This window comes from Mustela putorius, unplaced genomic scaffold, assembly GCF_011764305.1.
Source record: "Mustela putorius furo isolate JIRA1106 unplaced genomic scaffold, ASM1176430v1.1 tig00000835_pilon_pilon_pilon, whole genome shotgun sequence".
Classification (NCBI taxonomy): Eukaryota; Metazoa; Chordata; class Mammalia; order Carnivora; family Mustelidae; genus Mustela; species Mustela putorius.
In genome coordinates, this window is record NW_025421492.1 from 4,945,388 (window position 1) to 5,014,174 (window position 68,787).

At 51.1% G+C, this 68,787-nt stretch overlaps 4 protein-coding genes and 2 long non-coding RNA genes across 12 annotated transcripts in view; 4 read left to right on the forward strand and 2 right to left on the reverse strand.

Moving 5' to 3' along the window:
- The first annotated feature begins 5,294 nt into the window (after positions 1–5,294).
- CNDP2 (carnosine dipeptidase 2) lies at positions 5,295–24,225 on the forward strand. Of its 5 annotated transcripts, XM_004745648.3 has the most exons (13): positions 5,516–5,919; positions 6,966–7,117; positions 8,114–8,204; positions 9,275–9,418; positions 12,786–12,948; positions 15,054–15,142; positions 16,954–17,154; positions 18,166–18,250; positions 19,161–19,321; positions 21,224–21,388; positions 22,252–22,393; positions 22,597–22,744; positions 23,702–24,225. In XM_004745648.3, exons 3-13 carry the CDS (start codon positions 8,145–8,147, stop codon positions 23,763–23,765), a joined length of 1,422 nt encoding a protein of 473 aa, XP_004745705.1. In that variant the 5' UTR covers positions 5,516–5,919; positions 6,966–7,117; positions 8,114–8,144; the 3' UTR covers positions 23,766–24,225. The 5 variants fall into 5 exon arrangements, with proteins under 5 accessions (XP_044941161.1, XP_004745706.1, XP_004745705.1 ...); XM_004745649.3 differs by lacking the exons at positions 5,516–5,919; positions 6,966–7,117 and adding an exon at positions 5,296–5,382; XM_045085226.1 differs by lacking the exons at positions 5,516–5,919; positions 6,966–7,117; positions 9,275–9,418 and adding an exon at positions 5,295–5,382.
- A 77-nt stretch (positions 24,226–24,302) lies between these two features.
- CNDP1 (carnosine dipeptidase 1) lies at positions 24,303–59,184 on the forward strand. Of its 2 annotated transcripts, none has more exons than XM_004745652.3 (12): positions 24,303–27,002; positions 39,117–39,242; positions 42,112–42,261; positions 43,049–43,211; positions 43,888–43,976; positions 46,121–46,321; positions 47,213–47,297; positions 52,427–52,587; positions 53,605–53,769; positions 55,055–55,196; positions 57,604–57,751; positions 57,947–59,184. In XM_004745652.3, exons 1-12 carry the CDS (start codon positions 26,979–26,981, stop codon positions 58,011–58,013), a joined length of 1,521 nt encoding a protein of 506 aa, XP_004745709.1. In that variant the 5' UTR covers positions 24,303–26,978; the 3' UTR covers positions 58,014–59,184. The 2 variants fall into 2 exon arrangements, with proteins under 2 accessions (XP_004745709.1, XP_004745710.1); XM_004745653.3 differs by lacking the exon at positions 24,303–27,002 and adding an exon at positions 35,833–35,944.
- On the reverse strand, positions 27,722–40,937 carry LOC106005166. The gene is made up of 3 exons (XR_001178350.1): positions 40,894–40,937; positions 29,461–29,650; positions 27,722–28,029 (listed from the first exon to the last, which is right to left on the reverse strand). It is a non-coding gene; the product is annotated as an uncharacterized LOC106005166 (long non-coding RNA).
- On the reverse strand, positions 29,985–37,220 carry LOC106005167. Its single transcript, XR_001178351.2, has 3 exons — positions 36,641–37,220; positions 32,546–36,450; positions 29,985–30,557 (listed from the first exon to the last, which is right to left on the reverse strand). It is a non-coding gene; the product is annotated as an uncharacterized LOC106005167 (long non-coding RNA).
- Positions 59,185–66,551: 7,367 nt separating the features above from the next.
- Positions 66,552–67,718, forward strand: LOC123393420 (translation initiation factor IF-2-like). The gene is made up of 2 exons (XM_045085292.1): positions 66,552–66,655; positions 66,836–67,718. The coding sequence occupies exons 1-2, from the start codon at positions 66,552–66,554 to the stop codon at positions 67,449–67,451; spliced, it is 720 nt and encodes a 239-aa protein (XP_044941227.1). The 3' UTR covers positions 67,452–67,718.
- ZNF407 (zinc finger protein 407) overlaps positions 66,599–68,787 on the forward strand; it is a 426,160-nt gene continuing 423,971 nt past the window's right edge. For both annotated transcript variants that reach the window (XM_045085228.1, XM_045085229.1), the window contains exon 1: positions 66,599–66,711. The gene's annotated coding sequence lies outside the window, so the exon portion shown is untranslated. The remainder of the gene's footprint in view (positions 66,712–68,787) is intronic.

Here is a 68,787-nt window from a genome sequence, read left to right on the forward strand (position 1 = left end):
ATCCGTTCATTTGTCCGTTCACTCTTCAAGTTCTTAATGAGTGCCTACTGTATGCCTGGTGCTGGACTTGTCAGTGCCAGAGATTCAGGTTCAACGTGTTTACTTACAGCTTTGCGCTGGTATGACACTGCTGTGACTTCCAGAACATTCTTTCTAAAAGCGTTAGGTTGCAAAGATCTATGTGTGGCTCTAACACATTAACAAAAATTTACCTCCAAGACACCAAATGTTAAAAAAGAATGTCTACCATTGAACTGACAGCAAGGCTCCTGTTCAGACACATGGCTGCCTAACCCCATCTTTAGTAAAAAAAACACAAGGCTAAGAATGCCTGTGGGAAAACAGAGAACATACTGTCCATATTGCCCAGACATGACAACATGAGCCAACAAGCCAGAACTACAGCATCTAACCCTTAACGCTAGGCTGGGGTTACTTAGAGCCCCAGTCCCTACAGACCTTACGCTCCCCTGGGATCAGAGAGAGCGAGAGACAGAAATTAAAGTATGACAGAAACTGAAAACTTCCCTCTCAGCTTTTGCACCTCCCAGGCTCCCTGGATCCTGTCCCCAACAACGGGGTAGAGCAGGTGACAAGCATACTGATCCTGAATGCCAGGTCGGTCAAAGGAAATGCAAACATTCTGGGCTGGAGAAACGGATTGGCTGATGCCACGGGAGTGAAAGCAGGGCCAACGAGGAGGCCAGTTCTGGGGGAGACTAACTTTACCAGCTGCTGTAGGCTAACAATATGGGGAGCCATTCGGGTGCTTTGTAGCTGCTCCCTCCCGCCTCCTAGGATTCTGCTTCTTGTCCGCTGTGTCCCTGGCAGGTGCCCTCTTAATGCAGTTACCTCGCACGCCTCTGCTTTTGTGGCCCCAGAGAATCATTACGTTCCCCAAAGCGGCATCTGTGCCCAGGGAAATTCTGTTTTTCAGGGTGATGGGTGCTCCCATGGCTGTGTATTTAGTTAAGCTTGGTTACATAGAACTAACTGAGATTCTGGTTAATACGATTTGACTCGTGCTGGGAACTGGAAATTACAGTAACTGAAAGTAAGAGCTACTGCTTTTATGAGTGGGTCTGTAATCAGCACTAACTTGCATAATGCTATATTCCTTAAATTCTCAGTCACATCAGTTTTTCTGATGTAGCCAACTACTGGTCAACTGTCCACATACCTCTTTCCTTGGGTTCTTTTATGGTGTCCCTGCTCCTAAAAGTCCCGCAAAAAGAGAAAACTATTTACTTATCTCCTTAAGCTCAGATCAGACTACTTGCTGTAACAGGGCGGGAAAAGTAGGCTTTACCCAAAAACAACTGGATTGCGGGGCCACCTGCTGGGGATTCCGAGCTGTGCACACTTAGGTTCAAGCGTCAGCTCCTGTACTGAATAGCCATGGAATGCTGTGGTCTTCAGACTGGGATACTTGGGGTCACACGAGGACTTTAAAGGGAGGTCTCAAGGTTGTAAGGGCACCAATTTCCAGCTGCTCAAAGTCCACATGTCCTCTCTCCTAGAGCGGACTGGACTGATAACTGCTGTCCTGCTTCCTGCCTTCCTGCTCCCTTTCAAACTGATGGTACAGACCGAACGTGCCCTCCCCACCCCAAGTTCATGTGTTGACACCTAATCCCCAAGGCGATTTGGAGGTGGGGACTTTGGGAGGTGACTAGGTCATGGAATGGGATTTGTGTCATTGTAAAGATGGCCCCACAGGGCTCTCTCGCCCTGCTGCCATGTGAGGACACAGCGAGAAGATGGCTGTCTACAGAGAACCAGGAAGCCAGGCTCTCACCAGACACCAGCTCGGACAGCACCGTGGTCTTGGACGTCCAGCCTCCATAGCTCTGAGAAGTAAATTCCTGTCATGTATAAGCTCGAACAGACCAAGCCAGTGCCAGGCATCATTCTAAGTGCTGTACTATTTAGCTCAAAAAGCCTCAAATAGGAGGCATCTGGCTGCTCCATAGAAAGAGTGTACCGGGCTTGATCTTGGGGTGAGCCCTTAGTTGGATGTAGAGATTACTTAGAAATAAAAACTTTTAGGGCGCCTGGGTGGCTCAGTGGGTTAAGCCGCTGCCTTCGGCTCAGGTCATGATCTCAGGGTCCTGGGATCAAGTCCCGCATCGGGCTCTCTGCTCAGCAGGGAGCCTGCTTCCTCCTCTCTCTCTGCCTGCCTCTCTGCCTGCTTGTGATCTCTCTCTGTCAAATAAATAAATAAAATCTTAAAAAAAAATAAATAAAAAATTTTAAAAAGCCTCAGATGTTCCAAACAAAGGAGCAGCTCGAAATACCACAGTATATTATTGTTAGAGAATACCCCCTTAATCAAGGATGCCTGTTAGCTGCATATTATGCATTATTTCAAGAGGAAGGAGACCAGCTTCTGACAATTAACATATTTAATTTAACATATTTCCAAGTAAAAGAGTTCCATCTCAAGAGTAAATTCTGTATTTTCTTAATATATCTTAGTTCAGATCTGTAAGTGAAATGTTTCCATCAACTTTTGCCAGATGATTATTAGGTACACAGATAATATTCACTTTTACTTGGACTGAAGTCTCTCCCTTGCTCTAATTTACCAATAGCTTCTTTGCTCTCATTACTGCTGCATAGCTATAAAATTTTGGTAAGTTTAATGGTAATGTGTTATGGATTCTACTCTAAATATCTTCTTTTTGCTGTATTTTTCACTGAACCTTGTATCATGCCAGCAATAATCTCACTTATAGATATATAAACCAATTTTTTAAAAGCCCAATAGATATGATTATAGGGTACATTTCCAATAAATTACTTTCAATATCTAAAAATTCTTTGTCAAATGTATACAGTTGACCTTTAAACAGCATGGCTGTGAACTACATGGGTCCACTCACACGTGGATTTTTTCGAATGAATACAGTACAGTTCTGTAAATATATTTTCTCATCCTTATAATTTTAACATTTTTTCTCTAGCTTACTTTATAGAACATATGTACTTTATATATGCTTTACAGAATACAGAATATAATACATATATAAAATATGTGGTAGTCAACTGTTTATGTTATCAGTAAGGCTTCTGGTCAACAGAAGACTGTAGTCATTGAGGATCTGGGGAGTCAAAACTTATGAATGGGTTTTTGACTGCCAAGGGGATTGGTACCCCTAATGCCTGTTTTGTTCAAGGGTTAACTATAATATCTTTAGGTGTTTTTTTTTTTTTTAAGATTTTATTTATTTATTTGACAGAGAAAGAGAGGTCACAAGTAGGCAGAGAGGCAGGCAGAGAGAGAGGAGGAAGCAGGCTCTCTGCTGAACAGAGAGCTGGGATGGGGGGCTCAATCCCAGACCCTGAGATCATGACCTGAGCTGAAGGCAGAGGCTTAACCCACTGAGCCACCCAGGCACCCTGTTTTAGGTGGTTTTTATCAATCACATAGAATAATGATTATAATGAGAATTTAATCCAGAAAAAAATCTTTAGCACTTAGAGATTTTAGCTATAGTAAAGTAAATACTAATTTAAATTTCCATACATAGTCTCTTGCAGAGAAGTATGACAGAATCATCAATAAAAGACTATCAAGTATTAACATGTTACAATTTGATCGTTAATTTGAAAAACCCAAGAAATAACAAGCACTGGTGAGAATGTGGAGAAAAAGAAAACTGTGTGCACTATTGGTGGGAGTGCAAATGGGTGCAACATTGGTTAAAAAAGAAGTGGTTAAAAAACTGGTGACATTGGTAAATTGGTGCAACTTAGAAAACAGTATAGAGGTTCCTCAAAATATGAAAAATAGAAATGCCATACAATCCAGGAATTGCCTTTTCGGTATTTACCCAAAGAAAATGAAAACATAATTTGAAGATATCTATGCACCCCTTTATTTACTGCAGCATTATTTACAATAATTTACATTACTTACAATTTTACAATAACTAAGATACGGGAGTAACCCGTGTCCATCGACAGATGAATGGATAAAGAAGTTGTGAGATATATACACAAGGGCTATTACCCAGCTATAAAAAAAAATAATAACATCTCTCCCCTCAGAATAAACTGCATGGATCTAGAGGGTCTTACGCTAAGGCAAAAACCTTATAATTTCAACTTTACATGGAATCCAAAAAACAACAAAAGAGAAACAGGCTCGCAAACGTAGACAACAAAATAGCAGTTGCCAGAGGGAAAGTTGTGGGAGCAGAGCAATTTAGGTGGTGGGGATTAAGCGCCACAAACTTCCAGGAATACTGTAGCAACTTTGGTGACAGATGGTAATTACACTCACTGTGGGGGGCACTTCCTATGATTGTTAAATCACGGTGGTGTCCCTGAAACTAATCCATTATAGGTCAACTCCACTTCAATTAAAATAAAAAAAACACACAACGACAAGAAAAAAGTTAAAAATGAATCATAGATTATTTAATATAGATAAATGTCCCACCTTAAAAGCTCTTCGTACAGTTGGACTTGCCGGAGGGGTGGGGGTGGAATTGGAGCGTCATAGGATACGGTACCATTGTGATCTATACGATCGTATAGGATACGGTACCATTGTGATCTATACGATCGTATAGGATACGGTACCATTGTGATCTATACGATCGTAATAGTCCCTCATTGCTCGATCTTAATCGGAAAGAGTTACAGTTTGACGCCAACCCGAGACGGATGCAGCTGGAAAACTTCCGGGAGGGTCATTTTAGTTTAAAGTATTTACAGCAACTATTAAACTTGCCATTAAGAAAAAAGGGCGGCATGTGGGAGAGGGGCAGGTGTGCGAACTCTTCGCGGCCTCCTCTGCCAACGTGTCCGCCACCCCCGGTCCAGCGGAGGGTCTTCTTCCGCCATCACCTCCCGGGACCGCAGGGTTTAAATCCTGCTCCCTCGGAAAGGGGGCTGGGGCGGCCCGGCGACCCAGGTCCGGCCGCGGCAGGGGGCACCGCCCCGGACCACCCCGAGAGGCCCGAGGATCCCCTCCTGGGACCGCAGGACCTCGCGGTCCCCGGACCGGAACCCCGCCCGGCGGAACCGGGCGAGAAGGAGGAAACGGGCCGGGAGGCGGGGAGGGGGGTTCCGGCCTGGGGTTCCGGCCTGGGAAACCTGCCCCCCGCCGGACTCCGGAGCCACGGGACAGGGCGGGGCGGGGAGTCGCCGGCTCTCCGACAAGCCCGGTGATTGGTGAAAGGGGCGGGGCGGGGCGACGTGGGGCGGGGCGAGGCCCATCTGCAGACGAGGCCTGGGATTGGCGGGCAGGGCGGGACGCCCCGCCAGCCCTCCGAGCGAGGCCGGGGATTGGTGGGCGGGGCGGCGGGAGGCGGGCCCGCGCCAGAGGCGTGACCGGGCACGTGGTGCGGAACCGGCGCGGCGGCCGCTGCGGTGAGGGGCTTCCGCGGGCAGAGTCGGGCGGCTCCGGGCGCGCTCGGTGGGGCCGGGGCGGGCGCGTCTCGCGGGACGGCCGGAGTCGCGCCTCGGCTGGTGGGAGCGGGGCCGCGGCCTGGCCGGCCGCCCGTTCCGCGTGGCCAGCAGGGACGGGAAGGGCGGGCGTCCCGGTCGGGAGAAGGCCTTCCCGGGGTCCGGGGCGCTGCGGGCTGCCGGCGCGGGGAGGGCGCGCAGACGGTCCGCTGCTGGCCCCCGACGAGCCCCGCGGGCTACCGGAGCCCCTCGGCGCCCGGCGGAGGCCCGGGGTCAGGGGTCGCTGGGGCCCGCCGGCGTTTGAGGCCGGGAGGTGGCAGCGTTGGGGCCGGGGGCGGCTCGCTCCGTCGTGTCCTCTGCGGCTTCCTCGTCTGGACGGTGGAGCTGGCCCTGCCCCGGCCGGGCCCTGCCAGCCGCCCCCTGGGTGGGGACGGCCCTCCTCGCGCCGACGCGGCGTCGCCAGCTGCCCCGCCCGTGTGCGGGGACGAGTGGCGGAGGAGGGTCTGTACGCGTGTTTGGGATCAAGCCCCCGAGTGGCGCGTGGGAGGTTCCTGCCCCGGTTTCACTGGCTTCTGTGGGCCCAAAGCCAGGATTCGTGCGTCTCTTTACTCCACGGCGCGCCCCGAGTTCCCGAGGGACAAGGCTGGGGGCGCTCAGAGCAAATCAGCCGTAGGCATCGCTAGAGGGGCCCGGGTGCTGCCGGTCTCATTTGGCCTTGCCTCTCCCTGGCCTCATTTACGGGATGTCACCCCCGCCCCCAGGACATCTCCGAGCTCCTGGCATTTATTTTGGAAGCATAATGTGTGCTCTTGTTCACTCCCACGCATCGCTTTTACCTTCATCGGTGGGATTCACGGGGGAGGGGTGGGGGGGACAGTGAAAGTGGCCCCAGGTCGTGGGCTGGGGACTGGATGGGGAGCAGTGGCAGGTTGGGACAGGAATAACCCAGACTTGAGTGGGAGGGCGACACTGGCCCTGGCTTGACCTCCTTTGACTAGGTTACTAATTCCGGGAAGGAGTTACTTTTTAGCCAGCCCTGAGGACTTGGCATGGAGAGCTGAGCAGGCCTGTCTCTGTTTAGTCTTTGGGAAAAGTGCAGCTTGGGTAGTTATATATTGGGGTGAACCAATGGAAGGCCATTGGTTAATTTTTCTTTTCTTTTTTTTTAAAGATTGTGTGTCTCAGAGAGAGAGCACAAGCAGGGGAAGTGGCAGGCAGAGGGAGAAGCAGGCTCCCCACTGAGCAAGGAGCCCCGTGTGGGACTCGATCCCAGCATCCTGGGATCCTGACCTGAGTGGAAGGCAGACGCCTCATGGACTAAGGCACCCAGGCGTCCTGCCGTTGGTTAATTTGGGTGCACTAATGAGAGTGTGCTCAGTGAGCTTGGGATTTGGGCTATATCATGACCAGGGACCTGAAGGAAAAGTGCCCAGCGTGGCGAATTGTCATAGATAGCTTCTTTGTTTGCATTATTGGTGACATGAAAATTTGACTTACTAGTGCTCATGAAATGCCTCTCCAGCATCGTGGACTGTCTTGTCTTTCAGATAAAAGCCTCAGCTGAAGCAGGCTAGGCTGACTAGGAGCTTTGTAAATATTTTATGCTCAGTGGTTGTGGTTTGGAGAGGAGGAAGAAGGCTCTGAGAACTGGGTGGTTTGCCCTGCCCTTACCGAAGTCCTGCTGCGCACGGATTAGAGGGTAACTTCCTTAATCCACTCAACAGCTGCCAGGCCTGATGTCATTATACAGTCACTCCTCTGCTGAGCAATCACTTTGGAAGCCCATACCCAGAAAAAAGTACTCTGTGTCTACAGTATGTCCAGGCCTTAGAACTACCTAGATATTGTAGGATCTTGGGACTATAGCTGCATCTCTGACATCCTTGGTATCACTGTGGTCTGGCCGAGCTCTTCCCATGGCTGCTTCGGGCCAGCCTTGCCACTTGATAGAATTTGAAATGTCAGTCAGAGGGTGGAGACAGTTTTGGAAGTCCCCAAACCAGGATCCTTTTTGTTTCCTATACATTCCCATTTTAAAGATGACTAGTGAGATGATTTCCTTTCCCCTGTATTTGCAAGGTGGAGCAGAGTGTGTTGGGTCCCACACAGGATAGCAAATGCACCCTGGGGGGAGGCTGTGCTTTCCACAGAGGTTCCTTTATCTTAATCAGGCCGTTGTGGGGTGTTACATGTTGTCTTTGACCATTGGGCTCAGATTATCAACTTTTAAAACAATTTATCTACCTCTCCTTGGGTTTTGTTTGCTGTGTTGTGGATTTGTGACAGTAGCAGAATGTGACACTTTTGCTGGCATCCTTGGAGTGATTATTTCCTCTGTGGTAATAGTAAATGGGAAGTTTTCTGTGTGCTTTCCAAAAAATTTGAGTGCTGGTAAGTCAGTGTTACCAGGAACTACCTGCTTCTAATTTACATTACATACGGTCTTCAGCTCAGACCCTTTCTTTGGTTATGTGCCATTTTGACAGAATTTTGTGCATATTTTCCTTCTGAGAAAAGAGAAGGAGATCATTGTGAAACCCTAACTGCTTCTCCACGCCTCTCTGCTCGCTTCCTGGAGTCCTCGTGATGGCCTTGAGGGCGGGGCAGCTCTTTATCAGTTTAAATAGGAGGACTCCGGACTACTGCTCAGTCAGGCCATTCACTGGCAGTACTGACGGGTGGTTTTTCCTTCCAGGAGCCTTCAAGGTGTGTGATCTGGTTGAAAGATGTCTGCCCTCACTACCCTGTTTAAATATGTCGATCAAAATCAGGATCGCTACATTAAGGTAAGGGAATGTTTATTGTAGTAAACGTTAAAATTAGGTTTAATCCAGCAGGACTCAGAGGAACTTTCAAGAAACTAGTAGGAGCTGTGCCATTTAAATTAAGTATTAAAAAATACTGTCTAGACAGAGTGAGACAAATACTGCATGATCTCCCTTATATGTGGAATCTTGGAAAGTTGAAGGTTCAGAAGCAGGAAGCAGAATAGTGGCTACTGGGGCCTGGCGGACAGGGGGAGAGGTCAGTCAAAGGGTGGGGGCTTCAGTTATGAGTGAGTTCCAGGGATTGACTGGGATAGCCTGGTGACTGTAGTTAATAGTCCTGTGTTACCCACTTAGAGTTCGCGGAGAGAGTGGCGCTTCCAGCTCTCCCCACGAAAGAAAGTGTGTGTATTAGCTAGAGTCTTCTCCTCGGCCTCGCCGTAATAATATGCCAGTTATCCTTTTAGCTCTTGACAAAAAATATATTTTTCCAGAAATAGTAGAGCTAATGAGAGATCTTTATTTAATCTGCATGTACAATTTCATGTGACACATAGAGACTAAAGAAATCTAACTTCCTTTTTGCATTTCATCTGTTTGAAATGATTTGGTAATGTTGTGAATTCACTCTGTTTCTTGACATTAGAGAACTGTGCTTTAAAGTTATTCTCGGAAGACATTTCAGATGGAATCTTGACTCTCAGTCTAACAATTATACTGCAAAGAACTTGGCCATAGTGAGCACGAATAACAAACTAACTTAGACTGTGAAAATTTGGGGTATTTTCTCTATGTTGTAGTCGTAATTTTGTTAGATTCAGACTTATTTATGGAACTTTGTACATTTCACATTCATCTCATGCTTAATGGTTAAAAACACACAATCTGACGTTTTTCTGTTATGCTGTAGTTCTTGATACAGCCACGTTTTTTAAAATGTTAAACAAAAAACAAATGTGATCGCTCTTTTCTTTGACATCTAGCCATCATGTTAAAAATGGAGTGGTTGCAGGCAGCAAATTTGTGAATACTCTTCCTTCCTTAAAGGAACACCTTTCCAGAATCCCTTTTTGCTTATTTTCCACAAACAGAAACTCGCAGAATGGGTAGCCATCCAGAGTGTATCTGCGTGGCCTGAGAAGAGAGGCGAAATCAGGAAGATGCTGGAAGTTGCTGCTGCAGAGATCAAACAGTTGGGTGGCTCAGTGGAATTGGTAGATATTGGAAAGCAGAAGGTATGGCACTAGTGCTCTGGGAATTGCAGAATCACAGTTAGCAGACCTACCTAAGGACCCAGCACATTCTTTTTTTTTTTCTTTTATTTTTTTCCTTTTTATTTATTTGAGAGAGGGGGGGGCACATGTGAGCTGGGGAAGGGGCAGAGGGAGAGGGAGTGACAATCTCAAGCAGACTCCATTTTGAATGCAGAGTCCAACATGGGGCTCGATCTCACAACCCTGAGATCATGCCCGGAGCTGAAATTAAGAGTTGGACGCTCAGTCAGCTGGGCCACCCAGGCAGGTAGGACTCAGCATGTTCTTAAACCATCTTTTGCTTCAGATAATCTGCTTGTCTTTAAAACAAATAAAACAGTCTTGATTGGGATACCAAACTGTATAATTTTCTCAGCTGGATGGGGGCAAAGCTTTTGTAATATTCAGCGTTTTTCTTCAAGTGTTGAGGTTACTCAGAAGTAAGTTAATGTCAGGGCACCTGGGTGGCTCAGTGGGTTAAGCGTTTGACTTTGACTCAGCTCAGTTCTTGATCTCCGGGTTGTGAGTTCAAGCCCCTAGTTGAGTTCCATGCTGGGTGTGGAACCTACTTTAAAAAAAAAAAGAAGAAGAAGTAATGTCATGGTCACTCTTTGAAAATTACTGAGATTGCCCCCTAGAAAGCCGTGTGCATTCAAACTAGGAAGTTGTACACTGTCTGTGTAGGTGTAAAAGGGATCAAGACCCCCAGTCACTGTGCTGTGCTCCGTGTCCCCGCTGGTAGAAACAACACTTTTATATGAGTTCATTCCTGAAAAAGAGCTACTGGGCCTGGGGGCCCAGCTGCATTTTACTGTAGAATTCTGACCGGTGACATTGGTTCATTTTCTTCCTGACATGAATGAACCATCTCACTAATGGTATATTATTTCACTTTTTTAGTTTCAGATGATTTTAAGTCCTACACCAATGGCATGTGTCATGTCATGTATTTTCCAAGTTTGTAATATTCTTTTACATTACAGGGGGTGACAGGGTTTGGCTTATCTCGATTCTCTTGACTGGTGACCGAAGTGTCCGCTGGTATTATAGTCTTAGGGTTTTATGTGTGGACATTCAGTGGCATGTGGTCTTTTCATAAAGAGAAGAACCCAGAGGCCCAGGTGGGCTGTGTCTCCACTGGGCACCCACAATCAGTTGATGGTGAAGGAGATTCAAACATGGGTGTCCTGATTCCCACTCAGTATTGTATGTATGAGATTTCATTTGGCCAGAAATGTAATAATTGACCTAAGATACACTGTATCTTCCTGACACTTTTCCCCACTTGATATTTTCTTGAGAAGCATAATTGATTTGCTCCCCTTCCCTTTTTTCCTTATACAGTAAGAAAACAACAAAACAAAAATCTAGCTGGCAAACAATTTACAAGAGTTGTTTCATTACAGTAGATTTATTCTATTTAACACTGGCACTGCAGTGCGTTTCTTCAGAAAGAGCCTTCCACAAAAGATAAATGACCACAGCCCTCCCGAATTACGTAAGACCTGTTCTTATCAAGGAATTGACCGATTTCATCACCGTTAGAAAAGTTCCGCAGAGATCCTTGTAGTGTAAGGTGGCAGCTTCTTCTGCTGTCCCTTCATGTCACAGCAGTGATCCGTTCTTTAGGAAGCCGTGGTGACGTGGGGCAGGTGTGGAGGCGGAGTTGGGTGTTATCACGGGTAGGTGCGGAAGCTGGGGCGTCCTCGGGCTTCCGGGGGAACAGTGACATTTGGAGCTCGGGTCTCAGTGATGGACCTCAGAGCCTGGGTCCCTGGTGGGCAAGGATCGAAGGTGGGCATGGACGGTGGGGAAGGCTGCTGGCAGGCTCTTTGGTATCGGGCCCACTGCCTCGGCTGCTGCGGGAACGTCAAGTCGGGCCTGTCTGCTGCCCAGCTGCTGCCCAGGCAGGAGGGTGGAAAGGGCGCGTGGCCAGGACATGTGGGGGACCTGGTCACTGGTCCTGCCTGACCCCCAGACAGAAGTGCTGAGGAAATGGGACAGTCGTGGCTTGTGAGCAACGGTGAGGTGAGGGAAGAAGTGAACCAAGTGTACAGGATGGACTCAGGCCCGTGGGGCGCCAGGGCCGTGAGTGTAGGGCTGGGAGCTGGAGCAGGGAGGTGGCCGCGGGGATGGGCAGAAGCGGGGAGACGTGGGGAAGCCTTGCCGAAGACATTTGTCCAGACAGGTCCTCCAGGAGAGCGGTTCCGTTCCGTGGTAGCCCGTAAGCACGTGACTCTCTTTCTAGCCAGACTTCCTTCTTCCCTGTTGCAAGTAGTTAGAGATGCCCGGGCAGAGATTTGCAATTTGCAGTGTGAATTTCAGCACAAATTTATCTGTGGGCCCAATTGGCATCTCAGAAAAACGGTAAAGTGTTTCAGTATTTTAGCTATATTGAGTAGAAATTTATTTAGAGAAAACCAGTCATTTAAAAATCATGATTCTGTGCTGTGGCTTACCAAGAGTTATTGAGGTGAGTGCTTCCAAGCGCAGTTCACTGGAAAGACAGATCCTGCAAGAATCCTGGCGGCCTGCACGCTACCTAGAGCACCTGTCCACTTAGTGCTCTGACTGATACCCTGATACCCCACCCCCCGCCCCCCCGCACTCCTGATCTTAGAGGCTTATGGGAGACTAGTTGAGTGTGAGGAGGGAGCTCCGGCTCTCTCTGCTGGTTTTACTGTGGCTTGCTACAAATTCTGTTCTCTTCTGTCCTAGTCTGCATCCTTTTCTGTGCACATTTGTGATCCACATGCAGAATTTCAAATGTGTAGCTCCTGCTTTAAGAAGATGGTAGTAGGGGCACCTGGGTGGCTCAGTGGGTTAAGCCACTGCCTTCAGCTCAGGTCATGATCTCAAGGTCCTGGGATCGAGTCCCGCATCAGGCTCTCTGCTCAGTGGGGAGCCTGCTTCCCTCTCTCTCTCTCTCTCTGCCTGCCTCTCCATCTGCTTGTAATCTCTGTCTGTCAAATAAATAAAATCTTAAAAAAAAAAGAAGATGGTAGTAGTTTTCATCCATTATTTAAAAAATATTGAGCAAAGTTGTACCCCAAACTTAAGTCTTCATAATATGCTTTCTTAATGTAAAAGTTAAAAAAAAAAATCAGCTTTTAAAAATTTACCAAACTGCCTACAGTTGGTGAACATTATACAGTCTAAGTGCTCTGGATTATGGGGAAGGAATGTCTTGTCCATTACTGCTGCAGCAGAACACTGTGTTCTTGAACTCTACGATATAGGCTGATTGATAAGAACACATGAAATGGTCCAGATACTTGAATAATATCTACTATAAGCACCACGTTTTTAAACAAAGGCTGTGCTCGATTGCTTCCTTCTTGACTCTTAGCTCCCTGACGGCTCTGAGATTCCGCTCCCTCCCATTTTACTCGGCAAGCTGGGCTCCGACCCGCAGAAGAAAACCGTGTGTATTTACGGACACCTGGACGTGCAGCCGGCAGCCCTGGAGGACGGCTGGGACAGCGAGCCCTTCACCTTGGTGGAACGCGACGGTAAGTGATACTTTGCTCTGGAGAAGCCTTCCTGCTCTTCTACCTGAGGGGGTGCACTGGCTGGGGACATAATGATCACTCGGGAATGGTCCTCGAGCCCTGCCTGGGCCACACACCCACGGGCACTTGAGACTGTCGGTCTAGGACCCACTCCAGGCTGCTCCCTTCTTCCTGACCCTCTGGTACGGAGCCTCTTCCTGCCTTCATTCCTGAATCTCCACGTCTCTGTACCTGACTGTCTTTGGCCAGATGAGGAAGCCCCTTCACTTGTGTGTCGCCCCCTTGGGCTAAGTCTGGACTGTCTGTAATCCAAGTCCTTATAGCTGGACGCGCTGGGTTTCTGTCTAGACCTTTCCCTGGCTCGGGGTCAGCTGTGTCCGTTACCGTGCACGGTCGCGGAAACTGGGCACTTGCAGCAACGTCACTGAGGGAATTCAGTTCCGCGCCACGGTCGGATCACAGCGTGGTCGCTGACTTCCCAGTAGACCCCGCTGAGCGTTAGCCCCGCACACGCGCGGCTGTTCCCCTGCTCTCCGGCCTGCCCTTCCTCCTGGTTCCCGTCCCCCGCCTCCACACGGTCCCCCCACCTTCCTTGCCCCTCCACAAACCTAGAGGTCACCGTCACCCCCACTGTGCTCCTGTGGGCCCGCAGTCCCCGCGGGGCTCCTCCCCAGCTACCACACGCCCCTTGCGGAGAGCCGCCTGTTGCTTGTTGAAGTTGCGAGCCCTCCTCCCCTCTTTTCCCTGCTGCATGAGGACCTCAGTGCCATGTGTCTCACCCTGACACCTCTCAGGAGACTCAGCGGGGTTCCTCTGTCCCTCCCACATGTCTCTCCTCAGCACTGCTCTGGCAGCTGTGCCAGGTGACCCCGGCTTCTGCACCGGCACTGCTCACCCACTGTCCTGGGAGGCCTCCCGCTCCCTCCTTCCCAAACCTGACAGACAGGCACCCGCGGTAGGGTCTCAGGCGTGGATGAAGCGGGGTAACAGCGCGTCTCACAGATCCGTTTCCTGGTGGTCAGCTGGCGGCCGCGTCCTTCTCCTTGTCGGGGGGGTGGGAGGGAGGAGCACAGCGCCTTGGACACCTCTGTCCCGCACAGTTTCGCAATGTCGGAGTAAGTGATTCAGTCAGTGCTTACCACAGGAGCAAGGATGCTTTTTAGGAGAATTCTGTAGCTTTCGTGAGAAGTGGCTTTAGTTTATAGAAAGAAACTCCCAAAGTGGCGATGGCTGGGAGCGTCCTGCTGCTTCAGGGTGCTCTTGCTGCAACTGTCAAATGCTAAAAACACGTTGGAAATGAGCAAGTCCAAGGCCTGGCTGTTACAGACCTGTTACAGGAACTGAGCCCTGCGCACGCCTGGCCCGAGTGCTGTCCTTCCTCCGGCCTGGTCCCCCTCTGGTGAGCTTATGCATCATAGGACAGGGTGGGGAGCAGGGTCTGGACTCAACGGCCCAGTGACCTTTGTGGTGGCCAGTGCCCACCAGCCTTTGTTAGGGGTCCCAGGAGTGGGTGTGCAGAGGGGGATCCTGAGACTAACGACATGGAGGAGAAGCAGTAGCGGACGTGTCCTTTGGTTTTCAAAGGGATAACGTGGAGAAGTAAATAATGAATCTAGTCTTCTCCTTACCAAATTAAGGTGTCACAACTGGGGATATGTGAGATTTCTAGTTCTCTCTTGATGGTGCATCATGGATCCTACATATGACTAGGTTGCCTACCTTTATCTGCTACCAGCTGGCGGAGGAGGTCGATTGGAAGGAACGAGCCGGCTGCCCCTTGGAGCAGTCCCAGCAGTCTCCGGCCTGCGTCGGCAGGGACAGGGGCGCTAGCTGATGGTGGTGTCTGCTGGCAGGAGGGGAGGGCAGCTGGGAGCAGCCACGGGCTTGCTCTTAGTGACTATGGGGAGTTCTCTGGCAGAGTCTCACCGGACTGGAGGAGCGGGACTCGGGACTCGGACAGAATGAAAATGGGGCTTCTGCTTGGAAGAGGGGGTCTCGGGCCAGCTGCCTGTGGGGGCGCTGACATGCTGTCAGCTGTGCACCAGCAACGCACTTTCTTGTCTGTTTCCTTGGATTGTAACTGGGCCTGCTGATTGCTGTTCCAGGCAGATTGTATGGGAGAGGCGCAACCGATGATAAGGGGCCAGTGGCCGGCTGGCTGAATGCCCTGGAAGCCTTCCAGAAGACAAATCAGGTACTCGAATCACAGCTAACTGCCTTGCTCCAGCAGAGCGGTACAAAGCAGGGCTGTGTGTTCCCAGAACAGCCCATAAAGATCAAAGATCCCCAGGATATGAGAAGGCAAGGTCCCCCAAAACTGTATCAGCACAGTGGGATCAGAGGTAAGATTGTAGGTTTGTTCTCCAGCTTTAGGAATTGTAATTGTTTTATAGTTGCCCGGAGGTCATAGTACTGATGACTCAGTGGGACCCCAGCCAGCACCTGAAATTCGAGTTTTCAGCCGCAGGCTCTCTGCCACTGAGATGCCTCACCCGGAGGCTAAGCCGTGGGCCGTGTGGGAGTGGGCAGCCCCTAGCTTTCTCAGGGTGGTTTTTATCCTCCTGAAAAATTCTTTTTTTTTTTTTTTTTTTTTAAAGATTTATTTATTTATTTGTTAGAGAGAGCGCACGCACGGGCAAACAGAGTGGTAGGCAGAGGCAGAGGGAGAAGCAGGCTCCCTGCCGAGCAAGGAGCCGGATGTGGGACTTGATCCCACGACACTGGGATCATGACCTGAGCCGAAGGCAGCTCCTTAACCAACTGAGCCACCCAGGCATCCCTTCTGAAAGATTCTTATTTTTTAAGATACATTTCTTTAATTGAAATCCCTGTCCCCATCTAAAGTTTGTAAAATAGAAAAGTAGGGAGGAACAGGGCGCCCAGACTTCTAGCTGTCAGAGACTTTGTATTTTGTTATTTACTCATCTTTTCAACTGTCTTTAACCTGCTCCTCACCATTGTGTAGCCCGTTCTTGCATCATGCTTTATCTTCTACTGCGATAAAATAAGAGTAACAAGACAAGCATTCTTGTCAAAGGGCGAGTGGTGGGTCTGGAGAGGGCCTGGGACTCTCTGGTCCACTGTGTCATTTTGCACAGGAGGGAGCACAGGCTCAGAACCTCCAGCTGACTGGTCTCAGAGACCGTGAAGGCTCCCCCTTCTCCAGGGCCCCCTGGGATCTGGGGGTGACCAAGAGGAGGGTGCTATGTGCAGGGCGGAGCCTCCAGAGCCCTTCACTTATGCCCCTCTACATGCCAGGTCCCAGGAAAGATTGTGCTCGGGAGGCAGAAGCAGGGGGCGACCTAGGTGGAGCAAAGGGCCTTCTGGGGGCAGTTCTGAACAAGGACCCCAGGGATTTGTGTCCACGTGGGGGCTCTGCCATTTTGTAGCCTATGTGACCTTTGGCAAGTCACCTCGCTTAGGTGCCCCTCCGTGCGCTCCTCTGTGGAAGGGCCACTTCTTGCAGGCGCTGGGGAGCCTGGGAGACAGAGCAGGAGCGAAGCTGGGCGGTGCCTCGCACTTTCCATGGGCTCTGCGGGAGAAGGGCCTTCGGCACGTGGAAGGTGGTGGGTCGCGGTGTGGAGCGCCCGGGCATGGGAGCAGGTGCCCTCTTGCTCTCGCATGCGGGGGTGGTGGCCAATCCCTGCCACACTGTGTCGTGGCCTGTGGTATGGAGAGAGTCACTCGGGCTTCCCTGGAGACTCCTGATGGGTGCTGGGGCGCGCAGCGGTCCCTGCACGTAGGAAGTGTGGTCACACCGTGGCGTCCTTGGCAGGAGTCCGCAGTGCGGGTGTGGCTGCGGCCGGCTGCACGCATGAGCCTGGACCGCCCAGCACGTGAGGACTGAGGGTCACCACAGGGCGCACACAGCTCACCCGATGGCTCTGGAGGAAGTTGAGTGAGATTTGTGATTGCAGAGCGTCTGGTGACTTCCTGTGTGTGGTGCCTAAGAAAGAGAACCGCGTGAGAACTGAAGGCCTCCCCACGCTTGTTTCCCTCCCGCAGGAAATCCCAGTCAACGTCCGGTTCTGTCTGGAAGGCATGGAGGAGTCGGGCTCCGAAGGCTTGGACGACCTGATTTTTTCCCGGAAAGACACGTTCTTCAAAGACGTGGACTACGTCTGCATCTCTGACAACTACTGGCTGGGGAAGAAGAAGCCCTGCATCACCTACGGGCTCAGGGGCATTTGCTACTTTTTCATCGAGGTATCGTGTCGAGTTCTTCGTGTTCTGTGGTGTCTCTTCCCCGCCCGCAGTCTCCCTTGTCCTTCCGTAGTAGGAGGGGGCCCCGCGTGCGATGGAGAATCCCAGAGCCTTCTCCATGGGCCGGGTCTTCATATGACCCCCACTCCAGATTGTGTAGCCAGAGTCCATTCTGTGCCACCTCGAGCTGCCGGGTGTTTGGAGAATTGTCTTGGAGCCGTTGAGGAAAGACGAGCTGCTGTAGCCATTTAAGAGCTGACTTGAGCAAACACTGCAGGAAGACGTACTGTTAAAGACTAGGATGTTCATCTTTCAGCCCTTAGTTCTGCCTAGACCAGAGATCTCGAGGGGACCGGGTGGCTGTGCTTGACGCAGAAGCCGGGCTCAGGGGCAACGCGGGAGGGCTGGGCTCAGGTGAGCCCGCGTCCCTTCCACAGACGAGGCCGGGTCTAGCACACTGAGCGAACTGGTTCCTGTAAAGGAGGATTTGGAGGCTGAAAATGCCAGCGTCATCGTCACTGCTGCCCTGAGCCCTTCGTCTCTCAAGACTACCAACAGTCTGACACAAGAGCCCAGGGGCTGTGGTCAGTCACTCCCACTCGGCCATTTCACAGGTGTGGAGACTCGGGCCTGGCGAGGCCGCAAACCCGACGCCGGTCACAGGCTAGTGAGGGGGAGCAGAGGGCGGGTGCTGGCCACAGGTCCTCGGGCTCAAGGTCCTTACCGGCCGCCTTTCATGGTGCGCGTCCTCTTTCAGCGGAAGAGCGCAAGGTCTCTGAAGCCGTGTGTGTGCACCTGTGGTCAGCAGCCCTGCTGTCCCCGGTCCGCGTTCCCAAAAGAGTGTTTCTTTTGTTGCTGCCGAAGTTTTGTAATTTAGTAAATGCCTTGCTTTGTTCCTGGAGGGAACAGATTTTGATTTTGAGGATTTGAGGATCTCGTGAATGTTCTTCGTTCACCGTGGCCAGGCTGAGTTCCCGCCGAGCGGCTGACGGAGGGCTCTCTGTGTCCGTCCAGGTGGAGTGCAGTGACAAAGACCTGCATTCAGGCGTGTACGGGGGCTCGGTGCACGAGGCCATGACGGATCTCATCACGCTGATGGGTAAGCACGGGTTCCGCTCACTGCCCGGTGACTTGCGGGGGAAGCCGGAGTGGCCTTGTTTCAGGCTGTCCGCAGCATTCGGCGCTGTCCCCGTTCTCCGTGGACTGCGTTTGTCTCTTTCCCTGTTGCTGCTTCCTCCCGTTCACTGCTCCCTTTGAAAGGTGAAGATGCTTCGTTTCTGCCTCTGTCTCCCTGGACCCCTCCGTGTGTCACTAAACCTTGCCTTACCTCAGGGACCCAACCCGGGCAGTCCCTGGCTCCGTCGTCCCTGTCTGCGCGGTCCGTAGGATCACAGGACACAGTTGTGTTTTCTGTCCCTTGGAGGGCACCTGCCCCGGTCTGTTTGGCATCCCAGCACCCCAGCGAGGGCCCCCTCTGCTCCACCCCGTGGGAGGGAGGCCCAGCCCCATCCTCCTGGCATCCTGCTGGTCAAGGCTGACGAAACTTTGCCTCATCCCAGGATTAGCCTAAGCTCTGTCCCCTTCCCTCTTGGATAACGGCCACCATACGTGCGGCCTGTAGTTTCTAGCATGGGAGCCTATTCTACTCTGTTCATCTCAGACTCCCTCGTTTGGGAGCCGCTAGTTTCTTATGCAACCTGGATTGAAAAAGAACTCTTGGTCAGTGTAGTGGCTTTTACAGGAAGCCTGCCAGAGGCAGTCTGCTTGGTCTGTCTCCTGTTCCGTGACAGGGGACAGGTCACCCCCACTTCTGCATCTCTGTTACAGTGGGGAGATGCTACTGCTCCCCTCGCTGGGTTGTTTAGACATTTAACTGATTGTTCCTAGGCAGGGCTTGAGTGCTCTGCCAGGAACTGGAACTGCTGGGGTGGGGGCCCCCGTCCCCCGTGGGACTGCTGCTGCGTTTCTGCCGCCCGCCCGGTGAGCACCCCTCCTCTGTGCCCTCCCAGGCTGTCTGGTGGACAAGAAAGGAAAGATCCTCATCCCCGGCATCAACGAGGCAGTGGCCCCCGTGACGGAGGAGGAGCTGGAGCTCTACGACCAGATCGACTTTGACCTGGAGGAGTATGCCAGGGACGTGGGGACGGAGACTCTGCTGCACAGCTGCAAGGTGGGTGCGCCCCTGCCCACCGCTTCCCACCAGGCCCTGTGCTGGGGACTCCCATGGGCAGGAGCCAGGGCTGCTGGCAGAGATCAGGCATCTGCGTGTGTCCCCAAGTCCTCAGGTGGTCCTGACACTGGAAAGCAGCACATTACCAGGCTTGGAATTGGAAGGAGGAGGTTTTTAAAAATGCCACGTGTTGACTTTTGACAACTCGGGAGCTAGAGAACGTACACAGAGAACCCACAGTAGCAGGCAGCTTCTGCCTGATTTGCGTTTGCAAGATGATGTTTTACCGCCGGGCACAGAGATGATTAAAGGTGTCCTCAACAGCCAAGGACCACGTGGAAAGCATTGGCTCAAAGTAGTTACTTAACTATGAAGAAAAAGTTGCGTTGGGATTTTTTTCTTAATTAGTCTCGTCCTTGGCTTGTGTGGCACGAGTGTGCGTTTACATCTGATGCAGCTATCAGTAGAATTGCAGCTACAGACCCTGGGATACAAGAGGGATATGGCCAGGCCCAGCCCGTGAGTTTCCTCTCGCCAGGAGACAGATGGGCAGAGAAGTGTGACAGAGTGTGGAGGCCACTCCAGGGCCAGGGGAGGCTGGTAGGGGTCAGCAGGGGTGAGTGCCAGGCAGGGCGCAGGGAACCCAGCTGGTCGTGGGGCGGACGAGCCCTGGGCGGCCTGGGACTCACACTGAAAAGGCCCGGTGTGCAGGCCCGTGGTGTCCCGAGGAGCGCGTGTGCTGTTCTGGGAGACGGCGGACGTGATGGGTTTGAGCCGAGGGAGGAGGTGATGAGCCCTCCCTGGCGGGCAAGTGGCGGCAGAAGCGATGCGGGTCAGAGCGGGGACAGTGAGGCAGGAGAGCAGCTGGGCCGCTGTGGGAAGAGTCTGGAGCCGGGGGGGTGGCACAGGGGGGTCTGGGGGCATCTGGAAGCAGGCCACACAGGGGAGGGTTGGGGGGCCTGACTGGAGCGGGAGTTTGCAGGTGGCGCGGGGCGCTGCTGGCAGGGCGACCGCTGGCAGGGGGGGCCTGAGGCCGGGAGACAGTAGTCCAGGGCAAGGGTGTTTCTGGGAAAGCTGGTTGCAAACAGACTCCTGGTGTTGTTCCTGCCTTGTCGCCTAGCAGTTAGCGCCTGTATGTGAGATGTTGGCCTTTCGGGCCACGTGTTTCCCGTCCCGTCTCACTGACCCTGTCTGGTTCACAGGTGGGGAGTCCACACATGAGGTGGCTGAGTCCCTGAGGAGCCCGGAGCCGCGTCACCTTTCTCCTTGCCCGCCTGTTGTTCGGGTGGCCACGTGGCTCTTCGGACTTGTCTTGCGCCACTGCTGGGCACAGTGGGCGTGAGAGGCCCTGGTCTCAGGCACATGTGTAGGAAATGAGGGCCTGCTCTGGGCCAGTCCCTTGGCAGAGGGTGACGATGCTTTTGGTCTCTGGGCCCAGGGCTCCGTGGACGGTCCTGGCTCTGCTCCCGTAGGAACTACCCCTGCATTCCGTTTCCTCGGGGGGTGGGAAGCTCACAGATGGCCTGCGCCATGCTGCCCTCTCTCTCCTGGTTCCTGGTGCCTCTGGCCCCGCAGGAGCTCTGATCTAGGCGGGCTCATGACTTGCCTTCAATTCTGCGGGGCTGGTGGGAACCCTGTGGTTCTCCTGGCCACCAGCAGGGAAGCTGGGAGACACCATGCTTGAGGCTGCGGGAGTGTGACAGAGCCCTCACACTGTGCTGTGTCAAAGCAGGTTCCAGAGCACATTTGGGGCAGGCTCGTGTCTTAGCCCTCCTGGGTCGGTACTTGATGCCCATGATGGTGTGGACCCCAGGCCGCGGGCCGCCCGGTGGAACTTAGATGCCATTGCTGTCTCTTTCATAAGCAGTGTTGTCCCCTGACTCCTTTTCTTGTTTTCGGCAGAAAGACATCCTGATGCACCGATGGCGCTACCCGTCCCTCTCCCTTCACGGGATCGAAGGTGCCTTTTCTGGGTCAGGGGCCAAGACCGTGATTCCTAGGAAAGTGGTTGGCAAGTTCTCCATCAGGCTCGTGCCCAACATGACTCCAGAAGTCGTCAGCGAGCAGGCATGTGAGGGAGCCGGGACGTGGGCTGGGGCGGCTTCGCCACGGCGGACTCGGAGCACGAAGACTTTCAGGAGGGCACTGAACCCCAGACCCACACCTCCCTACCTCTTCACTCCTCACAACCCCATAATTGGCTGAATAAGCAGTTCAGAAACTGATCAGAGATAAAGGCCATATATAAAGCATCACGTGTGACCTTTGTCACTGCTGAAACGTGCTAAAACCTGACCCTTGACCTCATTGTAAGGCTTCCGGGCAGATACCAGCTTCGGGCCAAGTATGTTACAGGGAGAACCCACAGGAGCTGCATCTGGGCCAGTGTGAGGAGTGGACGGGCTGGATTCCAGAAGGGGAAAATCCCAGAGGGGGCAGTCAACCCTGCCCTCCTCTGAGATTTCCTGGAGATATGGCATCAGAGACTTCCTTACTGCAAGGAAACTGAGGCCCGAGCTTCTGTCATCAGATGTGCCCCAGTCAGTGCCGGGCTCCACTCCCGGTCTCGGTCTGCATATGATGAGTAATGTAAAGCACATCAAGGGATGTTTTTTAAAGACTTGATTTAAGTATCATCCTGTGGGAACATCTGTAAAGGGTAGGTTGCTTGAATGAAAGTGTACCTTTTAGCTTCAAATTGTTGGATTTTGTTTTTTGATAAAATCCCTGATTTTGTTACCACTGTCGTGCTCAGTATTGCGCAGCAGGAAGTGAGAAACGACATCCATCGTAGACTCTGTAGACAGGTGTAGACTTACTGTAGACTCGTTGCGGGCCCCCCTCAACCCCCCTCTAGACCCTCCTCAGAGGGACCTCAGCACTGGCGCTGAGGCCAGACTACAGTGCGGTGTGTCTCGTTTGTGACGCAGGTCACGAGCTACCTGACAAAGAAGTTTGCCGACCTGCATAGCCCCAACAAGTTCAAGGTGTACATGGGCCACGGTGGGAAGCCCTGGGTGTCTGACTTCAACCACCCTCATTACATGGCTGGGAGAAGAGCCTTGAAAACAGGTGAGACTTCTCCCTGGGGATGCAGGCAAGGGCCCTGAGGAGAGCCCCCAGGGTGGGGCCGTGCCCGCCGCCCACCTGGAGAGCGGAGGTGCCGTGCCCGAGCCACACCTGGGGTTCGGACTCCTGTCGCTGGGTAGTAAGTGCTGCGGGTCCCCAGCCTCGCCGCCTGAAAGCTCACCGTGTCTTTCACTCTTCTCCCCCAGTGTTTGGTGTCGAGCCCGACCTCACCAGGGAAGGTGGCAGCATTCCTGTGACTTTGACCTTCCAGGCGGCTACGGGGAAGAACGTCATGCTGCTGCCTGTGGGCTCCGCGGACGACGGAGCCCACTCCCAGAATGAGAAGCTCAACAGGTGAGGCTCTGGGTCCTGTGTCCTGCCCCTGTCCTGCCCCTGTCCTGCCCCTGCGTTCGTTTCCTCATGGCTGCCCGTGAGAAACCCAGGAGAGCCTGGGTGAGCCTCCTCCTCCCCACGGCCTCCCTCTCCTCCTCCCCCTCCCTCCCCGCCGCCTCCTGCCCCACCTGTCTGGCCGCTTTGAGAGGAGCGCAGGAGGGGGCAGGGAGGCCCCCCAAGGGCAGTGCTCGGCCTGCTGCCGTCTTGTCTTCAGGCTAGCGAGCACCTCCAGTGGGGGGCGGCGACAGGCCCTGGGCAGGGGGGTTCTTCACAGCAGGATTCAGCCAGTGCCCGTGTCTGTCTCGGGACATCATCCGGGACTCCTACAGAAACTCCGTGCTTCGCCTGTTTGGAAAGTCGGTGTCTTTGCTGGTCCCGAGCCCCCTCTCTGTGTTTCTGGCTGATGCGTACATGAGGCGGGCTCTTCGACCAACAGGGATGGAAGGTGTCCCTGCGTTAGCGCTGTAAGGCGGAGGGTCCAGGCAGGCAGGGAGGACCCGTGGGTGATACGAAGAGCCAGGAAGGACAGAGAACGGGAGCTGTCAGGGGTCACGGGGGTAGGCTAGTCACCGGCTAAGACAGACGTCAAGGGAAGGGACAGAGACCTGGGTATCCAGGCACAGGGGAGGCCTCTTACCCAAACAAAGGGAGAGGCTGTGAGCAAAGTGAAGCTTTTCTTCTTAAGTACTGGGTACTGGGTGGGACCTGTGTCTTCTGTTAGACCACGACCAGGATGGGTCCCTAGTGGGGCAGGGGCAGGTAGACTGAACTCACACTTGAGAACCAGGTGGCCAAATTCTCAAGGCCAGCGAACTAAAGGCCAGCAAGCCAGGACAGTGGGAGCCCTGGAAAGGACACCGGGCGCACGCCTGGACCGCTGGACAGCAGCCGACACGACGGCCTGTTCTTCTCCATCAGGCTGAACTACATAGAAGGAACCAAAATGCTGGCTGCCTACCTGTACGAGGTGTCCCAGCTGTAGGAGCGAGGAGCGCTGCCCCGTCCCCACCCGTCCCCGCCACTCAGGACCGTGCAGCTCGGCACTCTCCTCGCCCTCTCGTCCGGCATATGTGGAGTGACCATGCCACATTCCTGGAGGTGGGCAGCGTGAGGTCTACAGCGAACAGCCAGGATCCAGCACACAACTGCGGGCTGTGGCGGCCGGCTAGCTGGGCTGCACGGAGCCCTCGGTGCGGGCCGGCCGTCCCTGCCTCCCGACTCGGATGCGTGCGCTGGGGAGATTTAGTCGGGGGCACCCGGCGCCTCCCGGGGCCGCCCCTTCTTATCCTTTGGCTTTGTGTGGGTTCTGTCCTGCTCGCACAACCTAAAGCCAGTACCGGTGTCTCCTGTCTTCTCTTTGTTATGATTCGTCAAAACCTAAACTTAATTGGAAGGATTATTTGTTCTCAGTATGTGCTGCCAAATAAAAAAGTAGAAGTGAAGCCTCTGGGAGAGTTCCTGCCCATCGGACTCACTGTGGGGTACCCTGTCCTTTGTGGGGGGCATTGGAGGGGCGGGGAGGGCCCGGCACCTGCCTTCTCTCCCCAGCGCACACAAGGAAAGGCAGAGTGGTGGTGCTTGTCCCTCGGTCCTCCTACCCAACACTGAATGAGGCAGGATGGTGACAGGGAAGTGGTTCTGAGAGCCCTGGGTTCTCTGCAGTGTGTTTGGAAGCCCCTGTCCCCTGCAGCCTCTTCAGCTTCCTCCCAGCCTCCCCAGCCCTCCCCCATCCAACACCACTCGTTCACCGGGGACACTCGTGTGGCTTAGTCCTCCGAGCCACCACGCTTGGGTTCTTTGCACCTCCACTCTGGTTCCTAATCAGGGCGTAGAGTCGTGCAGCGTGGACGAGACTGCACTCTTGTCACGAAGCATTGCCAAAGCTGCTTTGTGCCGGGGGTGGGCTCGGACGTGCAGAATCCAAAGCTCGCCCTGTGCCGCCACTCCCCTGTGGGCAGCTGGCCCCCGACCGAAGTACAGCCGCCCGGTCTCCTGCAGAGGAAGGCAGAACTCAGCAGGCCACGTCCTCGACCCAGAAGACCAGCTCAGAGGAGCCTTTCCCACCTGAAGGAACTTGAGTGTCTCCACATGCTGGAGGCAAATGCAAGTTTGTTCCGCTCTTGTCACTTTCAGGAACGGCGCCAGGAAAAGATGACAGACATGTCAGAATCCTGAATTATGTGCATTAGTGAGGACATAGGCCACTGTGACTGAAGCCTTTGTGGCTGTGGCTGTGGCCGTTAACGTGTTTCTCCTTGTCAAGCCCGCGCAAGTAGGCTGGGCTGGCGCGGCAGCTCCTCCGTCCCCCGGGCCTGGTCTCTGCTCTGGGTCGTCTCCTGCTCCGCAGTGGCCGTTCCAGTTCCAGCGGCCCGCGCCGCATCTCAGCGCAGTGCAGGCCAGGCCCAGGTCCCTGTGCGGCCTCTCACTCTCGGGAGGTCACGTGGCCGCTCCTGACCGCACGGCGGGGGCGGGGGGTGCGCGCAGGAAATGGGCCCGGCTTCCGGTGCCATCGCTCCTTGGGTCAGGGAAGACACACTGGGAATCGCACCGTGATTCTGCCATGACGTTCGTCCCAAGGCCATCGGAGAGAAAGACTGCATAGCCTCAGATGGGGAAGGACTCACGGAGAACCCTTGTAAACTCACTCGGAGAAAACTGTAATGGTGGCATCCTCCGGCTTCGGGGAGCTGCTGCATGGGGTCAGGAGACGAGCCTGATCCAGTGCCATTCACAGCGTCCTTTCTTTGGCTTTGCACCGTTTCCTGTCAACATGTGACAGTGGGCCAATCTGGGCTCTCAAGAGAGCCCAGTACCGTCTGTTCCTTTCAAGTTCACGGCAAGGTTCATAAATCACCTGTGTTTAGGAGAATCTTACTCTGTGGCCTAGGACGATGGCCCCTGTAGGAATGCTGCATAAAAAAATGGTTTGCAGAATTCCGCTGGCCTCTTCTTTGAAATAGCCTTTGTGGAGAGGCGGCTTCAGTGCACACCTTGAACAGTCATTTAGGAAGAAGAAAAGTTCCTTGGAGAACGGGGTCATGGCCAAAGCCTACTCTAGACGGAACTTTGACCCAGGTGTAGTGGACACGGTCCTGTGGTCCCACCTGTGCATGTGGGAGAGATCAGGGATCAGCCCTGCCCACGATAACCCTTGGAGATCCGGATTCACAGCCTGGTGTGTTTGGAAAGATCTCTCTAGGTGATTTGGAAACAGCCCATTAGCGGTGGAACTGTGTCTCCCCCAGCCCCCAAGTGTATAACTTGAAGTCCTAACTCTCAGTATCTCAGAATGTGATCTTACTAGGATATAGGGTCCTTGCAGATGCAATTAATTATGACAAGGCCACACAGGAGTAGGGCCGGCCCTAATCCAACATGACTGATGTCCTCGCGGAAGGGGGACATTTGGACACAGACACACACACGGGGGGAGGGCATGTGAGGATGAAGGTGGAGATCGGGTGGTGTGTTCGCAGGGTGAGGAATACCAACCGCCCGGCAACTGGAAGAGGCCAGGAAGAGGTTCTCCCTCAGCCCATAGAAGGCACCAATCCTCCCAACACCCCAATTTTGGGCTTCCAGGCTTCGGAATTGGGGGACAATAGATTTCTGTGGTTTAAGCCTCCCCCAGTCCATGGCATATCTACCGCAGCCTGGGCAGGCTAACACGCGCCTAAATGCCGGTCGAGCTCACGTGTAGCTTTTGTCACAAGGGCCTCCGAAGACAGAGCAGAGGCTCTACACCTGCCCTCAGGTCATAGGCTGTGCTCCTGTTGCTTCTGTCTCATCTCTGCTGGCCTTGGGCACACACAGTTGCTTCCCCTTGAGGGCCACTCCTCCATGTGCGCTCCAAGGAGCATCTGTTGATGCAGCCGGAGCTGCCCTGCTGGCCTTCAGTGACATCAGATGACTTCCAGGCCACTGCCTCATCCCATTATCTGTGCGTATGAGATGCATTGTCTCTTCCTGGGCCTGCACACTGAATGAGTGTCTCTGAAGCATCTTTGTTTTCCAAATGTGAATGGTCCACTGTAGCAGCCTTGTCTGCCTGACTGTCCTGGGACAGGGGCGGGGGCACAGGCAAGCAGTGTGCCCAGAAGTCGTGAATACAGCCGCTGAGGACCTGGATAAGACCGTCTCCTCCCCTTTCCTTTGAGGTCCAGGGAAATTGCTAGAGGCTACAGACGCCAGCCCAATGGATCCCAAACTTGGAAGAGTGGTGAGTAGACCCTCTGATGACCAGAGTCCTGGGTCCAGAGCGCTAGACCTCGTTTGCCTAAGGAGTCTGTGCATGGCACCAGTGCGGCAGGCGGGTCGGGCGGATGCCCACGGGGCCCTTGCGATGCGGCCCCCAAAATGTTCCTAGGTGCTCCCGGTCTCCCTGCGGGGAGGGAGTGTGTGGAAGGTTCTCCAGGGCTTCCGCAGCGCCCGGCATGCGGTTGTGCGGGGAGCGGTGGAGCCTGCCATGGGCGTGGATGAGGCCCAGCAGCTGCTCCAGGCGGGGGAGCTGGGACTGTGCGGGCGCTTTTCTGTCCTCTTTTCCTTCCACCGAAAGCATGTTCCTACTGAGTGTTCCTAGCCGTTGAAGGCAGAAGGCAAGGTGCCACCTGTAGGGGAAGACGGTGGATGTGCCTTTCTTAAGCCCCCAACTCTCCCCGCCGCCCTCACCGTCTGCGGGCCTAGTTTGGGGTGGGGGCCCAGGAATCTGCATTTTATGGGTGTCATTCAGTGATTTTTCGTGTATCCACAGATACGTGTGACCATCACCACAGTTGATTTTAGGATGTTTTCACGAGCTCGTTAAAGAAGTCCCGTCACCTGAACAATGACTTCCCTATATCCTGGTCCCTGCCTCCAGCCCCGGGCAGCCCCACATCTGCTTGGATCTCTTTTAGGACTCCTGATAGGCCAGGCAGGCAGCTGTTCAAGAGAAAGCACTTCTAAGGAAACAAAAATAAAAATTTATGATTCCAGCAAACTCTAAATTCCGCTTTTGAGTGTAGAGGGCAATCAGATGAGATTTTCCAGGATGCTGGCTTTGGAGCATCGGAGCTGGTGGAGCAGTGGGTGTGATTCTGATGAATTCCTGCTTTGCAGTTGGGGTGACTCTGCTGACAGCTCTGGGTGTTCTGGTCAACTTCCTTTGTGGTCCCGCATAGCCGCAGGCAGGAAAAGGTGTCTGTGCACACACCACTGCCGTGGATTCTCGAAGTCTGTATCAGGTTGTCTGTCTTCAGTTTGCAGGGCTTTGGGAGAAAGGGAAGTTTGAGTTAGTGATTCCAAGTCAGAGGGCGGGTGAAAATTGGAAACATTAGTTTGGAGAGTTGTAGCTACTTATTGGAGGGACAAGAATTGGGGACCCAGCCTGGTTTATAGTGGGTAACTGTGGATAGGGCGAGGGCCTGATGGCGGGTCTTCCACACAATATTCTCTCCGCCATCACCTGCATTTCTAGCAGATGTCACAGTAGGATTAATTCATTCGTGAAGTAAGTCTAGTAGCATTACACTTGGCCTGCTTATTTATGGAAGTGCATGCAGCAAGAACTGCGATTGGTCATAGGCTCTTTTTAAGTCTGCTTCACTAGAACTTTAAATAATCTCAGACTTTTAAAATCTCTCTAGACCAGAAAGTCAAGTCCAGGACTGGCCATCATTCTTCATCTCCAAGTACCCATAGATCTGGGCGAATCCCTCCCTTCTTGAGGCTCCCCAATATCTATTTTAAACTAATAATTCTTTTATTGGATATAGCATGCAGTGTTATTTTCAAGTATACAATGTAATGATTCAGCAGCCCTAGGTACTGCTCAGTGCTCCCTATGATAAGCATAATCACTAGGGTTATTACGGTGGTATTGATTATTCTGGTTTATGCTGTACTTTTCATCTGTCACTTATTCATTTTGTAACTGGAAGTTTATACCTCTTAATCCCTTTTATAAATTTCACCCATCCCCCCCTCCCCTCTGGCAACCACCAGTTGGTTCTCTGGTTTAAAGTCTGGTTTTTTTGTTTGTGCCTTTGTTTTGGTTTTCAGATTCCACATATAAATGGAACTATACGGTATTCATATATGAAGTCTCCTGGGTCTGCCAGAAAGTGTCCATCCTTCCTCACCTGTCAGGCTAGAAACCCTGTAAGCAAGGGACCAGGCTGGCTTGGGGGTGCTTTACTGGTTTGGGAAAGTCCATTTTAGTTCTTTCAAACTGGACATATCTGATTCTATGCACAGTGTTCTCAAATACGGCCTTCCAGTCAAGGTCTTGGTAATCAGTGTTTTAAACGATATTCTCTTATGAGGAGGACAGATTCCTATTTAATGTACGCATTTGCCTATACGTAAAATATATAGGCACAGATATGTGAATTATCGTGCGGTGAAAATAAGAGCGCCCAGTAAGAATTTACAAATCTGGAGGGATCAGGCAGGGAGAAAAGCATAAGTGTCTCGATTCTGTTTATAGAGATGATTTATCAGATCACTGTAAGGTAAAGATAGCTTAAGAAAAGAAAAAAAAAGGATTTCCTTAAATCTTAAAGGAATCAGCATTATTTCAACCAAAAAGTTGAAAAAATGGCAGTCATGCTCCTCAGTTCCTCCAGTTTCTTGTAGTCAAGTTTTGCTTTGTTTGATTCTGGGTTAGAAGTTTTGTGATTGCATCAGCCCTTCCTTACCCTGGGAATGCGCGCCCAGCCGTGTGGCAGGGTCGCGGAGCTCCTCCGGCGACGTCTCGGCGGAGCGTCCTTTTGCTGCTGCTGCTGACGGAGACTCTGGGAGAAGAACCAGAGTGAGGCAGTGCCTGCCAGTGACAAAGACTGGAAAAGGGTCGTGGCTAACCATGTTCGAAAGCTCGTTTCAAACTGACTGAAGCGAAAAGGAAATGTGGTTATTTCTGAGGCACATGGCATTTCAAATTAAATGTTGGGATTGTGATGGATTCCATGTACAGTAAAAACATGGACAGATTTCTAGAACCTTTATGCAATGTTTGAAATACTTATATTAGTAACCATACAAATACAACCTGAAGAAAGTTAAACATCACTTTTTTTTTTTTTTAAAGATTTATTTATTTATTTATTTATTTGACAGAGAGAGATCACAAGTAGGCAGAGAGGTAGGCAGAGAGAGAGAGAGAGGGAAGCAGGCTCCCTGCCGAGCAGAGAGCCCAACACGGGACTCCATCCCAGGACCCCGAAATCACGACCTGAGCCGAAGGCAGTGGCCCAACCCACTGAGCCACCCAGGTGCCTCTAAACATCACTTTTGTTTGATAGTGCTTCTCATGTAATTTAACTTACCATAGACCTAATTATAATTTAGTTAATTATAGTTAATATCACTCCCAATATTTGAAATTGTCCAGGGACCCTCTGTAAAAATCCCCAAATTGGGTCTTAGTCAAAGTTTTCATTTAGAATTTGACTTCTTTAAGTTTTCAAAAATATCCAGAGGTTTAAAACCTGATTAAATAAAATCAGTGTTCATGTGAAATAATATTTGGTTTTCTATTCAACCAGAGTGACAATTTAAACATTTCAAGGGCAAATCAGGAAGTCACATAGTTTGCGGGGAAGGAGGAAGAAGAGGAAGGAGAAACGCTTTAGTTCTTTCCATATTGAAAAGACTTAGCATTCTTAAGTGATCAAAGACCTGACGAGGGCAACGTGCAGTACAGGTTATTTTGATAAGACACATAATCTTTATTTTCTGGGCAGATTGCTCAACATGTGACGAGCGGTCTTTCATAATAATCCAAGAAGATCTTGTTCTTTGAATCGAGAAAGAATATTCAGTTGTAGTTTTACATAGTCACACTCGTGATAATAAAACTTAAAAAAAACTTATAATAAATTCATTTACTTTTCTCCAGTTTCACCACACAACATAGCGTTTTCTTTCTTTTTTCCCAACTTTTGATACTTGTTTTTTTTTATTTTTTATTTTCCTGTTTTTTAAATTTTGAAACGAAAAACTTTAGATAACCCTAAACTAGGACAGAATTTCTTTTCTTTTAGTAAGAATACATCTTCACGCCTTATATTCCTTTTTTTTTTTTTTAACCAAGAACATATCTTACTTTCCTTGTGTTCTTTGTGTATAGGGTTTCTTTCTTAATCCTAATTGCTCTCAGCAGTTTCACTTACTGTATGTAGATTAGAATTCTTAACCCTTGTAGCTTTGATATCTGGCAAACACCAGTCAGAGTTGTGAGCTGGCTGTTGCACACGGATTCTGTAGTTCAGTAGCTGTGTGAATCTCATGTCACATTCTTACCGGCCTGTGCTTCCTTATAGTACAGCTGACTTTCAATGTGGCAAAAGAATATATTTACCAACAGACTCATCCATCTTTTGTCTCTCTGTGATAAGAAGCCAAACCCAGATAAATTTATGTTTAAAATTTATGTTTATAAATTGTTTCAGTATTTTATTTAGAAATAGTCTGGATATTTAATGAGTATCATTTAGCTTAGTATAAATTTTAAGGTTTCAAGTTACCAAAAAGATTCTGGAAACTTTGTCAGCAGACATATTTGATAAACCTGAGCACTGCTGGGGTTGCATCTGGGAGCGGAGTGGAGGTAGGGGTACGGGTCCTGACACAGTCCCGCTGTCGGGGCATCCCACAGAGCTCCTGCCTCAGTGACCATGCGGGGGGATTGCTTATGAGATAGTGCCCAGACAAGCTGTTTTAAGTTTAGTCTCACTAATTTGGGACAGAAAGTGCTGCGGGAGGAAGTGAACCAGAAGGATAGCTCCGCCCCAACCCCTCCCAGCCCTGTGCACAGGATAGTAGTCATTCCAGCACACCTGGGTGTAACGACTCTTGTCCCCAAAGCACCTCTCCCCACTGCCCCCATAATTCCTCAAGTGTCCTGCATCTCAATTGCTCTTTCAAGTGATGACTCTCCTCCCCATTCAGAAGCTCCCTGGCTGGAACAGAGGTGCCTTTTCAGACTACGCATGGCACTGAAAAGGACCACAGTCAACTTCAGCAGCCACTGGCACATAAAATTGGGGGCATTGATCCCTGTCTTCCCCTGAAGGAATGAGGTACAGCACATCCTGAGGGTGTGGGGAACTTGTGAAGGGAGAGAAGCGAGGGGGAGTGTGCAGAGGTGGAGGGGGAGAGTCCACGGGTGGGACCTCCCCCAGAGTGTAGGCTGAGGAGCATCGCCAGTGCCCAGGGCTCCCCAAGCCTGCTGTGCTAAGAGATCGCAGCTTTCCAGTTTGCTTGGGCACCTTGTTACCTAACTACACACCTTGTACTGCTCACAGTCCGGTGTCTCTGCAGGAGCACTAGTCAAGGGCCACGGGACCAAGCCCCAAGCCCTTACTGACGCACACCTTGGTTTAGATCCTGAACTCATGGTGCTGGGCCCATAGTCATTGATAGATCCCATGTCCTCGTCTTGGAAGCGGAAGGTATCCAGGACATGAATGTTTATGCCTTTTAAGGCACCATAATTGGAGCACACGGCTTTTCAGGGATTGTCTTCCTGCGAATCCTGTTCCCCCTGGATTTGGGGAAGCCTGTGGCGAGGTGTGTTCCACATGAGCCTGCGTGCGGACCCTGCGCACTGAGGCTGGGGAGCCCTTGCCGTCGAGGAAGGGAAATCACTGCCGGGACTTCTGACCAGCATTCCCATCCACCTCAGATACCCCGACTACATGTGCTTTTAAGTTTTTAATTGAGAAGACAGAGTCTCAGAAACATAATAAATATTCCTACTGAGCAGAACAAAACAGAACTTACTGAGGGGAGCAGGAGCTGAAGCTGCTGAGTGAGACTCTCGCGGGGTGATGGGGCCCAAAGCGCCCAGGCTGGGAGGGCGGCTGGAGCCAGCACCACTGCAGAGGCGCCTGCTGGGGACACGTCCCAGCCCCACTGCCTGCAGTTTAGGAACGCCGAGCCACCAGCTTAAGACCAGATCCTGGACCAGGCATCCTGAAGCAGCCACTAGAGGCAACCATGACAGTCCTAGGCAGGAATGATTCCGGAGAAGGAGAATAAAAGAGCAGTCATTCAAGTGGGCCTGCTAGTGAAACTCCTGAATACGGAAGACTCACAGCAAGAAAGTCCACATCGACTGAGAAGTGAGTTTATGTCCTCTGAAGCACAAACAGTAGAACACATTTAAAATGGATGCAAATGCTGTGTGTTTGAATTCTTCAAGAGATCAGTGATCGTGTGCGGATGGTATTTATGAGTGGAAAACAGACAGATATGAAACACAAGTTAGAAGTCCCGACAATGGAAATTACTCATTGGAGAAACTCGGGAGTTCAGGTAAATGCATAACTGGTCCCCAAGAGAGACCTAATCGCCTGCAAAACACGGAGTCCAGGAGCAGAGCAGAGAGTCCAGGAGCAGAGCGGAGAGTCCGGGAGCAGAGCGGAAAGCAGAGGAAGAAAGAAGTGAAGCTGCGACGCCTGGAGGGCACAGACCGGCCATCGACTGCGGTTGTAGCTGGAGAAAGAGAGTCAAGGGAGTGGCGGAGGAACAGGGCTGGGACGGAGGAGAATTTAACAGAATAAACGAAGACCCAGTTTGCTAAGGGCTGCTGAGGACAGAGCATCAGCATGTCACACACACCCAGCGAAGCTGAGGAGTAAGGGTCCCTTAGGGGAGGAGGGTGCAGGTAGGCCTTCGTGAGGACACTCAGCGGGGAGGTGCCCTGTGTGCACGGCGGGGGGCGGCCCAGCAGGGGTGCAGCAGCTGGTGTGTGCTGTGCCATGCACAACTTGGACTGGGGGCAAGGCTGCGATCGTGGGCGGACACCAGGAGAGCCTCTTGCAGGAGGAGGAATAAATCCAGGTGTGGGTTTGCGGGAGACTGTGCAGACTCTGCAGCTTGCCGGGAGGGAACAGGATCAGCCCAAATTTACATTTCCATTCCCCTTCTCCATGTTACAGCTGAAACACATCTATGAGCGGCCGATCTTGCTTTTTCTACACAGCGTTGACATGGAAGTTGTGACGTCAATGCAGATCAGGAGGACTGTGGGTGTGATTGTTCGCTGAGAGCTGGCTGGGGTCTGGTTCTGCATCAGGCACTTTGGGATATGGAGAAAAGGGAGGCAAAAGCCCTAGCCCTCAAGCAAGCCGGGGGCTAAGCGACCACGCCACAGAGTATGAGGTAGAGAAAATAAAGCGCAGGGTGTGCTGAGTCGAAATTCATGTCCACCTGGACCCTCAGGATGGGAACTTATTTGCAAGTAGGGTCTTTGCAGATATAATCAGCTAAAATGAGGTCATACTGGAGTGGGGTGGACCCTAACGCCGCTGCCAATGTCCCTCTGAAAAGAGAGAGGACACAGAGACACCCAGGCAGGACTGAGTGAAGCTGGAGGCACAGATCAGAGTCGTGCACCCGCGAGTGGCCCCGGGCCGGCCGCCCCCGCACAGTTGAGAAGAGGCAAGAAAGGACCCCCTGGAGCCTCCAGAGCGACGTCCAACCCCCGACCTGCAGAACCGTGAGAGGGCCCGGTCCTGGGGTTCTAAGCCCCCGGTCTGTGGGACGTTCCGGCGGTCCCAGGGAACTAGTAGGTGGGCTGGAGACGTTCCTGCCCTTTCCTCAGCCTGCCCTTGCTCCCACACGTTCATCTGGGGAATGTTCTGTTCACACCCAAAAAGCCGCCTGTGGGAGTACACTTCCAGGAGGCGGCTCGGCTTAGCCTCCCTTTACACCTGGACTTGACGCCCAGTCCTGAAGGGCAAGGAAAACCCATGCTCTGAAGTCAAACTGAGTTCTTTGTGAGTTGAGAGCTTTATGACACTTAAGAGTATGGAGGCAATTGCAGGTTTCTAGGAGAAGAAAGAAAGTCCCTCCAAACTGCCTGACTCCCTGAGCACCTCTGTGCTCCCTGGTCTGTGTCTGTGTGGCTCCTGGGCCACCTGGGTCTCCTGGGCGCCCCTGTGCCCACCACCCTCATACCCTCTCTCCCTCCGCCTCCTGCTGGAACTTCCAGATGCTTCTCTCTTCCGCTGCTGCCAGAACCCCGATTTCACCGGCTGTGCCCTGAGATCGGGCAGTCTCTCCCACAGGTGGATTAGATCTTAACACTTGGACGAAAAGTCCATCAAATGAGACTGAAGGGAAGAAGGAGGGGACAGTGGCTCCTGTCTCAGCACGGCTGGGAGATCTTGAGATAGGATGCTGGCCTAGCCGGGCACAGCACCACGGATGACTAGGGGTTCACACCCTTCACCCCAGTGTTGAGGGCTGTGCCTGGGTCTGGGTTCTTGCCTCTGAGGAAATTCTCAGCTCCACGCAGGGATACTGCTGTCAGGGTGCAGCACCTTTCAGGGTGTGACTTTCGCGAAGCCGTGCACCTGCAAAGCCTCTGGCTCCCTCCAGCCCTTTCTCTGGCCCTTTGCTGTGGTGCTATGAACAGGCCGGTTCCTGAGGACAGCAGGCTTCAGAAGTGGCGCACGACAGGGCAGCCTCTCTGGCTGATGTCTGGACAGGCCCAGATCCCTGGCTGGACTGGAGGGACTGAAAATGTCACAAGAGGCCTCCCTGAGGTGACATCACTGCAGGCGATGCCTGCTTTCCCCTTCCCTGCGGCCTGCGTGGGGCGAAGCCCAGAGGCAGGGAGAGAACATGCACCCCTGCAGTCGAGAGCAGCTTGTCATGCCCCCAAGGATGGAGCACTGTGCCGGGAGCCTCGGGCTCCAGGATAGCCAGGTGCCTCGTCCAGGACCCCAGGCCTCCGCAGGGACCCAGGGCAGGAAGCCTGCCCCGTGCCACCCGTGCCCCATGACCGCACCCGGCTCCTCCTCTACCCTCTGGTTTCTGGCTGGCTCTGGTGGAGAAACTGGCTGTTTGGGGGACTTTGGGGGGAGTTCTGCTCCTGGAAACCGTCTCCTTCATCCCAGACTGCCTCCAGGCTCCCTCTGAAAGCCACGCCCCAGAGCCTGATCAGGCTTCTGGGGGCAGAGTTAGTTAATCTTCAGTGCAGCGCCTGCGGGGCAGTTTACCTGGTTAGGTCAGGAAAGCCTGGTTTGGGGTTGGGGATTTTATTTTTAATCCTGTCATGGTGAGATAAAGTAGGTGAATAAAGCTTTTTTTCTGGGTGATAACAATTTTATCAAAGCAGGCACAGGACAGAACAGCCTCTGTAAGACAGTCACGCGGACTCCGGAAGACTCGGTGAGTGGAATTCTTGGTGGGCAAGTCGCTGCTGGCACTGAGGTTTCTTACAGGCGGAAAAGGTTTGGCCGCCGGCCGTTGCGTGCGTGGGGAAGGAAGCCAGCTTGGCCGGGGCTGTCTGGGCTGGGAGGCAACAGCGTTTTCATTTTCTATTGTTTATTCTAGTCGACATCAAAATCCACCAGCAATAGCAGATAGGGAGGGAGTGGTTTCATCAACAGCTTTTACCCCATTCCCAGCCCCTTTTAGGGCACCTGCTATTCTTGGGGGGGGGGGGGGGGACCTTGCTGAAGGCAGCCCGTGGTGGTTTCAAGGCTGCCATCCGCTAAGCACACGGAGCACCTGACTTTGTCCAGTCGTGTTCAGAGCTGGGGGAGAGCGCAGGGAAGACAGGCCCAGGACTCAGGCAGCAGCTTGGGGGAGGGAGAGCGAGCCTCCAAGGAGGAGCAGCCAGCCTGGGGCCCGGGGCCGGTTACACCGCAGACCTGGGCATGACTTGAAGAGGTCTGAAAATGTAAAAGTGTTTAAAACTGAGATTCAGCACAGGGCGCTTGTTCCAAGTCAGGGAACAACCAGCTGGAATTAGCAGAAGCCTGGGGAGCAAGCGAGCTTTCCTCGGGGACGGCCCCTGCTCTTCCCCAGAACACAGGGAAGCCCGGGCCTTCCTGGTTCCGCTCCGACCCGTGCTTCACCTACCCGTTCTCGGGCACCTTTCCGCAGCTCCAGAATTCTGTGGCGTGAACGGATGGCAGAGCTCCCTGTGCTCTGCCGGGAGGGAGGGAGGGAGTGCAGGGGGTGCAGGACCGTCTTTCTGGAAGAGCAGTCCTTGGCCTGCAGCTCCTGCTGGGGAGGCGGTTCCCACTGAGACTGGAAATATTCTCGGTCCTTGCCGGCGCCGTTTTCCTTCTCTGCCTCGGCTCCATTTTCTTCCTCAAATTCCCCTTGTTATTTTTTATCAGAGAGGAGCGGCGAATAATTTTTAATGGAAATTGAACGAAGGAATAATAAGAGTTCAAATATTGATTTAGGTGCATCCTCTGCAAACAATCAGCCTATTGCATTTCAGAGGGCTTGTCCTGGGTGCCCACAGCTCTATCTGCCTGCCACTGTGGGTCTGAGGCTCATTTCCTCCAGATTTGTTTGAAACCTTTGGCTTTTTGGCTCTGCTGCCACCAAGCCTGGCTGCTTCCTCGCAGAATAGAAGGCGAGGGGAGCTCTTCAGCGGCCCGCTGGCACCATCTACTGGACCAAGTTCTTAATCCGCTCGTCAATGAGCATGCCCCCCCACACACTTTTTTTTTTTTTTTTTTTTTTTTTTTAAGATTTTATGTATTTGAGAGAGTGACAGAGAGCAGGAACAGGGGGAGAGGCCGAGGGGGAAGCAGACTACCTGCCCGGCAGGGAGCTCAACACCTCCAGGGCTCGATCCCAGGACCCTGGGCACAGGACATGAGCTGAAGGCAGATGCTTAACCGACTGAGCGGCCCAGCCGTCCCCTTTTACCTTAGTTTTACCCACGCTTTTGCGTCCTTTGTGAACATTTCCCTGACTCATTATTGAATGAGTGCTTCTGCTGATGTATTGCAGCCCAATTCCCAGGCCCTACACTTCACCCAGGTGCGCACTCTGGCGGCTGTGAGTCTATGGGGCTGTGCAGCCGGCACAGTTTCAGAACGTTCCAGCCCCCCAGAAGGAACCCCTTTCCGTCAGCGCTCGCTCCCCGTTTCCCCCGATCCACCCAGCCCTCCGCGGCAAGGTCCCCCATCTCGGGATCTGCCTGCTCTGGACATTTCACAGACACGGGCCGGGAGCCCCTGTAGAATCTCGTGTCCCGCGGCCGTCCCTTTGCACCGTATGCTAAAGGCTCGTGGCTGCTGTGGCATGGGTCAGCCCTCCGTCTGTTTCCGTGGCTGAGAGACAGCCCCTTGTGTGTGGCCGTGGCCACGTCTTTTTGTATCCGCTTGTGGGCGACAGTCCTTTGGATCAACTCTGCCCCTCAGCTGCCACGAGGAAGGCGAGGACTGGGCCACCATCCCCGGGCCGGGCCACGAAGCGGCCTTCTCCTCACACCCCACCTGTCACTGGGGTCCTGACTTTTACCTGTTCTCTGGGTGTGAAGTGATTTTCATCTCCCTGGTGGTTAATAAGGTGGAGCACCTTTTCATGTGCTTATAAGCCACTGGTGCATTTTCTTTGGAGAAACCTCTCTTCAAATCCTTTCTTGCTTTTAAACTGGGTCACGTTGGATCTTACTGCTGAGTCGCAGTCGTGTATCTGTAGACAGCAGTCCTGGCCTTGGTCGGTCCTGCCTGCGCCTGGAAGCGGAGGATCAGGGAGGGAGGGAGTAGCCTACATCTAAAATAGTTCTATTGTAAAAAGTACAAAAATCCAGAAGGAAGCGCTGGGTGGGAAGACGAGCACTAGTTTAGCTCGGAACCTGGTCGGCCTCCTCTCCTCTGGACCTGGTTGGTCTGCTCGGAGCCTAGCCTGGAGCCCACCTTGGGGATGGGGGACGGCTGGGGAGCAGCCGCAGGGGAGGGAGGGGGGGTGAGGTCTGCTGGGCAGGGAAGGGGATGGAAGCAGACAGGGAAGAGGAGACATAGGGCCGGGCCTCCCAGGAGAGTGTGGCTGCAGGGGCTACATGGCCTCCTGCATCCTGTCCTGTGTCACAGCGCATGGCTCCTGAGTTTCTTTGGCAGGTCCTGCGCCTGCAGAAACAGGAGAAACCCACAAGACCGCACCAGATTTTAGAGAGTCCTTACACAATATATGTATTTTTTCCAATAAACTGGTCGATTGCACAGAAAAGTGCTTCCCACTCCTCTCTCTCACAAATATTGCCCTGGTCACCAGGGGTGGAGGCACCGGCTTGCCTTCTCAGGACGAGAGCCCACGGGAAGGATGGCAGGACAGACAAAACCTAAGTGCAGCACTGAAAGACAAGCTTGTTTTCTTAGTTTCTGTCTTCCTGAAATGTTCAACGTTGAAAATGAAGCGTTTCAGGGAAGATAAAGCAATAAATGCATTTCCTGTTGTACCACCTTCATTGCGTTAGTCCCAATGACTGGAAGCAGCCGTATTGCATAGCACAAGCATTCTTGAATGATTTGGAAGGTTGAAAGTCCAAAGCTGGGTATTTATTTCTGCTGTCCCTCCCCGTGGCCCACTCCAGGCGTCCTCTGTCCTTGCTTCCCTGCTGCTGCTCGAGAGAAGCATGTTCTGTCCGTCCTCGCCGCCCGCTGGGCTGTTGGACAAGGCCTTCCAGTACATCGATCTCCATCAGAATGAGTTTGTAGAGGTAGGAGAAACGATACACATCAGGTACTTGTGGGACATACCCTCTGGGTAGCTGGCTGAATGCTTATTTGCTGGGAGGTGCGGTTTGGGGGCTTTTTTTTTTTTTTTTTTTTTTTTGCCTGAAAACTTAATTCCATGTAAAATGCCTATGACTCCTCACTGAGTTAAACTAATAATTACTGGTTACGTTTCGGGAAGAGATTCCTCTTCAGCCTTTCCTTCTAGAGACGGCATTCCTAGAGTGTTGATCTGGGCTGTCTGTGTAGTGATGATGCCCGCTGAGCTCATCAGAGCCCCTGCTCCCTGCTTTAGAGGGGCCCTTGTTGAGGTCCCCTCCTCTGGCAAAGCCTGCCTGAGACTCATCCCCCACTCCACCCCTCGCTGACACCAGCCCAGAGTACTACGGGCTGGCTACAGCAAGCTTCAGGTCCAGAGTTCTGCTGAGTTCAATGTCAAAACTCTTCTGTAGTCCTTGTGCAACGTGCACTTTATCTCCTCCCTTATAATCCTCTGCTCCGTTCCGAACTCACGACGTGGCAAACTGCCTGTGGTGTGGGCGTACATCTCGGGGGAGAAGAGATGGCGGGGGTGGCGAGGGGGGAGGCAGGCTGGGCAGCAGAAAGGTGGGGGCAGGGAAGGGGCACAGCCACCATCAGCCTGCAAGTCCCCTCCTCCTCCGCTGACCCGCTTGTCCACCGGCACATGGGTGAGTCCACCACAGCCTGGGGACTCTGTGACATGTCACGGGACCTTGTCCCCGAACCCCCATGCCATGTGTGGCCCGCCATTTGTGTTGAGTACATGTACACTGGAGCTCCCTACCAATGTGAGCAACAGTCAAGAGTTTGTGTCTCCCGCTGTCACACAGTGCTGAATGGCCACTGGTCCTGCGCCTGACCTTCACGACACCCTTCCGCGTGCTCATTGGCATATTGACGTGACATGGTGCCTACTGGGTTTTTGAAGCCTGAGCAGGGACTCAGACAGGGGGAGAGGGACAGCATGCCGTGGAGATATGGTCATTTGGGTGTTTGAGCCAAAACGCTCCTTTCCACAGCACCCTCACGTGGTCCCATCCATTACCTTTATGGATTATGTGCCGGCATCTGCTCTACAAATTCCAGTTTAAGGTGTGAAACACAACATTCCTTAGGTTTGGTTAATATCTTCATAATACAAATGAAAGTACTACAACCAGGACAGAGATCTAACTGGAGTAAGTTGGGGAATCTAAGATCAGTCACTCGAAGTACGCTTGGTTTTTAATAAAAATGGTGCCAAGCCCAGTATAAGCAACTCGAGCCCCAGTAATGGGAAATGCTTGATTGTTATCAATGATTCAATATTAGCTGATGCCTACGGAGCGCCTGCTAGGGACCAGGCACTGACCTGAGTCTTATGCGCGTCATCTTTTCTAATCCTCACGGGAAGGAATGCTTGTTTTCTTGGACGGCTCCCCTCACTCTGTGGACAGACGTGTGCATTTTCCACACATCAAGCAACTGGCTAGTTCTCTGGACACCAAAGGGGCATCACACAGTCTGACTCCCTTCTGACACCACTTGCCTGGTGTGAGCGTCACCCTCTTGCCCCCGCCCCCAACTAGTAGTGGATGCCAGTCGCACGTGGGTAGGGAGGCCCCAGTGGCTTACATGTTCCAAGCAGCTGTAAATCGGGGCTCCTATGAACTCTGCTCTGGTCCTATCACTTACTAGAACAGTTCTAGAACTCAGGAAGACAATTACGTGTGCCCTTTGTTATGTAATAAAGGACACGATGAAGGGTAGATATGAGTGGCTGGATGAAGAGGCACATAGGGCAGGGGCTGGAGGCACCTTCTGTCCTGCTGGGGTTGGGGCTCGCCACCTTCCCAGGCTGCAGTCACCAACCTGGACGATCTCGGAGCCCCAGACTTTCCAGGGTGCTTATGGAGGCTTCATCAGGTGGGCATGACTGATCATTAACCCAGCTCTAGCCCTCTTCCCTCCCCGGGGAAGGGGGTGGGAAGCCCCAAGTTTCTAACCATGGCTTGGTCTTTCCAGTGACCAGCCCTCATCCAGGAGCCCACTAGAACAAATAGGCTCCCGTCTCCCAGGAAATCCCAAGGGAGTTAGGAGCTCTGTGTTAGGAACTCTGGACAGAGAGCGAGTCTCTTTATGGCACAGGAAGTTACAAAGATTGTAGGTGCTCTGGCCAAGAGCCCAGGATAAAGACCAAGAGGTATTTCTTACTGTGTGACAGCATCACACTCGCAATAGCCTGCTGGTAGAGAGCACTGCCAGAAGAGGGAGGCGAGGCTACAAACTTGAGGAACATACGCAAATCATTCAACTCAAATGGGTGGAACTCGGGCCAAGAGCCAAGGCTGTCTGCCTGCACGGCCATGGGGTACACCGCCTACTGGATTCTGGAGGTGTGGGGAGGAAGACGACCACAAACCCAACATGTGAGGGGTGGTCAGGAAGTGTTCTGTGGCCTAGCCGAGGCCACTGTGTGATTACTCAGAGTGAGCTGCACATTCCAGAGGCCTCCGGGGACATTTGTGTGAGACCCAGGGTCCCAGAGGAGGGGTGCCAGCCAGCTGCTCCTGGTTCCTGAGAAACCAGACATGGTGGATCCCAGGAGGCACAGGCCCAGTGTCCAGGAAGGCAGCCTTCTCCCTGGCCGGTCCTGCCCCGTTCTTCATGCAGCAGACGTCTCTGCCCATCTGCGGTCACCCTTGAATATCGCCTTGGCCAGCTCCGTCTTGGGTGCAGGTGGCGAGCACTGGTGGTTTGGTGCCTCCAGCCCTTGAGTCACCACCTAGAGTGGACGTGGTTGATGTGGTTGACCCTGCCTTAGACGAATCACCTTGTCACCTTCCCTTACAGACACTTAAGGAGTGGGTGGCCGTGGAGAGCGACTCTGTGCAGCCCCTGCCCCGCCTCAGGCAAGAGCTCCTCAGAATGATGGCGCTGGCGGCCGACGAGCTCCGGCGCCTGGGGGCCAGCGTGGACTCCGTGGACTTGGGGGATCAGCAGGTGCTGGGTGGCTCCCTCCTCTCTACGAGCTGCCACTCTCACGGGCATTGGCCAGGCCTGCCCTTGGGTGTTGGAAGACTGCGACTCACTCCGATCTGATCCTCCTCAAAAATGCCCCCATAATCTCCATCCCCAATAAGGGTAAAAAATGACATCTGGTCCCAGATGAGTCGGTATCACTGATTTCTCATCATGTCAGGACTGGGGGGCGGGGGAGGGCAAGTGGACTGGGTGAGCAAAGGCCAGCTTACCCCCTGCACTCCTCACCCCCTTCACATGTGGCCCCGTTCTCCCAAACCGCCCTTTCCCTTACTTTCAGGTGCACTTTCTCAAAGGCTCCAGTCTTTGATCAGAGTCACTGCTTATGACTGTGTCCCAGGGGCAAATGGCGATCCTTAATGTAGGCGCCGGTGCTGCCTGCCTCAGCCCGGGTGTGTCTCCAAATGGTGTGTGTTTTCAAGGACCACGTCCACCTAATTTAAGCCATTTGAGTCTGAGTTCATATTGGAGAGCTTATTTGATTAAGTTTACTGTTTGCCCCTGTGCACCAAGGAAGCACTTTAATTTTAATTATCTTGTGTGTTTTAACTAAGTGCCCCATGGTACCCATTTTAGAGGCAGATAAAGTGAGGAGTAGAGAAAATTTGTGGGCTCTACAAAAAACCCAGGGGTAGAAACAGGACTCCTAATGTCACGTCTGGATTTCTGGGCGAACTAAACATTATTATTTTTTTTAATGTGATCTGTTTGTGTGTGTGTGTGTGTGTGTGTGTGTGTGTGTTTCCAGCTGCCTAATGGTCAGACTCTCCCGATACCTCCCATCATCCTGGCCGAACTGGGGAATGATCCAAAGAAACCCACTGTGTGCTTCTATGGCCACTTGGACGTGCAGCCTGCTAGAAAGGAAGACGGGTGGCTCACAGATCCTTACACGCTGACGGAAGTGGATGGTAAGTGACGCATCGGTACTGGGTTCTTTGTGGCTTAGGAATCATAGATGTGATTCCTGTCCCCAGCTCCAGGCCTTCCCTGTTCTTGTTAAGAATGGACAAGATGCTACCAGTCTCATATTCTGCTAGCTGTCCAATGAGGCTGGCTTTTTTCTCATTTGTGAAAGAAACTATGAGTTATGTACCCACGACGTGTGCCCCTGGGCAAATTAACTCCCAACATGGGAGTTCTTGGGAGGAAAAAGTTGTCCAGGTCACACATTTTCCTTTTTAAAATACTAAGTGTAATTATGTTCTTTAAAGAAAAGAAGAAAAAAGGTTAATGGAGATACACACATACCCTTTTTTCATTCTTCTACTAATTATAAAATCTTGAAATGAGAGACTATGTTCCATGACATTGTGCAACAAATCCTCAGGTCCTTTTCAGTGAACTTGGATGACATATCTAATTCCTACTGAGGCCAAAGGGACCTGTATATTTCAAATTAGTTTATATCATCTGATGAGCTAATGACCATACTGTTTGTACATCAGGAATCAGACTTTGTGGCCTCGGAGCAAGATCTGTGCCTGGGAAAATGGAAAGCACTGTTGAAATGATTACCCATAAAACTACCCTTGTTTTTAACTCACTCAACTTGCTTTTCTAAACACTCGTCCCTCATTTTTAAAGGAAAACTTTACGGACGAGGAGCAACAGACAACAAAGGGCCTGTTTTAGCGTGGATTAATGCCGTGAGCACCTTCAGATCCCTGGAGGAAGTAGGTGACCAGGTGTTTGGGAAGGGATGATGTCGACCATGGTGACGATGAGGACAATGGTGTTGATGACGACGATGATGTTGCTAATGAATGTGATGATGATGGTGGTGGCCACGATGATAATGAAGGTGATGACGATGACGAGGATGACTGCAATGAAGACAGTGACAACAGTGACGACTAGAACGATGACGATATCGGTATTGATATCGATGATGGTGACAATGAAGGGCATGGCAATGACAGTGATAACAACAACAATGAGGACGATGATGACCATGGTGACAATGACAATGAGTAGAATCACAAGTGATGACGATGATGGTTACGATGCCAGGGATGATGAGGACAATGATAACAATGATGACTGGGATGATGAGGTTGACAACAGTGACGATGACAATGACGATGATGATGATGACAAGGTGATGGCGATGACGATGATGACAACCACGAAGATGATGACAACTTCCTGCCTCCTCTGTCCCCTCCTCCTTCCCTTTCTCCCAAGGGAGAAAGCAATATTTATAAGAAACTTCCTGTATAAAGGCCAAAATCTACTTTGCTTTTAACTATCCCCTCTGAAACCTACATAATCACAAACAAAACATAAGAAATGTTCACTGCCCTTGGATGAATCAGCTGATCTCTCTGAGCCTCACTGACCTAATCTGTGAAGTAGGAATCGTTATTTCTGCTTCAGGAATCTGGAGTGGAGTCGATGAGATCACACACAGAGGAACCTGGTGCCTGTGAGGGTGAGGTCCTTTATGGAGGGGGGTTTCTTCTTTTCTCGTGCCCCCCATTCTTCCACCCTCCCATCCTCTGTGTCGCTTACTGAGCACTTGAAGGCCCTCTCATCACTGGATCGTTTTACTAAAGTCAGACAACTATTAATACCCACATTGCATAGGTAAGGATTTGAGTGGCCAAGGGGTGAGATGGCTTGTCCCAGGGCCCTTGTGTGTCAGTGACAGAGCAGACACCAAAACCCAGGCCTGGCAACTGGCCTGTCCCCCTCCCCCAACACATTGTGGTTTCTGGCTTGTATATTATTAATCATGTTTTGCCAGAAAATTCTTAAGCTATCCAACTACTTCTCAGCAATTGTTTTCTAGTTAAATGTTAATAAAGAGCTTTCAAATATTAATAATTCAGAACTTTAGTTTAACTTCTTAAGACACATAGAAATAAATCTATGCAAGGGATACATTTGAACAAATCATTATCCCAAAATGCCCTTAACCAACTGAATGACCGAAGGTCACTTACTTTCTAATACATAATCCTCCACTCGTCCTGCCTTTGTTAATCTTTGGTGAGTCAATCCCACTCACTAATTAGTATGTTTGTGCCATCATTTATCTGTATGAAATTACTTCTAAAGTTCTTCTGTGTGTGTTTTATGCTCCAGGAAAAGACTTTGACCTCTCTTCTTCATGTGGCTCTCAAAGATATGAAGTTATAAATTATAAAGATACAAAAAGATCAAAACCAAATGGAGGAAAGCACATTGTAAAAATTTTAAAGGAGCTATTCTGTGCCCTAATATTAACTAGAGAAAAACTCAAGTTCCATTTTGCTGCAAGATCAAAGCCTTTGAATAACTTAAAAGGCAGATTGAACTCAGAACTGAAAAATAACAGATACTTGAAATAAAAATTATCCTGAGGCTTAAACATTAGACAGTCTTTCAAAGGAAAGAGTTCTCATTTATCATGCTCAGAATTATGAGGATGGAAAAGAGCTTTGTAATCTAGTAACCTTTCTTGAAAGGTTCCTTTTGGGTAGAAGGAAGAAAGCGTGTCTCTGTGGGGGCCTAGCAGAGCTCCACAGCGAGGGTGTTGCTTCTCCTGCAGGAATTTCTTCCCTGAATCATCCTTTAGGGTTCATGCTGAACCCATCAGGGTCATGCTGGAGGCCATATACATTGGTCTTCCATTATATTCCCCTTCACTGTCTTGGTTACAACTCCTTTGTTGTGAACGGAGCTGATGGGAGTATGAACAACCCATACACTGAATGCATGTAATAATTCATGAGTTTATGTCACATGCGAACAAATTCTGGATCTGAAAAGATGAATGGGCAAGTCTTGTGATTTTTTTGCCTGAATGGTTTATTCTGTTGTTTATTGGATTCAGGATCTCCCTGTGAATATCAAATTCGTCATTGAAGGGATGGAGGAAGCGGGCTCTGTGGGGCTGGAGGAGCTTGTCAGAAAGGAGAAGGACCAGTTCTTCTCCGGTGTCGACTACATCGTCATTTCAGATAACCTGTGGCTCAGCCAGAGGAAGCCGGCTCTCACCTACGGCACGCGAGGGAACAGCTACTTCAGGGTAGAGGTATTTGCAGTGGTGTGGAGGGAGGAGTCTGTCCTGGGATCTTGGGGGGAAGAGAGAAAGCTCTTGGGAGAGCAGAGTTCTGAGCTGGAGGCATGGCCTGGGGGTCCCAGAAGTCTAGGGACTGGGGGATTCAGGAAGTCTCCCAACCGGAGTGGCCATGCTGTGTGCATTTTTCTGGAGGGAGAGGATACAGGGGTTTGTGAGTCTGACTGCCTGATCAGGGTCTGCCTGACAGGTCCATGCAGGACCCCCATGTGCTTGTGTGGTCAGGGAAGAAGGAGGGGGCACTGGCATGGCGGGGCTGCATGGGAATCTGACTCCCATGGTGCACAGCCTCGTGCGGACACTTGACCTCACCACCTCAGTTTCTTTACCTGTAAAGTGGGTCCTGGGTGGTTGTGATCCCCAAGTACGATATCCAGTTCAGTTTCCTTTAGCTTTTCTATTCATCCTGACAGCAATTTAGAACCAGAAAGTCTTTCCATGGTGAACCATTCATTTTTTATGCGCCATGGACCGAGCTCCAGAATGGGAGGCAGGGAGAAAGTCACTAGTGGAGACACTAATAGAACTGCAAGAAAAGAATAAGGAGAAGATGGGGTGAGAGATAGATGGGCAGAATACGTAGACTTCAGCCGCCTGGAGAAGGGGCTGCTGGCCCCAGACAGAGCTGTGTGAGACGAACAACTGAGGACTGAAATCCGTTTCGGGGGTTCAGGAAAGAATGAGAAATGAAGACAAGGCAGGGGTAGATGCTCTAAGTCATGTGACTGGGAGGCAGCCGCCAGAGTCCTGAGGGCTATCGTGTGGGGCTGTTCTCGGCCACATGGAAGCTATCCCCAGAGCAACCACAGAGGTGATCACCTGTCTTCTCTTTTACCTGTCTTCCAGGTGAAGTGCAGAGATCAAGATTTTCATTCAGGAACTTTTGGGGGTATCCTCAACGAACCAATGGCTGATTTGGTTGCTCTTCTTGGTAATGTCTTATCTCATTTCATTTTTTTTCAAAGATTTATTTATTTATTTGAGAGAGAGAGGGTGGGGTGGAGGCAGGGGGGAGGGAAAAGCAGACCCCCACTGAGTGTGGAGCCCAACGCAGGTCTCTCTCTCATGACCCTGAGATCATGACCTTAGCTGAAACGACAAGTTGGACGCTCAACTGACTGAGCCACCCAGGCACCCCTTCATTTCATCAAGGATAAGCATCAAGGATCTACTAGAATATGGTTCTGTTTGACTCAGGCAAGGGTGGAGTAGAAGAAAAACCATGTTCTTAGCTTCCCCCACTTTGGCTAAATGTTCCTTGGGCTTATTAAGTCCACATCACTGTTGTTCGTTGATGGAAGCTCTTCCTCAGCTCACCCCCCTTTCTTTTACTGGGTATTGTGACACATCTGGCCACACCCAGGGGCAGTAGCTGAGAGAGGTGTCCGGAGAAGCATCCAGAGATGATGCCAAAGACAGCGGCACCACCTGGCTCCTTGCGTCCAGTTCTGTGGCCTCCAGTGGCCCAGCGACCCCCGTCGGTTTGCTTGTTGCTGCCTGCTCATGCCCTCCCGTAGAGCGCCTGGAGTTCCGGGCGGAAGCTGTGTGCACGTGTGTGCTCTGCTGAGGGGCAAGTGTGCCCTCTCTGACCGCCTTGATTCATCTTGTCGCCCTTGCTTGCATGTGGGCTGGATCCCGGTGGTGAAGGAAGCTTCATCCTCAGGAGCCTCACTTGGAGGAGCCCCTTTCTGCAATCCTGGCAAGAACGCTGCCCTTTTATGTTCACAATTTGGTATTCTTCAGACTCCACAATACTTGGATGTCTCCTTGGCCTGCAGGTTTCCTTTATGCAAATATTACAGCATGCCCCTTTTGGGCAAACTGCCAAAATCATGTCCTCTATGGGGATTGATCAGCAAAAGTCTCTTTTCTTTATTTGACACGGCTTTACCTCTGGCCACTCACTTGCATCCCCTTGGCCTTGGCAGTCTCAGATTGGGCACCATGAGCGCACCTAGGCCACCTGCTGGGTGGTCTTCAGGACCATCTCTATAATTGTTGAGCTTCTTGCCCCTTCATTCCCCGAAGAAAATAATGAAATCTCTATGTGTTGTCTGGCTCCGGTGTCAACGCTCTACCGTCCACCTGTCCTTTTTCTCTATTTGCCTGTCACCTATCTATTCTTTATGGCCATCTAGTTCTCCTAAAATGTAAATCTTGACAATATTTCCCATGCTGGGAACAACAATCCATTTTCCTTTAAAGTGTTTAAAATGTTTCCAGAAGAATTCAGATAGCATGTAACTCAATATTTGGTAGTGAGGGGTGAAAGAATTAATTTTCTGTTTTACCAGAACTAATTTTTTCTTCCCTAGGATTGGCTTATCAGATTTTTTAAAAAGATATTATTTATTTATTTGACAGAGAGAAATCACAAGTAGGCAGAGAGGCAGGCAGAGAGAGAGAGGAGGAAACAGGCTCCCCGCTGAGCAGAGAGCCTGATGTGGGGCTCGATGTGGGGCTTGATGTGGGGCTTGATGTGGGGCTTGATCCCAGGACCCTGAGATCATGACTTGAGTCGAAGGCAGAGGCTTAAACCACTGAGCCACCCAGGTGCCCCGACATCATCAGATCTTTACAGTGCATTTCAGTCTCTCCCAATCATGATCATTGCACGACATTCTCTTAGACTATATGATTTCACCCAGGCATAGAATTCCATTCAGTCCTACAAATGGTATATGGCCCTGCAAGGAAAAATCAGGTCAGGAACATGAACAGAATGAAAAGCATATGGTTTCACTTTCTTTAATTTTTGGAGACAAATCAAATAATCAGTCCATAATGAAGTGATTCGGGATTGGATCATCTGCATGGCTTTCATATGTGTTGTACAAAGAACGAAGGACTTAGGGTTGAACTTCAGACTGATAACAAGCACTTTTGCTTGCTGACCCCAATAGCGTCTTGGCTCCCATGCTTTCCTGTGGGGTCACTGCTGGTTAGGGACGATGACCCAGGAGAGCTGGTTCCATCAGGTCTTCCCCCTGTAGCGGACAGGTGCCCTGCACATTAGTGAGGAAACCCCCTGCTGCTGTGTGACCTTGTGCAAGTTCCCAATCTCTCTGCCTTCTGAGTTCCTCAGCTCTATGGCCCTGATAACTGTGATTTCTAATAGATTATAAAGCTTTATTGAGTGCTAGCTGTGTGAAAGTCACAGGAGTCCCCATGGGGGGGGGGGCACAGGGAAACTGGCTCACCCCCATCTTCAAAGAGACTTAGACTGCGGTGTGTTTGGAGGGCGGGGGATGGCAGGGGGGAGATGCCCAGTTTGCACAGAGCCCTCAGCTCCAACACTTTCTTGTGGTGGATAATCGCATTCCCTGCTCTCTCCTAAAAGTCGCAAGGCAGGGAAGGTCACAGCAGGGGAGTTGGGGCAGGGCCCTCTTACTAGAGCCAACTACCCCATAGTATTAACATGTTAAAATCCAAGCGGACTCCTGGGGATCAAGGATTACATTTGCTTCCCAGTGCAGTTTTCAAAGGCTCAACCCTCTCTGCCTCCCATGTGTTTCCCGGCTGGGCTCCTGGCCGAGGAGGCTCTAGTGGCTGCAGAAATTACTTCAAATTCCGAGGATCAGGATTTCTAGGGGAAAAGGGGTGTGGTGGGGAGAAGAACTCTCTCAGCAACATCCTGTTTGCACGGGAACGCAGCCAGTGCCGTAGAACTGGGGCTAGAGTGGATCGCAGAAGCAGGGACGGCCGTGTGGGGCGTTTTCCCACTGCCTGGCTCTGCCGGGGCACTGCCGGAGGACACCTTGTGCTGAGCTGAGCGGCGCCTAAACAGACCTCTGCTGGGGGGCGGAGGGGCAGGGAGCGGAGGACATGCTCCTCCTCGGCTCTCAGGATCTGTGTCTGCTGGGAAGACCATAGCTGGGAAGGCTGCCCCGCGTCCTGAGGAAACAGGATCCGTGATTCAAAACCATACCCAGGACGTGGCCGGGCCAGGGGTGCTAGAGAAGCGCCGTGAGCATGTAGGAAGGCCATGCTGCTCAAACCCTGCCCTAGTTTGACGCCCTCCACGCTGCCCATGACAGTATCTGGCAAGACCAGCTGGAAAAATCCGAAGAACGTCAGAGTTCAGTGTCGGGATACAGAGGCCAAACATCCTGGCCGCTAGAGCAGCGCAGGTCTTAAGTGTGGCCGACTTGGCTGTTTCCAGCACTCCCTGATTCTCACCACCGAGGCTGTGCGCGCGTCTCACACCATCTCTGGGGCCCAATGGTGATGCCGCCTTGGCTTTCCCCGTGTGTCCCCCCTTGCGGGCTCCCGGCCTGCTCTGCACGCCTGCGGTTTGTGCCCCTTTGCAGCTGCTTGTTTGTGGTCCCACAGGGTCTCTTCGTCCTGCTTCTTTCCAGGCAGATTGTGAGCAGGGCCTGTTGCTTACTCTTTGCAGCTCTGTCCTTGCCTGCGAGCATGTCAGCGGAAGTTTAGGGACATGAGCTAAGGGAAGACTTAGTGATTGTATTATTGGTGGTGCTTTTATGTTTGATTTTGACTTTGGTGTGGGTACAGAGGGTGGCCTGCAAGTCAACGACAGGCAGTCCCAATCACTGGCATCCAGCGTTTGTTTGACTTGAATTTTACTAACGGGCTGGTACCATTTTTTACTATGTTATACGCTTTTGGGGGCTAAATGCAGGGAATTCTGTAAGTCAGTGCTGCCAGAGGCTGCTCCACGCACAGTAGGCTGCAGACCTGACCCCAACGTGGCTGTAGAATTTGGGGTGAAGTGTGCGGGGACCGGGAGCAGGCACTGAGGAGGACATGGCTGAAAACCAAACAGCAAAGCCTTCCCTTCTTATTTCGCTGCCTTGACATCTCTGAGCTTGGGGTTTGCCTTCTAGGATCATCTCAAGTGCTGGGACACCCAATATGTCCCACACTACGGCCATCCCTGTGGGTGCTGGTAGGGTGTTTACCGTGGATTCTGTTGTGCTCTCTACACAGAGAGCCAAATCACCTGCCATTGGGTTTAGGGAGGGTCACACTTGTCATTTAGCCTGTGTGCTGAGTGGTGACGCTGTTGCTGATGAAAGTGGGGTCTTCACACATCGTCTCGTCCCCGGCATTCATCTCGTGCCTTGAACATAGCCGGCCTCCAGTCGCGAGGGGAATCCCACCGGAGCCTTCCAGCCTCTGCTTTGTAATTGTCGGCCTCGACAGGAAGATTTGAAAACACAGTGCTTCACAGTAGTTTGACATTGTCAAGTTATAGTCACATTAAGAATGTGGAGTGCATTTTTTTTCTGAAGTGTCTTTCCTTGAATGAAAGGCCCCAGGGGGCCTGAGGGTGAATTTAGATGCCCAGAATACATTTGTCACCATTTCTGATAGTCCGTTTGCTGCTTTGGTAAGCACGTTCTCGAGGTCGTGGGCAGTGTTTACTGAGCTTCCACCTCGACTTCCTCTGTGGATAGTCACTGATGGTCGCTTCCTCCATTCCTGTTAATCCCCAAGCTCTTCATAAATAACAGACAAGTGCGTCTGCGTGTTCGCTCTGGAGATGTTTGTGGTTGAGGCAAGCCTTATAGGCTAGACCTCAAGGGTATTGTGCTTTGATTAAAGGTGAGTGTTTATTATATGATGGTGTGTGCAGGGGGAGAGAAGCCAAGAAGCAAAGAGGATTGTCAGTTCCTCAGGAATGTTTGTGTAGACACAGACATACGCATTGAAGTTTTTATAATGAACATACAGTACTTTTTAACTCAGGATCAACTGAAAGTTCAAAAGGAACCTTATTTATAACACAGGAGGTGTCATTGAAACTTCTGTAAGGCAGGCAAGTCCCAGCCGATTCCCGTGTGTTTCCATCTCTCCATTGACGAGGTGGACACTGGAACGAGTCTGACTCAACCTGAGTCTGCCTGGAGACCAGCTCCTTCCTCCAGCCACCCCCTCGGAGGTGGGGATGGTGCCAGTAGCTCTGCAAGGGGACCAGGGCCTGTCACAAGGCCCACTGCAGCCCCAGGAGAGTCACCCATGGTCCTGCTCAGGACCCAGAACATCAGCGCCCCCGTAACTTCTTCCTGGCTTTGCTTCCCTTGTGTACCTTTGCAGGTAGTCTTGTAGACTCATCTGGTCACATTCTGATCCCCGGAATCTATGACCAGGTGGCGCCTCTTACGGAAGAGGAGAGAAAAATGTACAAAGCCATCCATCTGGACCTAGAAGAATACCGTAGAAGTAGCCGGGTTAAGAGATTTCTATTTGACACCAAGGTATGGTCACAACTGGCGGCTACTTTGAAGACCTGCCAGTAATAAAGCCTGTCTTTCCCATTCCACATTTACCATGGGCTGCGAATCTGCGCATCTCAGAACTGAGTGTGGGTGGTCATTTGGAGGAAGAATTTCACTTTCGTGGCCACTTACCTCCCTCAGTCTAGAGCAGCCAGAACTTACTCTGGGGTCCGACTGGCACTGGCCTCAGGCGGCCATCACTCAGTTCCAAGTGATTTTCCAAGTCAGTTTCTTGGACTTGATCCCATGCCAGCCTTCGGCTGCCCGTGCTTCCTACCTGCTCAAAGATGAAAACGCTCTGAGATTTTTCTAGCTCCGAGCCCTCTAAGTGTTCATTTCAGCAGACAGAATTAAGAGCCTTTGGGGCTCATCTGTACGTCGCTACATGGCTGCCTTGGGGTAGTAAAAAAAACAGAGCCCAAAGCATTCATTTCTGGAAAATTTGCATGTTTTCTTTCCCCTTCTTCTTTTTAAATCCTGTGCCTGCTACGGTATGTGGTGGCTAATGCTCATTCTGGGGGGTGCCAGGAGGGAGAAAATCATGTCCAACAGAAATGATAGATCTCTTCCCTGCGACCAGCTCTGCCTCGGCCATAGCAGGCAAGAAAAGTAGCTCAAACATATGCTGAGTTCTTTGAAGCCTTCTGGAAAAGAGAATGCCTTTTCTGTGCAACTGATCATCACGGTGATTGGGGATAGAAGTTTCTAATCAAGTCCCAAATTCTGAAAGCCCCTTTGCCATCTATTAACTTCAGAGCTGAGGCGATGAGGGGCCTGCGTCCATGGAGCAGCCCGGTCAGGTGGGGGCAGCAGAGGGACTCAGGGCCCGAGGGGAAGGACTTGTACTACGGTCCAGGCACGGCTACGGAAGGTGATAATTAACTTGTCATGAGCGGTGTCAGAGATGTACCGAGACGGGTGATACAGGCGGCACAGGTCAACAGAGTTTTAACGGAACCTTCTCTTATGTAGGAAAATAATCTTGTTTTCCCCCAGGAGGAGATTCTAATGCACCTCTGGAGGTACCCATCTCTTTCAATCCATGGGATTGAGGGTGCTTTTGATGAGCCTGGAGCTAAAACAGTCATCCCTGGCCAAGTTATAGGGAAATTTTCAATCCGTCTGGTCCCTCACATGGATACGTCTGCGGTGGAAAAACAGGTACCAGATGTGCGTGGTTCTCCTGCAGCCGCACTCCGGAGTCCGTGAGCTGTTCAGCTGTTAGCGCTGAAGTTCCATTTTTTCCCCGATAGAAAAGGGACTGGAACAAATGTCAAGAAACCAATATAATTTTCGTTCGGTAAAAATCTCTGTCTGTAATTATATGCAATTACAGTAGTCAGATAAATAATCGTTTGCGGTTGGAGTGATGGGAAGTGTCTCTGCATTGAACAGTTGACATCAGGGCAAGATTGGCTGACGCGCAGATGGGGAAGCCCGCTGCCCGTGGCCTGATGGGGCTGCAGACACTCAGACCTGTAGCTGGTTTGCCCTGGTGTCTGGAGTCCACAGTCTGAAGGCAGCCGTTTTAATGAAAATGTTATCTGGAAGGAGTTTTCTGTCTAAATTCTCAAACTATCATCAGTTTACCTCAAGTTCAACAGAAAGTACACTCTGAATAATGAGCTCCGCGAATACGTCACCCACATCTCTATATCCTGGTGACCTCTTTTACTGTCTTTGTAGCGTTAATTACATCCTAAAACAACCTCCTTCCCTGTGTCCATCCCTGTTTCCTGCCCTTCCCCCCTCCTGTTTTGGATGTGGTGTTTCTCTTTCTTACAACGTATGGATTTCGCCAGGGACCCCCCTGCCACCCTGGTTTTGCTCACAGCTGTGTTCCTGGCACCTAGTACCGTTCCTATCAACGTGACGGGCATTCAACAAATGCGTGTTGAAGGGATGAATGGGAGGGATATTTCAGAGTAGGGAGTTCTTCTTGGGAGGATTTCCACAGTGGCCACTGGAATGGAGCCCAGGGCACAGAGAAGGAGGCTGACAAAAGGCTCCTTTATAGCTTGGTTTGGAATCACCCCCCCCCCCTTTCAAGAATTAACAAATGCCTAATATTCCCCAAATTGTCATTAAGGTACTGACAAGTCTGAGAAGAGGGATGTTCAAATGGAGAATTTGCATTGTGCTTCATAACTGCCAAACATGAGCAGTCTGTCACTGTGGTCAGGATGGGGAGGGCGCGGGGCTGAGAACTGGAGGATATTAGGGGATTGGAGATAGAAAGGGAGGGAGACCCGTTTCTCTCACTGCTAAAGCTTTCAGTCCCGGGGCCCTGCTCGCTTACTCAGCCCTCCGCGAGAATGAGGGTAAAATCACGACCCTCAAATTTGTTGGGCTGGGATTTCAGTTTCTTGATCAAAGACCGCTGTTTATTCACTGCAGGGAGAATAACTTGAAATTTTCTCATATAACTGAAAATGTTCCTTTTTAGGTGAAACAGCATCTTGAAAATATATTCTCCAAAAGAAACAGTTCCAACCAGATGGCTGTTTCTATGACGCTAGGACTGCAGCCGTGGATCGCAAATATTAAAGATAATCAGTATCTTGCAGCAAAAAGAGCCATCAGAACAGGTTAGACGTGCGGTACCTCGAGTTGACAGTTTTCAGTGGGACCAGGGTGTGGTGCCTGGTGGGGCTGTGGACGAAGCAGGCTCATTCAGAATTTCCGTTCGGCCCTCCTTTTCAGACAGGCTCCGTAGAGTGTCAGCAACTCCATCCAGGGTTCTTCCTACGCACTGCCCCCGACCCCTCCCCACAGCCTGCCCCAGTTTACTAAGTAAGCCTGGAAGAGATTTAAGAATTTACTGAATGAAGGGCAACCAGGTGGAAGTGGCAAAGCTGGGTTCACATCTGGAAGCCTGAATTTGGGACAAAATGACGGACTTGTGAGTGTCTGATACTTATGGAAATGATGGCCAACGTATAAAAATGTCCTTTAAAAGGCATAGCTGCGTTTGCATGGAAGAATAGGAAATCTGGGGTTAAAAATGAAGGAGCTAGGCGCGCCTGGGTGGTTCAGTCAGTTGAGCATCTGACTCTCGGTTTCAGCTCAGGTCGTGATCTCAGGGTTGTGGGATCAAGCCCCATGTCGGGCTCTGGGCTGGGTTCACTGCAGAGTCGCTTAAGATTCTTTCTCCGTGGGGCCCAGTTCTGATACGAACAGCCCCATGGCAGGCCACCTGGGATTTCCACAGAGAGGCTTCTTGCGGATGCTCATTTTATAAAATTATCAAACACAGGGACTCAATTCGGGCCTATCTGACTCTAGAACCAGTAGTCTTTTCAGGGCCGCTCTGCTTCCCTGGAAGTAGGGAAGGGAGCAGAGCCTTATTTGGAATTTCTCAGATGGCGCCTGTTTTGACTGCCTATGCTTGCATGTCCTGGGCAGGATCATGTGGTTGGTGAGCACAGGACGCACATCTGGGCCCTGGCTGCTGGGCGGGGTGAAGGAAAATCCAGTCTCTTTGGCTTCTGCAGCAGGACGGGGACACTGCCAATGCCTGCAACATAGTGGGCCCTCCGAAAGGCAGTGGGACTTTCAGGGTGTCCCCAAAAGCCAGGTGGGGAAACCCTGCACGTGGTTCTAGGGACTACTGGCACTATATTGCAGCTGAGGCCTTAGGCACATCCCTAACAGAGCAGAGCTGGAATTGGAGGTCCAGACCACCTGGGAGCACTAACACTTTATCAGGGTTATCTGTACAAAGGACAGAGACATTAAAAATTAGAGGACAGGCCTAAGACTTAGAGCCCCACTTTTCTACATAATCATTCCTACTGCTCCCAGCTGTAGCAGTATTTTACCAGTGAAGTTTGGAAGTTAAGAAAAGAGGAAGAAAAGATACTAGGAAGGTGAATGTAATCCCAGCTGAAGAGGGAGGTGTGATTGAAATGTCAAGGTCAACAGTGAAGACCAGAAATACTCTTGCAGGAAAGGTACCTTTTGGTTTATCGTGTGCAAAACCAGTTCTTCCAACAAAGTACGTCGTCTTTACTCACACTCACACTGTACTCTGCGGATACAGAAGACAGGGCATCATGGCATGCTACCTTGTGTGACTTCATTTCGTTTTGTGTCTCCACTCCCATCACTGACAACTCATCTTCCGGCCTGGACAGTTTGAAGTCATTACTCCTTAGGCCCTCGGGCGTCTATTAACACTGTTTCATGGGCTACCTTGACAGTGGAGCACAAACACCGCAACACTCAGGTGGTAATTGAATAAAGCTGTTTATTTGTCTACTGGTTACAAAACCAAAGAAGTCCCACTTTCCAAATAATTTAATTCACGAAGCAACCATAAAAGTAGGTACATTGTATTCTAATGCTCTTGCCAGAAATGCAAGATCTCTTCCAATCATGAGAAAGTATCAAACAAACCCAAATGAAGGGACACTACAGAACAATTGATCAGTACTCTTCAAGTGGGTCAAGGTCATGGAAGACAAGGAGAGATTAAAAACTGTCATAGACCAGAGGAGAGTAAGAAGCAGTGACAAAATGCAATGTGGGATTCTGGATTGGATCCTGGAATGGATAAAGGGAAGGATTGGTGAAATTAAATAAGGTCTGAATGGAGTTAATAATATTATTCCAATGTTAACTTCCTGTTCTGTATAATTGTACGATTGTTACGTGAGATATTAACATCACGGAGAGTAAAGTAAGGAACATATGGGAATTCTTTCTGTGTTACTTTTGCAACTTTTCTGTAAAATCTGCACTCCAAAATAAAAGTTTTATTTAAAAGAATTTTAAATGGTAAAGAATGCATCCATGGCTTTCTTCTTGACTCTATTGACTATTTTAGAAGAAAAAACTGCATGGTATCAAGAAGCTTACTTACCCCAGGCAGCAAATTTAATGGTTAAATAAACAAAAAAAAGGGGAAAGATAAAACAAACACTACATTTGAGAAGATGACTAGGGTAGTCTTGTCATTATTTCATTCAAATGCCTTCTGTCCCTGTGCTTCAGTGTTTGGAACAGAGCCAGACATGATTCGGGACGGGTCAACCATACCAATTGCCAGAATATTCCAGGACACCGTCCAGAAGAGTGTGATGATGCTCCCGCTGGGTGCTGTTGATGATGGGGAGCACGCTCAGAATGAGAAAATCAACAGGTCAGTGGATTCCTGTGGGGGCGGGGGGCTGTCATTCACTGCACAAACCCCGGGTCTCCACATCATCACCTCCCCACGTGCTCCGTACTGGAGATTGAATTCACATCACCAAATCTTCCTATTTACATCGTAGACTGCCTTCCCCCATCATCTGAATAGAAATAACAGCGTTTCTCTTGATTTCTTCTTTGCTAGGTGGAACTACATAGAGGGATCCAAATTATTTGCTGCCTTTTTCCTAGAGCTGGCTAAGCTGCATTGATAATGAGGGCAACCTTCCGGCTTAGATCTGACCTACTGACAGATGCGCTCTCCCACACACCTGGCGAGGAACAGAATCTAAATATCCAGAGAACTTCAGGTCCAGGAAATAATGTTTCCTTCCCATTTAAAATGTCTTAGGACATTTGGACCAGTCCTAAAATATTTGAAAGGCACAGCCATTGAAAATGGCATACTGTCCCCACGGGACACTTTTCCAAAGTCACCACTACCTGCAACATCTCCCCAAGTCCGGCTGCAGAAGCCCCGGGATTGGACTCACTCTTTCCCTGGAGCACAAGGACAATTCTTTCATTAGACCCTCCCTGGCAGTTTGATGGGTCTGATCCCCGCGGTGGGTTTTTAGCTTCCAAGGTGCTCATAATACATCATCATTCCGCACAGTGTGTAGATTATCCTTGCTCTTACCACACGTTCCTTTTATTAGTAAAACTCTTGGTCCCACCACTGGCTACCAGGATTTCCCTGTGGGTTCGTTTGTAGAGGAATAACTAAAGCATGATGCCATATTAACCTCTTGCTTTCCCTTCATTTATTTTGCCTGCTTCTTGGAAGTTCTGAAACAGAAACAAGCAATAGTCATATCCTTAGGCCATTTGGGATTCCCTGTGTGAAAATCAGTACTTTTTCTATCCCAAGGCTCTTTACCTTTCTTGGATTGATGCCAACTGACCACCCCTCCTGCACCCTTTTCTTTCTTGCTACCCCATCACTGAAACCCCCCCACCCCTGCCAACATCTGTGCACATATAAAGTCACCACCGCAGAATCAATTCTGATAGAATTTCTCTCACCTTGTTGGAATTTTACTTAGTGACTACATCTAAATTGCTTAAAGCTTTTAATAGCATCAAATTTAGATAGAGAACAAATCTAATCAGCCCCAACACCAGTAACAGGTTCTAAATTTAAAGCCATCAGCGAATGCTGCATTCAGTAATCATTTTAGTTAACCATCTTGTTGGGCTCGATTGCATTTGATGGTGTAAACAAACAAACAGAATGTAATTTTTCTACAGTCGAGTGTATGTAAACAAATCAATTCAATCTTTATAAAGTCATTATTTAAATCACATTAATGGAGAACTTAAGAGTTTATTAAAAATGTTTCTCTTATGATTACAAATAAAATCAAAGCCTAACGCATTTAATCTCTTTGTGGATTCTTGGAATGTCAGCTTTAACATTTGCAAGACCACATCCAAAAGGGCTGCACTATAGGGCCTGTGATTCAGCTTACCCTGAGTCTTGTCTCAGAAATGAGACTCAAGGGGAGCCCGGGTCGCTCAGTCAGTTAAGCAGTTGCCGTCAGCTCAGGTCATGATCCTGGAGTTCTAGGACCGAGCCCCGCATCGGGCTCCCTGCTCAGTGGGGAGCCTGCTTCCTCCGCTCCTCACCCTGCTCTCATCCTCTCTCTAATAAATAAGTAAAATCTTAAAAAAGAAATGGGACTCAAAGGAGGTAGGAGTCTTACGGGGTATCCATCAATGATCTACTTTTCCTCTGCTGCATGGGAAGATCGATTCCTGTTTGTTGAGTATTGATGGGTATTGGATATTCTGTTATTAAGCTTGGTTCACGCTCGCCAGAGTAGGTTGCATCATGTGACATTTTGGATTTCGTGGGACCTACCTGATGTACTTGGCAAAGTTCCCAAGAACTAATTGCAAGAGGTTTATGATGCCAATTTATATTCTTAAAAGGGTATTCGTATTAGTGAGTTAACAAAAGCTGTTTGTAAAATATATTGTAAGTAGTTCTGAGCAATGTAACTGCACTCAGTGTGCCAGCCCGGAAGCACGTGTGAGTGTGTGTGCACAGTGCAAGAGCCTCGCTGGTGACACACGTTCTCTGCACTTGCAGCTGGAGGAGGACAGTGGGCCAAGGACACACAGAGGACTTGGTGTCGGCCTCTTCTTCCTCCCCACGCTCCCTGCACATCCCTTTCTCAGCTCATGCCTGGGACTCCCGGCCGGCCCCACCCAGCCCCCTTTACTAAGGACTGGACCCCTGGTCCTCCTGTTTATTTCCTATCTGAAACTCGACTCCCCTAGAATGGAAGCCAGTCTTTTACCCATCCTCCCACACCTGGTTCACCTACAGTGTCCCTGATTTGGTACATGGACCATTGGAATCTTTATTCTTTGACACTTCTCTCTCTTTCAAATCCAGTTTCATATCAAAATCAGCTGACTCCATTTCAGAAGCCACCAATTCCATTTGCACTGTCACTTCCCATGGCCTGAAAGCCAAATCCTGCTTAACTTCTGCGGGGTTACTGTGAAAGCCCCTGCCAATCTCTACATAAATGGCAGCCCTTTCCCACGCACGTATGGCCCCAAAGCACGCCTGTCCCAGCAGATGCTCAGTATTGCTTGCTGAAATCTTCCTTTTGAGTCTGTAGCCGCATTTTCTGAGTATCCTCTGCTAGGCCTGCTGTCCCCCCACATGCACTTGTGTCTCTATGCTCTTCCTCTCATATTTTTTCTAGCTGAAACTGTCTTGGGAGCAGCCAGTGCTGGGGAAAAGCTCATTAAAACAAGTCACGTAGGGTGCCTAGGTGGCATTAAAACAAATCACGTAGAGGTGCCGTTGACTGAGAATGGCTTGTGTGTGCCCTGCTGGGCAGCACTCCTCGTGTCTTCATGAGGGTTCTGCCTTAATTCAGGGGCCACAGGAGAGCAGCCCGTGAGCTCAAGGCGCCATTCACCATGTTTCATGTGGCCGTCACAATGTCCTAAGTAGTTATGAATTAGATGCCAGCATTTCAAAATCAGTATACTGACTTGCACAAAAGATTTCTCTTGAGCAACCACAAAATTGGGCCATGCTGATGTGCTGTTCCCATGCGCCAATGAACCTGCTGGGTTGAAAGACTGTACTAAACACGGTGCCAAGCCCACCATATGCACTCAACAAATTTCTTAGAAGTGGAAAAAGATGGTAGCTCACAAAAGAAGATAATGCGGGGCACCTGGGTGGCTCAGTAGGCTAAAGCCTCTGCCTTCAGCTCAAGTCATGATCCCAGGGTCCTGGGATAGAGCCCCACATCGGGCTCTCTGCTGGGCAGGGAGCCTGCTTCCCTTCCTCTCTCTGCCTACTTGTGATCTCTCTCTCTGTCAAATAAATAAAATCTTAAAAAAAAAAAAAGAAGATAATGCTATTCAGTTTGGCTTCTCACTTCTACTGATAGCTACTTTCACTTAAAAAAACAAGTCCTCAAATACCATTTTTTTTTTTTTAAAGATTTTATTTATTTATTTGACAGAGAGAGATTACAAGTAGGGAGAGAGGCAGGCAGAGATAGAGAGGAGGAAGCAGGCTCCCTGCTGAGCAGAGAGCCCGATGCGGGACTCGATCCCAGGACCCTGAGATCATGACCTGAGCCGAAGGCAGCGGCTTAACCCACTGAGCCACCCAGGCGCCCCTCAAATACCATTTTATGATAGGGCCAAATGACTTTTAAATACTAATGCTATTAGTGCTAAAAATACTAATGCTTAAAATGCTATTTTAAGTATCTAGTTTAAAATGTATTTAACATCACCCAGCTTTTGTTTTTTAATGTTATTTTTCAATTTAATATTAATTGATCATGTAATAGCTAAAGAATTAAATAAGGATTTGAGTTCTCAATTATATGAGATGAGCTATTTATTTCCGTGATAATGTACGCACTGTCCAATCTAACGCAGTTATGTCACCTGCCTTTAATACCAATGCCTTTCATGCAAGCAGCGAACGGAAACCAAGTCCTAGTCCTTGTACGTTATTTCTGTTCTCCCCTGGCCGACTCTACATCCACGTTCTGTTCTGCAGAGCTCAGGACACTTAAGAAAGATACTCTTCCTCCTTACTGCATTGAAAAGAACTTTCCTCTTTAGGAAGCAAGCTCTGGGAGGCAGAAGCTAGGCTGGGTATATTCTATATTTTGCTCAGCTGTCCAAAGGCTCAAATAATTGATGAAGTTCAAAGAGAAATAAAGGAGATTTTCTGAAGCAAAGTGATCTACTCTTTCTGTTCCAGCATGATGTGGAAGAGAACAGCTGGTGGGTATAATGAATGTAATTTCTTAACAGTTATGGTAAGTAAATAAATGCTTTTGGGATTTTTTAGCTTAGATAGATTGAATAGAAAAACATTTTTGTTACATGGAAAAATTTTATTTAAAACATTATGCTAGTATAATTTCTTATCCAGAATGAAAAAAGATGTCAGAAAAATTATGCCTTTGACTATGATAGAAAATGTGAAGTTTGAAATCATCTCACCTCCCACATTGAAATTCACCAAAACAGCATTGAAAAAGAATGTAGATTTAAAGTTCTAGTGTGGGTGGCTAAGTAGGTAGGCATTTGAATGTAATGGCAGAACATGTTAATTTAAAGGAAATTAGAACTTTAAATGACACTGTTAAATTAGTCAGCAAAAAGGATGTCACCAAAAATGACCAATGCTTGCTTTCAAATTTTAAATAGTCATAATCAAATAAAAGAGGCCAACTAAACTTTATTTAAAACCCCATTTAGGGGTGCTGGGTGGCTCAGTTGGTTAAACATCTGCCTTTGGCTCAGATCTTGATCCCAGCATCCTGGAACGGAGCCCCACATCGGGCTCCCTGCTCAGCAGGGAGCCTGCTTCTCCCTTTCCCTCTGCCCCTCCCCCTGTTTGTGGCCTCTCTCTCACTCATTCTCTTTCTCTCTCTCTCTCTCAAATAAACTCTTTAAAAACAAAAGAAAACCAAACCAAACCTCCACTTAAAGAACCAGAAGGCAGAGCTCAGATTTACTACCCTAGTGGGAAGTGAGGCGAGGGAGGTTCCGGAAAGAGGAGTCACAAAGGGAGAACACCAAATTCTGTACACTTTGCCTAAACTGCCAGATGACCTCTGAACTACGCATGTGTGAAGCAGACTCAAGCATCCCAGCTAAGGCTGAGGGAACTGAAGGTTTCAGCTGCCATCGTTAACAACCGAGTTAAGGTGTAGAGTATGAGGACAGCCAAAGTAACTGCCTGTTAAATCCTTATCAACCACAAATAACCTCTTCAGAGGGACATAACTGAATTGATAATATCTATACTTAAATGTCCGTAATACATCTCAAAATTACTCGACAGTTAAAAAAGAGGAAAACATGACTCCCAATCAGGAACAAAGAAAATTAATGATGATTAATCCCAAAATGATTTATATGTTGGAATTCACAGGCAAAATATCAAAGCAGCTATTACAGCTTTGCTCAAGTACATAAAAAGAAAATATGCCTTCAAAAAGTAGGAGCATTGGGTGGCACAGTCGTTAAGCGTCTGCCTTCTGCTCAGGTCATGATGCCAGGGATGGAGCCCCACATCGGGCTCCCTGCTCAGAGGGAAGCCTGCTTCTCCCTCTCTCCTTCCCCCAGCTTGTGTTCCCTCTCTCGCCAGATCTGTCTCTGTCAAATACATAAAATCTTTAAAAAATAAAAATAAAAACAAAACAAAATAAACAAATAGGAAATCTCATCTGAGAAACAGAAAGACATAACTGTATAGAAATTTTAGACCCAAAAGATGCAATCTGTGAAATTAAAAAAAATCCCTAGCTGCATTTACCAGATAACTGGAGAGAACATAGAAGAATCACGATACACACGTGTTGCTCTGTTTATACTGGGAATAGGCACTCTGTCACATCAGGGACAACAGCTGCACTTGTCAGGGTAGTATGAAAAAAATGTTTTAAGACTGCAGGTTTATACGGGAATCAGGGAACACAGAAAATAGATCAATAGAAATTATTCAATCTGAAAGTCTGAGAGAAAAAAAAAGAATGAAAACAAAAGAAAAAAGCCAAAACCTCAGTGAGTCGTATATATATAGTAGCAAGAGGTGTATGTATATATTTGATTGGAGTTCAGGAGAAAATGGGGAAGATAAGTATTTGGAGAAATAATAACCCCCAGTTTCCCCAACTTGGTGAAATACGTAAACTTACAGATGTTAAAAGCTCACAAAACACCAAGCAGGTTAAGTATGAAGAAAATTATGGTGAGGCTCATCATAACGAAATCACTGAATGTCAAAAATAAAGAGAAAAATGTGAAAGTATCGAGAGAAAAATGACACGATACATAGGGAAATATGCAAGGGAGGAAAGAGCTGAATGGTCTCTGCTGCATCAGAAACACCTGGAGGCCAGTACACATGCAAAGAGGTAATTTTTAACAAAAATCTCTGTGAGCAGCATATGGGCCCAAAATATCTTTTTTTTTATCCATTCTGAAAATCTTTTTTAAATCAATGACACTTAATGAAATTATTAATATAAAGAGATTAAGGTCTCCTGCTGTGACTTCTTTTGTGCTTCATTTGTAACCTCTTGGAAATCCAAATGACATAATAAAGGTACAACATAAAAAATGGGTGCAAAAATATGAGTAAGGTCTGCTTATTAAATAAGAGCATCATATTAGCATTAATTTCTTAATTTTGATAACTGTATTGCTATGTAAGCGCCTATCCATGTTCTTAGGAAATGTACAGACATGTGTAGGGGTAAAAGGCCATCATGCTTGCAATCTATTTTCTAATGGCTCTGGAAAAATATGCATAAAAAATGAAGCACATAATTATAGAATTTGGTTGAAGGAAACATTGGAATATTTTGTACTTTTTAATGTCAAATAAAACATTATAAAGCAAAAAGAGAGGTCAGAAATGAAGTGTTATCCAAATTCTAGTTGAGTGTGATCACCTTGTATGAAGGAAATGAAATCTATTATTCTTGCATTTTTTAAAAAAGATTTTATTATTTATTTATTTGACAGAGAGAGATGACAAGCAGGCAGAGAGGCAGGCAGAGAGAGAGGGAAGCAGGCTCCCTGCCGAGCAGATAGCCCCATGGGGGGCTTGATCCCAGGACCCCGAGATCATGACCTAAGCCGAAGGCAGCGGCTTAACCCACTGAGCCACCCAGGTGCCCCCTTGCATTTTTTTAAATTAGGGAAAACAGACACCATCACAAATTTACACATGAGTAAAACGAGGTCCAAACTGTCTTCCTTAAAGTCACATTATGATGTAAAGACCTGTTTCAGCAAAATAATGGATGGTAAAAATGAAAAATAAACTGAATTTTATTTCAGTGTTCAAGAAAGAAAAAGGACACGTTAACTAAACCCCCAAGGTAAGAAAGGTAGATCGATCACCCAAAGACCAGCCGGGATGCCTAATCCATATGGAGAACTGCACTAGCTACTGCTGGCGTTTGGAGAGGTATCGCCATGTCATCCAAGACTAACACCGTCAAAACAGACAATACAAGATGATGAGTAGTACATTTTCAAGTAAATTCTAAGTAATTTTCAAGTGAACTCTTTGGAGAAAATCTCGTTTATTAGTTATCTATTACCAGTAATGTTCTGACCCAGTAAATGTTGGCCATGATCTGAGCCCAAGTCATGCTTAACCGACCGAGCCATCCAGGCGCCCCTCTAAAAATGTTCAACTTGTTGCCATGAACCCAGTACTTGCATTTCAAAAACAGAACTGAGCTGGACTTGACCTTGAAAGACGATCTGGTTTAGAAAGCCGATCACCATGATCACAAGGCCGGAATTTTAAAACCCCATTTGCGCAAAGTTAGCTAAGTACAGATCACTTCTCAGGTGGCGCGCAGCACACGGCATCTCCACCCCCGACCCCGAGGCGGATGCCTGCGCACTGCGGCAGACGGCGTCTCTGCCACCGCACTGGGCAAGCCGCGGTCTCCCTGCCAGGCCGAGCTTCCAGCTCTGCGCACGGTCCGCCCGGGGCGGGGGGCCGGGGCCACGACCCGCGCCGGGCCGCCTTTCCAACCGTCCTTCCGCTGTGCCCTCGAGCTGTCGGAACGTGGCCCGCGCGGGAGCGTGCCAAGCACCGAGCACTTCTCCGCCCTTCGTTCCGCGCCCCGGCCTCCCCGCGAGGGTCGGAAGCCGCTCGCGGCTCCCTCCCCGGAGCCCGCCGAGTTGTCCTCCGACGCCGGAGCTGCGCACGCGCCCAGCCCAGCCCAGCCCCGCACCCTCGCCCGGGCGAAGAGGGCCGCGGCGGCGCGGGAGGGCCCCGCTCCGGGCCGCGGCGGGGGACGGCCGGCGGCTGGCCCGCGCAGGCCCCGGCCCTCCCGCACCGCCGGGCCGCGTCCGCCCCCCCGTCGCAGCCCTCGGGGCTTGTGATGGCGAGCGAGCGGAGGGGCGGAGCGGGGCGGCTGCGGCAGGGGGGAGGCAGGACCGACCGGGGCCCTCCCGCTCTGCGCCCTCTGAAAACCCCGGGGGCCTCCCGGACCGACGCGCCGGGCCCCAAGCCGGGTTCGGATCGACTCCTCCACCCTTCCGCTTCCCTCTGCCGGGGAGGGGCGGACTTCCGCTTTGACCTCGGAGTGACTTCCGGCAAGAGCTGATGGACTGAAACGAAGGCAGCACCGGGTCTGCCGGCCGCTCGGGGCAGAGACGCGGAACCCGACGTGGGTTTCGCTAAACCAGTTCCGGGATCCTATTTTTTGGTCATGGTGTCCGGCGCTCGGTCCACCACGGCGTCGACCTGGCAGCCGCCGGAAGTCGCTCCGAGGAGAGACAGGAAGTCCCTCCCCTTCCTCCCAGAGGGAAGACGGTGAGCCGGAGGAGTCAGTCAGAGAGGCGAGCAGGAGCGATTCCGTCGGCAAACAGGTAAGTTATTCTCTGGCCGGGGCGGGGGGTTTGGAGGCGGGGACCGTCCAGCGTCAGCGCAGGGCCTGGGGGCGGTGGCTTGAGGGCCCGGGCCCGGGCGGCTGGGCGCCGGGAGCCCCGCCAGGGCCCTTCGCTCTTCCTCCTCCCCCCTCCCCCCGCCTCCGCCCCTCCCCGCCGCCGGTCCCTCCCGACGCCGCCCTGCCTCGCCCGGCACACGCCCGCCGCCCGCGGCCCGCCGCCGCCCGGCCTCCGCTCCCGCCCTCCCCCGCTCGCCGCGCTCCGTCTGCGGCCGGGCTCGCGCGGGCGGCGGGCCTCGACCGCCCCGCGGGGCCGGCTGTCGGCGTCCCCTGCACGCAGCGGGGCGCTGCTTACCGCCCGGCCGGCCCCGGCGCGGGGCGGCGGGGGCGTCGGTTTACGGTCCGGGCGCTGGTGTCCTCCTCCGCCCGCCCACGCCCAGGTCCCCCCCAGATGCGCCGAGGCGCCGTCCTTCCGTTAAGGACGCTGGGCGGGCGGCTGGGGACCGAGAGCAGCGCCGCTGCAGTTGGAGGGTCCCGGGCCCCTCGCGGTCGGCGTCTGCGGACGCGGGGGAGGCCGGGCTGCGGCGCCCGGCTGCGTGCGGCGGCGGGGTTTGCCCCGTAGACGCGCTGCTCAGCCGGAGAGCGCGCCCTGAGCGTGCCCGCGCGTCCGGGAGGGGAGCCCCGGGAGGCGGCCCGGGAGCTCTGCAGCCCTGTGGCGTGTGAGGAGTCGCGCATAGCCCTTCTGTTTCACGGGGTCAGGAACGGGACGGGGTCAGGAACGGGACGGGGTCAGGAACGGGACGGGCACCCGTGGACACACCTGTAGGGCTTCTCTGTCTTAGACGCACTCATAGGCCTGGTGGGGACGGCCCTGCCGCTCCACAGCCGGCGCTGGCGGCTACTCCCCGCGCGCACCTGTTCTGCGGCGAGAAGTCCGGGCGCGCAGGGCCCCGGGCGGGCAGCGACCCCGGGCGGGCAGGGCACCGGGCGGGCAGCGACCCCGGGCGGGCAGCGACCCCGGGCGGGCAGGGCCCCCGGGCGGGCAGGGACCCCGGGCAGCGACCCTGGGCGGGCAGGGACCCCGGGCGGGCAGCGACCCCGGGCGGGCAGCGACTCCGGGCGGGCAGGGACCCCGGGCGGGCAGCGACTCCGGGCGGGCAGCGACCCCGGGCGGGCAGCGACTCCGGGCGGGCAGGGACCCCGGGCGGGCAGCGACTCCGGGCGGGCAGCGACCCCGGGCGGGCAGGGCACCGGGCGCGCAGGGCACCGGCGCGTTGATGAGAGCATCATTTCTGGCGTGTACCCCGCATGCTTCAGTTAGCACAGCCGTCTCGTAGAGTAGGGTTTAATTCTTCCCCTTTTTCCACTTAAAACCCAGATTAATGTGACCAAAGTTCGTGTCCGAATTCAAATCTCCAGTGTTAGTTACGCGTTCTACGGTTGCTCGCACTCGAGGTGTCCACTCCTGTGGACCGGCCTGACAGTAAGGCAAGGTTCTCCGGCAGCTGGTCTTTCTCTGAGGCAAGTGATGGTTGCTGATAACGCAGTTGCCACGGGTGCGTTCTTAAAACTGTGTTTTGGAATAGTTTCGGATTTGCAGGAAAGCTGTAAGGTAGGGCATTCAGCAACGTGAGGTGCGCAAGCAGCGGTCCCGGCTACTTCCAGACACCACCGTAGGTGCGGGCGTTGGCAGCGCCCTGTGCTCTCGGGATCTGCTCCCGGAGTGCGTTTTCCCGAGTGCTACCGTGCCGATGCGCAGAGCGAAGGGGTCTCGCGGCCTGCGAGCAGGCTGCGGGAGCGCGCTCAGGGTCCAGCTCAGGGTCCAGGCTTTCAGCTAGGTCCCAGCATTAGCTGCCATCCGCTCGCTCCACGGGGCCTTTCTCCCAGCATTGACTTTAATTGGGCTTGTGTTGTTGGAGAATTCTCTGACCTTTGTAAATTAGACTCTCCCTCTTTCCCACATCTCAGAGAAGGGTTTTGTATGACAAGTCTCTTAGGTATCACAGAGGTGAGAAGAATCCCAGTTCATAAATCTACGAACAGAAGAAGAAATTAAGTT

Coding starts and splice junctions, on each gene's coding strand:
- CNDP2 (XM_004745649.3), top strand. CDS start 8,145: ATGTCTGCCCTCACTACCCTGTTTAAATATGTCGATCAAAATCAGGAT. Junction 12,949..15,053: donor CACCTTGGTGGAACGCGACG/GTAAGTGATACT, acceptor TTGCTGTTCCAG/GCAGATTGTATGGGAGAGGC. Junction 21,389..22,251: donor CAGAAGTCGTCAGCGAGCAG/GCATGTGAGGGA, acceptor TTTGTGACGCAG/GTCACGAGCTACCTGACAAA.
- CNDP1 (XM_004745652.3), top strand. CDS start 26,979: ATGGATCCCAAACTTGGAAGAGTG. Junction 39,243..42,111: donor ATCAGAATGAGTTTGTAGAG/GTAGGAGAAACG, acceptor CTTCCCTTACAG/ACACTTAAGGAGTGGGTGGC. Junction 53,770..55,054: donor CGTCTGCGGTGGAAAAACAG/GTACCAGATGTG, acceptor GTTCCTTTTTAG/GTGAAACAGCATCTTGAAAA.
- LOC123393420 (XM_045085292.1), top strand. CDS start 66,552: ATGGTGTCCGGCGCTCGGTCCACCACGGCGTCGACCTGGCAGCCGCCG. Junction 66,656..66,835: donor TTCCTCCCAGAGGGAAGACG/GTGAGCCGGAGG, acceptor GAGCCCCGCCAG/GGCCCTTCGCTCTTCCTCCT.